Source organism: Cupressus sempervirens, chromosome 8 (assembly GCF_028749045.1).
Source record: "Cupressus sempervirens isolate cs-2001-9-10 chromosome 8, ASM2874904v1, whole genome shotgun sequence".
NCBI lineage: Eukaryota > Viridiplantae > Streptophyta > Pinopsida > Cupressales > Cupressaceae > Cupressus > Cupressus sempervirens.
This window is the reverse complement of record NC_143125.1, coordinates 43,689,769-43,761,857: the sequence shown is the minus strand read 5'-3', so window position 1 is coordinate 43,761,857 and position 72,089 is coordinate 43,689,769.

Below are 72,089 nucleotides of genomic sequence, written 5' to 3'. Positions count from 1 at the left end.
TAGAAACAAGCTAAATGAAAATGTAAAAGTATCTAGAAAGAAAGAAAGGATGGTATGTAAAGGTTATTCTCAAGAAAAAGGTATTGATTATGGTGAAACTTTTCCCCCTATTGCAAGATTAGAAAGTGTTATAACTTTACTTGCATATGTAGCTCATAGGGATTTAAAGTCTATCAAATGGATGTTAAATTTACATTCTTAAATGAAATTATTGATGAGGAAGTCTACATTGAACAACCATAAGGTTTTGTAGATCCTACCAAAAGAGACATTGTCTACATATTACATAAGGCATTATATGGTCTACAGAAAGCTCCTAGAGCTTGGTATGAAAGACTTCATAATTACTTGATACAAATTGGTTTTCAAATAACAAATGATAATAGTAGTCTATATATCAAAGAAAAACCAAACAAGAAGATTATGTTGGCTGAAATATTTTTTGATGAAACATTATTCATAGGAAATAATGACTTGTGCAAAGCATTTTCAAAAGAAATGAGCAAGGAATTTGAGATGTCTATGTTTGGAGAGATAAAATTATTTGTTGGATTATAGATTCAGCAAAAGAAATATGGTATCTACATTACTCAATCCAAATACATCAAGGAGATACTAAAGAAATTTGGAATGGAATACTCAAGACCAGTTGGAACCTGTATGTCTATTGGACATAAGCTTTCCAAAATGACAATTCCAAAGAGGTAGACTAGACCATATACAGATCAATGATTGGAAAAGTGTAGTATGTAGTGTATACAAGGCCTAATATTGCATTAGCAAATGGTATGGTGGCAAGATTCTCAGAAAATCCCAATGAAAATCACATGATGACAATCAAGAAAATCATGAAATATCTAAAAGGTACTGAAGAATATGTCTTATGGTATAAAAAAGGAGGCATTTTGAACTTAAAAGTATTTACTGATGCTAATTAGGTAGGAATTATTGATGATAGGAAGAGCACTAGTGGTGGACCATTCTTTCTTGGTAAAATACTAGTGTCTTGGACAAGAAAGAAACAAAATTGCATCTCTCAATCCATAATAGAGGTAGAATATGTGGCAGCAGTAGTCAATTGTTCGAACATTATTTGGCTCAAACAATTATTGGAAGGAATGAAGATAGAGATCAAAAATCAAGTAATCATTTACTATGATAACATTAGTACAATCAATATATCAAAGAATCTGGTAATGCATACCAAAACAGAGCACATTGGCATAAAACATCAATTCTTAAGAGAACTGGTGCAAGATAAAGAAGTCAGATTGGAATATGTGAATACAAAAATAAAAATTACGGACATATTCACAAAGCCATTACCTAAAGATGCATTTATGTATCTAAGAGCTAAGCTAGGGGTCATTTCCCTATCTAAAGCTCACTAATGAAGATTAATGATGCATCAACATGAGCATTTTAAAGATCAATCAGTTGATGTAGTATTGACAAAGGAACATTGAAAATGAATCTATACTTAAGGTACATTAATATTCACTAAGCATTATCTTTGGCATGAAATATCAAAGAGGGAGAAGTATGCTACCGTATCTCTAATTTTTTTTTGAAAAGAAGGAGAAGTCTTTTGTAATAGAAAGTTTGATAAAAAGATGAAGAAAAGAATTTTCGAAGAGGGAGAATGAATTTGATAGAAGTTCTAGCAGACAAAGGGAGAAAACTAAAGGCATAGTTCACACTAATAGAGGGAGTCCTCATGAATAAGAATCTAAAAGAAAATAAGGATATGTTCCTTTATTATTTCTCCAAAATTTTGTTATGTTATGACATGTTGTGTTTCCATCAATGCAAAAGAGGGAGATTGTTGGATACAATTGATTGATTGTATATTGTCTTTGATATTACCCAAATTTCATCTCATTACCAGTCAATACATGTCAAGCTCATTCAAACATTGAAGATAGTTTTCTATGGCTACCGAGAAATCTAGAGTTTTCCTAGTTCAAAAGGTAGTGTCTATCGAATTCACTCAGGCTCTAAAAGGAAGTTAGCAAACGATGAGTGATAACTGAGATCACTTAGTTAATGAAGTAAATGTTGGATGAAACGAGTGCTAATTGAGTTCACTTAGTTACCAAAGGAATTTTTTAGTATATAATGTTGACCAAGCTTCACTTGGTTAACATAGGGAAATCACTTTAGAATTAGTGTCTACTAAGCAGGGTTGGCTATCAAAGGATTTTATTATTTTGGTATATCAAGTCTAATTAATATATTAATTTTAGCTAACTCAAGAAATGAATATTATTTACTCTAAGTTGTATTCTAGCCAACTTGACAATGTGAATGATATAAGTAGAAGTTCAAGTTGTGGGATAGAGTGTGCGAAGTGCAATAATTGAAGATTTGATAAATGCTAAGAGGAAGCAAGTCAGAAGATAAGAAGAATGTGTTTGTGGAGCTAAAAAGATGCATTTGATCAGGAAGGATCAAGTACAAACTAGAATAGAGATCAATAATCAACAATTTAGTTGCATCAATATCAGGTCAATTCATTGTTACACTCTAACCATTGTAGTAGTGATCTAAATCTCTTAATAGAGTTGGTTTAATAGCCATTTGTAAATCCTATAACAAGGTGGCAATTATATTGAATTTTCTAAAGACTTCTGACAAGGCCACTCCTAATAGGGTGATTAAATCCTCTAACAAGGTCACACCTAACAGTGTGTTTTGTAACCTTTAATTGGGTTAGTTCCTAAAAGGGCTCACTTTAGAAGAGTGAAAACAGTAACTAGTTGTAATTGGTGGTTTTTCCCAAATTGGTTTCTATGTTAAATCTTGGTATGAAATGTATTCATCCTATTTATTTTTTGTTCTTGCAACTAAGTTAAAGTAATGATAATCATAGATGACATCTTAAGATCTACAAAGTAATTCATTACCAAGTATATTCAGTATTTACTAAGTTACACCATTTTATGTGTGTTTGTCAAGCATTAGTAGTATTTAGTTTTGTACTGACATCTAAGGGATCTGGGATTTATTTTTGTGCTAATTGATTCACCCCTCCCCTCTTAGTTATTCCACTGATATTTCCAATAGAAGACCAAGCAAAAAATGTGGAAGGTGTCGAGGAAGCACCCAAACTTGAGAAGAAGAAGAGGAAGGCAAAGGATCATGTAGTAGAAAAGCCAAAGAAAGTTGTGAAACCTACACAACAAAAGCTAGCAATACCTGTTACCAGAGCTAGCACAAGGGCAGCTACAAAAAAAAAAAAGGAAGCTAGAAAACCTATGGGTAAAAGGGCTATTACTAATATAGAGTAGAGTTGGTCAAAAAAGAAAAAGAGAAGAAAGTATGTCACTCTAGTCGAGTCAGATGGGGAGATGGAAGATTTAGATGACATGAGTCAATTTTAGGTGGTCATTCATAGTCCCTCCTTTGACTTAGACAACTTATGTGATAATATCAGGCATAATGTTGATTTTTCATGATTCACACATGTTGAATTTGATAAGTTAGGTAAATTAGATATGAATAAAGTTGAGGAAGCTTTATATGAAATGATGGCCACATTCAAGACCATGCCTATTGAGATTACTGACTCATTACCTAAAAGTTTATAAGAAAGAGTTGAGTAGAAATGGTAATTTAGTTTACAAATTGAAAGAAAGATTAGGGAAACCACTCTAGCCCAAGTCATGCCTAAGTTGCACAAGAAAATGATAGATGAGGATGTGGAGTTGCACAAAGATAAATTTACTCCAAAATATAGAGCATTCACTATCTTGAAGAAAAATATAGAGTGTTGGATACAATTGTCTAAGTGTGTGTTGTTTTTGATGTCACACAAATGTCATATCAGTTGTCAGTTAGTGCTTGCCTACTCAATTGGTTAACAAGATAGTTTTCCATGTCTACTGAGCATTCCTAAAGTTTACTCTCCAAAGACAGTGTCTACAAAGCTCACTTGAGTGTCAAAGGAAATTATGACAGAAAATAGTGTTAACCAAGTTCATATGGTTATCAAAGGAAAGTTGGACAGAGTTAGTGTTAATCGAGTTCACTCAGTTACCAAAGGATTTTTTGCAAGTTTGCAGTGTTAACAGAGCTTCTATTGGTTAACATAGGAAATCATCTTAGAACTAGTGTTTATTGAGTAGGGTTGGCTAATGAAGAATTTTGTTATTTTGGCATATGAAGCTTAACTATTTCAAGTATTGGTTCTAGCCAACTATGGTAATGATTATTGGTCATTCTAATTTGTATTGAGCTGATTTGACAATTTGGATGATATAAATATAAGGTCAAGTTGTGATTTTCAAGTGTGTGCAAGTGTGCTAATTGAATTGAGAAGGAAATAGTGAGAGCAGACTTGAAGGATAAGCAGATATCCTTGTGGAGCAGAAAAGTAATGTTCGATCAGGAAGGATCAAATTTTGAGTAGAAAAAAGATCTAGATTTAGCAATTAAGTTGCATTACAATTAGGTTATTTCATTATTACTCTCTGACCATTATAGCAGTGATCTAAAATCTCTTAATAGATTTGGTTTAATAGCTAGCTATAAATCCTCTAACAAGGTGATAGTTCGACTGAATTATTTTAAGACCTCTCACAATGCCACTTCTAACATGGTGATTAAATCCTCTAATAAGGTCACACCTAGTAGTGTGTTTTGTAACCTTTAACTGGGTTGGCTCCTAACAGGGCTCACTTTAGAAGAGTGAAAAAAAATAACTAGTTACATTGGTGGGTTTTCCCATATTGGGTTTCCACAGTAAATCTAGTGCCTTATGTGTTCATTTCCTTTCTCTCATGTTTGCAATTTATTACTATTAATGTTAGAACTACTAAAGTAATACATACTCTGCATTTACCAAGTTACAGCAATTTTTGTATGTTTACCGAGCTGTAGCAGTAATCAGTTTTATCAGTTTATTTTGTTGACATCGAAGGGATCTCAAAAATATTTTTGTGGTAACTAATTCACCACCCCTCTCAATTACTCCTTCTATATTTTCAATAATTGGTATCAGAGCCTTTGGTGCTTGTAGGAAGGTTTTAAGGACCTAAGCTAAAGATTAGGATGTCTTATAAGAGAGAGATTCCAAGGCTTAATAGAGATAACTTTTCAGCAAGGCAAGGACTCATGAGGCTTCATCTGGCTACCATTAGTGATTTACGTTGCAAATATATTGATACAAAATACAAAACTCCCACTAGTACATTATCTATTGAAGATCTTGTTGAGAAAAAGAACCATAACATCATAATGATTGACATTGCATTTGCTCTTAACTATGAAGAATTTGATGAAGTCAAAGATTGTAAAATAGCTTTTGAAATGTGGAACAAACTCAAGGACATCTATGGTGGTGATGAAAATCTAAGGACAACCAAAGGAAAAAGTATTAGAGGACAATTTGATTAGATACAAATGAGAGAAGATGAAAATATTGCCAAATAAGTGGAAAGAATCAAAGTCAGTGTCAATTCAATTAGAGCATCTAGAGGAGAAATCAAAGAAGAAAGTATTGTAAGTAAAATTCTCCAAAATTTTCTTCCCATCTATGCAATTAGAGTATCTACTATTCAAGAAGTGATATTTTATCCAAATAACAAAAAAGGTATGGATGCCTTAGTAGGAAGATTGACAGCTTTTGAGCTAGACAACTTTTACAATTATATTCTAGGTTCCAAAAGTATTGAGTTTTCTTTTGAGGCCAAACTTTCACAAAAAGAAAAAAGGAAAGAAGATAAAGGACAATCAGTCTGATAAGGAACAAGAAACTAAGGAAATCTCAGATAGTGATCTTAAAGTTGTTGAAGCTTTACTTGCAAAGAAATATTCTAGAAGTAGAGGAAAATGCATAGGTAAAATTACCCTAATTTGTTTTTCATGTGAAGAAATTGGTCATATTGCTACCAAGTGCCTAAAAAAAGATAGCAACGATGAGAAGAATAGTCACAAGTATAAAGGAAAAAATGAATTCAAAAGTCACAAATCATACAAGGACAAAGGTATGATTTTGATAATAGTGAGGATGAAATAGTATACATTGTTGTGAAAGATGAATCTGATGATCAAAGAGATAAGATGGCACTTATCTCTCATATTAGTAAAAATGATACATGGATCATAGATAGTGCATGTTCACACCATATGACTAGAGATAGAAATTTTTTTGAACATTTTGAACATTATGATGGAGGTAGTGTAAGGTTGGAAACAATGGACCTTGTTGCATCAAAGGAAAGGGTCATATCTCATTGACCAATGAACTTGTATGTGACAATGCTTATTGGGTTGAAGGACTAAAACATAGTCTGCTGAGTGTGGCATAGCTAATCAACACTGGAATCAAGGTAGAATTCATGCATGGAAAGGTAAGACTATTGGATGACAAAGGGAAAATGATTGGATTAGGCAAACAAAGAAAATGTAACCTATTTTATCTTGATCTTGGTGATTGCTCATGTCTTATTGCTCAAGTAGAAGAAAGTTGGTTATGGCACAGAAGGCTATGTCATGTGAACTTTGATAACATGGTGAAAATAAGAAAATTTAGGAAAGTAAGAGGCATTTCTAGCTTGAAGAAATTAGATGTTGGTTTATGCAAGAACTATGAAATTGGCAAAATGGGAAAGACTAGTTTTAAAAGAAAAAACTATCAATCTAAAGATATCTTAAAAATTTTGCATATTGACTTATGTAGACCTATTGGAGTAGAAAGCTATAATGGAGAAAAATTCTTTATTTTTTTTGTTGATGAATACTCTAGAATGATGATTGTTATGTATCTAAGATAAAATTTAGAAGCATTTGAGAAATTCAAATGGTATTTGGCAAGAGTAGAGAAGAAAACAAGGAAAAGACTGAAATGCTTAAGATCAGATAAAGGCAATGAATTCATCTCCAATGAATTCAATAATTTTTGAATTGAAAGATGAATGAAAAGATAGGTATCGACCCCTGGTACTCTCAAGTAGAATGAAATAGCTGAAAGAAGAAAAAAATCCATCATGGATTGTGCAAGGACTCTAATGATTGAAAAGAATGTTGTTATCAAATATTGGAAGGAAGCTATCAACACTATAGTCCATACTTTGAACCGAGTTTGGTTGAAGAAGGATTCAAACAAGACTCCCTATGAACTATGGTATGGAAACAAACCCAATGTAAGTTACCTAAAAGTATTTGGAAGCAATTGTTATATCTTGAAAGGTTTTAGAAAAGGCAAGTTTGATGTAAAATGTGATGAAGGTATATTTCAAGGATATTCCTACAAAAGAAAAGCATATAAATGTTTGAATTTATCTACTCATAAAATCATAAAAAGTGCAGATGTAAGAATTGATGAGTTTGTAGAAAATGTTGAAGAAGAAAGCAAGAAAAAACTAGAAGACTACAAAAGATTTGTCTACTTTGAAATGGATACATTGCCATACATATTTGATAATAAGGAGACTTCATCTGCCAAGCCCAATGTAGTTATTGAGTTGCAAGAAGTTCAAACCAAGTCATAGGGACCTGAGTTATAGTTTGAAGCTACCAATTTAATGCCTACCAAGTCTGAAGAACCTGAGCCACAAACTGAATAACCCAAATCTCAAGTTGAAATTCAAGAAGAAGACAATGCAATTCATTCAAAATACAAGGAACTTGTATTGGCCAAGTATTCCAGAAGGCATCATACACCTAATTAGATTATTGGAGATAAATTAGAAGGTACTATAACAAGAACTAATCTAAAAGATACATATTTACTTGCTAAATTTGAACCTAGAAGTGTTAAAGATGCATTGGAAAATGAAAGTTGGATTGAGGCTATGAATGAAGAAATAGAAAAAATTGAGAAGAACAAAACTTGGAACCTTGTACCTAAACCGAAGGATAAAAATGTGATTGGAACAAAATGGGTATTTAGGAATAAGTTAAATGTAGATGGTAAGGTATCAAGAAACAAAGCAAGACTAGTATGTAAAGGATACTCTCAAGAAGAAGGCATTGATTATGGTGAAACTTTTACCCTTGTTGTAAGATTGGAAGGTGTTAGGACCTTACTTGCATATGTTGCACATAAATGATTCAAAGTATATCAGATGGATGTTAAATCTCCATTTCTCAATGGAATTCTTGATGAAGAAGTCTACATTAAACAACCAAAAGGTTTTATTGATCTAGACAAAAGTGACATGGTCTACAAATTATACAAAGCAATGTATGATCTGAAACAAGCTTCTAGAGCATGGTATGAAAGGTTACACAACTACTTTATACATATTGGTTTTTAGAGAATAAATGATAACAATAGTTTGTATATCAAGGAAGGACTAGATAACAAGATTGTATTGGTAGAGATATTTATGGATGATAATCTACTTATAGGGTATGATGATCTATGCAAATAATTTTTAGAGAAAATGAACAAAGAGTTTGAAATGTCCATGTTTGGTGAGATAAAATTCATTGTTGGATTGCAAATACAACAAAGCAAGAATCATATCCACATTACTCAATCTAAGTACATCAAGGAGATACTCAAAAAGTTTGGAATGGAAGATTCAAAACTAGTTGGGTCCCACACGTGTACTAGACTAAAGCTTACCAAAGATGATGACTCCAAAGAGGTAGATCAAACCTTATATAGATCAATGATTTGGAAATTATAGTATGTAGTTCATACAAGACCTAATATTGCTCTAGCAGTTGGTATAGTGACAAGCTTCTTGGAAAAACCTAGAGAAAATCACATGATGGCAATCAAAAGAAACTTGAGATATTTGAAAGGCACTGAAGACTATGGTTTATGGTATAAACTTGGAGGAAATCTAGACCTAAAGGTGTTTACTGATGCTGATTGGAAAGGAAACCTTGATGACATAAAAGGTGCAAGTGGAGGAGCATTCTTTCTTGGTAAAGCTTGGTATCTTGGACAAGCAAGAAGCAAAAATGCACATCCCAATCCATAGCAGAAGTAGAATATGTTGCAGCAATAGTGAATTGTTCTAACATTATTTGGTTTAAACAATTGTTGGAAGGTATGAAGTTTTAGATCAAAGAACCAATTTTCATGTTTTGTGATAACACCAATGCAATTAAAATATCAAAGAACACAACGATGCACTCTAAAACTAAACACATTGCTATAAAATATCATTTGGTCAGAGAATTGGTATAGGACAAAGAAATTAGATTGGAATATGTCCATACAAAAGAATAGATTGCTGACATATTCAGCAAGCCATTACCTACGGATGCATTCCTATATCTAAGAGGTAAGTTGGGGGTCATTCCTCGATCTGAAGCTCACTAAAATAAAGTTTTAGTGATGCATCAATAGGAACCAAGTTGAAAATCAATTAGTTGATGCAACATAATCAAGAGAATATTGCATATGAATCAATACTCAAGGTATATTGATACTAATTTGTTATGTGTTGTCTTTGCCATGTGTTGTCAAAGAGGGAGAAGTTTACTGTCATATCTTTCTAAAATTTGTTTATATCTTTCTGAGGGAGAAGTTATGTAATTCTTTCATAGAGGGAGATTACTGCATAAAGAAGAAATTTTGGTGAAAAATCTAAGAGGGAGAAACTTTTTGTCTTGTTCTCAAATTTTATTATGCTATGACATGTTGTGTTAACATCAATGCCAAAGAGGGAGATTTTTGGATACAATTATCTAATTATGTGTTGTCTTTGATGTCACACAAATGTCATATCAATTTTTAGTTAGTTTTTACCAAGCTCACTTGGTCAGCAAGATAGTTTTCTATTTCTACCAAGCATTCCTAAAGTTTACTCTGCGAAGATAGTGTCTATCAAGCTCATTCGGGCATTGAAGTAAATTATTACAGAAAATATTGTTAACCAATTTCACACGGTTAACAAAAGAAAGTTGGATAGTGTTAGTGTTAACTAAGTTCACTCAGATACCAAAGCATTTTTTGCAAGTTCATAGTGTTAATCAAGCTTCTATTGGTTAACACAGGAAATCATCTTAGAACCAATGTTTACTGAGCAGGGTCGGTTAACAAAGGATTTTGTTATTTTGGCAAATGAAGCTTAACTATTTCGAACATTGGTTCTAGCCAACTATGGTAATGATTATTGGTCATTCTAATTTCTATTGAGCTGACTTGACAATCTAGATGATGTAAATATAAGGTCAAGTTGTGATTTTCAAGTGTGTGCAAGTGTACTAATTGAATTGAGAAGGAAAGAGTGAGAGAAAACTTGAAGGATAAGAAAATATCCTTGTGGAGCAAAAAAGTAATATTCAATTAGAAAGGATCGAATTTTGAGCAGAATAGAGATCTAGATTCAGCAATTCAGTTGCATCACAATTAGGTCATTTCATTATTACTCTCTAGCCATTGTAGCAGTGATATAAAATCTCTTAATAGAGTTGGTTTAATAGCTAGTTGTAAATCCTCTAACAAGGTGACAATTCCACTAAATTGTTTTAAGACCTCTCATAAGGCCACTCCTAACAGGGTGATTAAATCATCTAACAAGGTCACATCTAACAATGTGTTTTGTAACCTTTAATTGGGTTGGCTCCTAATAGGGCTCACTTTAGAAAAGTGAAAAAAAGTAACTAGTTACATTGGTGGTCTTTTCCATATTGGGTTTCTATGTTAAATCTAGTGTCTTATGTGTTCATTTCCTTTCTCTCATGTTTGTAAGTTATTACTATTAATGTTAGACCTACTAAAGTAATACATACTTTGCATTTACTGAGTTATAACAATTTCTATATGTTTACTAAGCTACAATAGTAATTAGTTTTATTAGTTTATTTTGTTGACATCTAAGGGATCTCAAAAATATTTTTGTGGTAACTGATTCAACCCCCCTCTTAGTTACTCCTATATTTCTAGGATAGAGGATGTGGTAACTAAGAGTAAAGCTATATGGAGATCTATTAACAAGTTACCTATTCCTACTATAACAAAAAAAGGTGCGAAAGAAAGGAAAAATCCTAAGAAGGATGAACAAAAGGCAGTCGAGACTATAAAAGATGTATTAGTCAAGGATGGTCATGTGGAAGGCATTGAGGAAATAGTAGGAGAAGAGGTTGTAGCTGATGATGAGAAACAAGATGATCAAAGTGTACCTAAGTTACAAGCATTGAGTGCCACTCCTCAACATATAAACCAAGTAAGTTAGTGAAACTTAGTAAAAATCAAGGATGTTTCTGAAAATTCTACTTAGAACATCAATACCTTGATATATGATGATTTGAAGAAAATTTTGAAGGATTCCACCATGGTGGATAAATCATGCTCAAATCCTATATTGGTGAGAATATAAGAAATTGACAAGGAAGAAATGACATCATCGAGCGAGAAAAAAATTGACACATTTAGTGTGCCCCAAGAGTTGAAAGATACAGAAGAAAAAAGTGCAAGCACTAAACAACAAGGTTTTATTACAATGCTAGTTTCATTACCTCTAGTGCCATTCATTTTGCATAAGCAAGACTTTTTAATAGTTGAGAAGGATGAAAATGAAGTTAAAAAAGATTAGGAAGCAAGTCTTGCACCTACATCAAAAACTCATTGTGAAAAGAAGAGGTAAGTTAGATTGACAAGTCTGAAGAATTGAAGGTGACTACTGATACAGAGGAACAAGTTGTTGAAATGATTGATTAATTGTGTATTATCTTTGATGCTACATAAAATGTCATATTATTGCCAATTAGTATATGCTGAGCTCACTCAGGCATTGAAGATAGTTTTCTATGTCTATCAAGCATTCCATATTTTGCATAGTTCAAAAGACAATGCCTACAAAGTTCACTCGAGAGGCAAAGGAAAGTTTGCAAAAATTGAATGTTAGTTAAGCTCACTTAGTTAATGAAGGAAATGTTGGATGGAACCTGTATTAATTGAGCTCACTTAGTTACCAAATGAACTTTGTGAATATGCATTTTTTACTGAGTTCACTTGGTTAACACAAGAAAATCACTTATGAGATGGTGTCTACTAAGAAGGGTTAGCTAATGAAGGATTTTCTTGTTTTGCCAGATTGAGTTCAATTGAATTATTTGTTAGTTCTAGCTGATTGAGGAGATGAATATTAATTATTCTAAGTTATATTCTATGTAACTTGATAATATGTAAAATATAAATATAAGGTCAAGTTGAAGATTAGAAGAATAAGCATGAGTGGAACATTTTTGAGGATTTGATGATGCCAAGAGGAAGCAAATTAGAAGGATAAGAAGAATATCCTTGTTGAGATGCAAAGATATGTTTAATTAGGAAGGACAAAGTATACAAGCTAGAATTGAGATCTATAATTAGTAATTCAATTGCACCATAAATCAAGTCATCTCATTTTTATGATGTAACCATTGTAGCAGTGATCTAAATCTCTTAACATAGTTAGCTTAATAGCTATTTCTAAATCCTCTAAAAAGGTGGCATTTCTATTGAATTGTCTAAAGACCTCTAACAAGGCCACTCCTAATAGGGTGATTAAATCTTCTAACAGGGTCACAAATAATAGTGTATTTTGTAATCTTTAATAGATTTGGATCCCAATAGGACTCATTTTAGAAGAGTGAAAATTAGTAACTAGTTGCAATTGTTGATTTTCCCAAATTGGGTTTCCACGTTAACTCTTGGTGTCAAATGTATCCATGCAATTTATCTTATGTATTTGCAACTAAGTTAAAGTAATATTAATCATAGATAATATCTTAATATTTTCATGTTAAGCATTTACCTAGCTATTTCAATGTTTACCAAGTTACAACATTTTGTCTGTGTGTTTGTCAAGTTTCAGAAAAAGTTCAGTTTTCCTAGAGTTTGTCTATACTAACATCTAAGGGATCTAGAATTTATTTTTTTGGTAGCTAATTTACCCCTCTCCTCTTAGCACTCCTCTTATATTTTCAAAAATTGTTATAAGAGCTTTTGGTGATTACAGAGAAGGTTTTAAGGTCTAAAGCTAAAGATCAGGATGTCTTATAGAAGAGAGGTTCCCAAGTTAAACCAAGAAAACTTTGTAGCATGGCAAGCACTTATGAGGTTACATTTGGAAACTATAAGTGATAAAGTTTGTAAGTATCTTGATAATGAATACAAGACTCCTACTAGAACATTATCAGTTGAAGGTATTGTTGAAAATAAAAATCATAACATCATGATGATTGACATTGCTTCTACTCTTAATTATGCTGAATTTGATGAAGTCAAAAGTTCTACTACAACTAATGATATGTGGATCAAACTAAAAGACATATATGGAGGAGATGATAATGTAAGAAGAGCCAAAGCCAAAAGTCTTAAAGGATAATTTCATCAGATGAAGATGAGAGAAGATGAAAACATTGCAAAATATGTTGAGAGAATTAAAGCAACTGTGAGTGCAATCAAAGCATCTGGAGGAGACATTGATGAAAAAACAATTGTAAGCAAGGTACTTAGAACCCTTCTTCTTATCTATGCAATTAGATTTTCTACTATTCAAGAGATGATATGTGATCCAAATAGAAAAATAACTTTGGATGCTCTAGTTGGAAAATAGACATCTTTTGAGTTGAATAACTATGATAATTATGTCCTTAGTTCCAAAGGTATTGAGTTTGCATTTGAAGCCAAGCTTTCACTCAAGAAAAGGGGTAAGAAATTAAAGGCCAGTCAATTAGGAAGTGAAGAAGAAGAAGAAATTTTAGACAATGATCTTAAAGTAGTTAAAGCCCTACTTGCAACAAAATATTCCAAAGGCAGAGAAAAGTACAAAGGTAAGATTCCTCTAATCTATTTTTCTTGTGAAGCAGTTGGTCACATTGATGCAAGGTGCCCAAGTAGAGAAAACAAGGATGAAAAGAAAAGTATTAATTATAAAGGCAAGAAGGAATTCAAAAACTACAAGGACTACTAGGACAAAAGTAAGAAATCTTGTTTTATGGCTAAAAATTTTGATAGCAGTGAAGATGCAATGGTATATATTGTTGTAAAAGATGAATATGATGATAAAGGAGATAAAATGGCACTTATCTTTCATGTTAGCGAAAATGATACATGGATTATTGATAGTGGCTACTCACATCATATGACTAGAGATAAAACAAAATTTGAGCACATGGAACATTATGATGGTGGTAGTATGAGATTTGGAAACAATGAACCTTGTTGCATAAAGGGAAAAGGGTGTATCTCATTAATCAATGAACTTAGATGTGAAAAAGCTCATTGGGTTGAAGGAATAAAATATAATCTACTGAGTGTGGCATAGTTGAATAACATTGGATTCAAGGTAGAGTTTATGAATGGGAAGACTAAACTTCTAAATGCAAAAGGAAATCTGGTTGGATCTGGCAAACAAACTAAAAGTAATCTATCATGCCCAAAATACGGGACAAAAACACAAATAATTTTTTAATTTTTTTTAAAATGTTTTTTTTTAGTCAATCAATTTTTTTATTAAACTACCTAATTCAAACGCTCCACTAGGAAAGAACTAGTAAGAAAACTCAACATCATTGCCACTTCAACAATAAGTTTAAATGTAACATTTTTACATAGGATATTATCCCGAGGAAAAACTCCCAACATAATTGAAACCTAATACAATTTTGAATTTTCTTCTTGGCCCTTAACAAGGGATCCATTACAAAATTTGCAATATATCATGGTGATCATGGAGAGAACAAAAACTTACCAGGAGACAACCAATCATAACATGAAGACAAAATTAGACATTCACTCCCATCCTGAGTTTTTCCAAAAAGTTTGACATTGAACCAAACTAGGGAGAAGGTGGATTTTTCCAACAAGAGATGTCAGAGAAAAGACCAAACAGGTTCCCTTTTGGGGCTATAAACTCAAGAACTTCTATTCTTCCATTCTTTTGTTCCAAAACTCATAAGCAATTTGTGCTGACGAGTAGGGGCCCATAACACCCTACTCTCTCTCCCTCTTCTCGTCCTGAAAAGAGACTCTACATTGTTGGAGTCCAACTAAAGACCTTCCCTCATACATGGCCACTTCTGCCCTATCTGAGGGTGAGTAATGCCAATACACCCATACAATCCCTTCGAAAATTCAAAACAAAACACAAAAGAAAGACATTTAAGAAAACCAATTTTCCATTCCTCCCAAACATACTCAACACACAGACGTACATACATATGCAATAAAACTAAAACATGAAACACAACATGAACAAAATCAAGTGAAGTATTCCTACCTTCAAATTGGGTTATGGCAATTGAACAAGTTTGAGATGAGCATTCCCTTCCTTCTCCTTCTCCTTCAATCTTGATTTTCACTCTAAAACTAGAGGTTGGGTGAATACCCCAAACCTTCTCAAAATAACCTCTAAATGAGATCCTAAACTCAACCACCTCTAAAAAGAAATAACTCCCCCACTTGCCCAAAAGTTTTAGAGGCTTCTAACTCAACTAGACCTAAGGCTAACCTCAAGGTGGAGTTAATGTCATACAACTCGTGATGAAAACTATCAATTTTCGTAATAAAACAAAAATGGAGTTTTTGAGTGACTATAAAAGTCAACAATAGGGGCTAGGGGGGTCGAAAATGCCCCCAACCCATACCCATACCCCTTGGATACTTAGATTTCATGATTTTAGGCCTTTAGGATTAATTAGGGACCTATCAAAAGTGAGGAAATTTTAGGACTATCTAACAACCTTCAAAATGCAGATTAAACACTAAACCAGATTAGGGGTAATTAATCTCAATTATAAACTGATTAACAATAGTGTCACTAACCTAGTCCAACTTAGATCTTTAAGGTACTCAATTAACCCTAATTATCATGCTGGAATGCATATACAATTCACGAGTGTCAAGCGACACTATAAAAACACTGTTATGAAGCATTAACATTTATTGATTATAGAATGATACATTCATACATCTCATGATATTTATAAAACACAAACAATGGGGTTTCCACAAATGGTACATAGGGTTCAGTTTTGTTTCTTCATTAGATTTCTCGGCTAAAATATCCTACACACTGATTGCACACATTAATAGGTCAAGAAAATCACATGCATATATTTATATAATGTATTAGGGAAATAACATAAATACTTGTTGGCCCATCAAATCGCATGGAGGGAAGATATTTTTTTAAAATTTCATTCACATCCACCTTACAAACTGACACCTTAAAAAGTGCAGCCAAGGAGTTAAGTGAAAAAGTTAATTAGGTGGGTTTCAATTTGAGGGGATAGGATTAGATTTAAATGTTAGTAGGGTTAGTTGTTAGATTAGTTTAGGATTTAGTTTTTAGGATTTATTTTAAAGTTAAATGTTAGTTGTGGGATGTTTTATTTATAGTTATTTCTTTTTATTAAATTAGTTAAATTTTTTAATTTAATTATGTTTTATGAATAGTAATTTTGTTATTATATATATATTTTTAAAAAATATTAGTTTATTTTAATGTTAGAATTTAATTCAGTCTTAGTTAGTAATGTTATAAGTTTGAAAATCTAGTTAGTATTTTGCATGTACTCTAATTTAAATGTTTTTAAACATTAGTAATTTATTTGTTTGCAAATTTTTATAAGCATGCAGAGTGTTAATATCTTATTTATTTATTTAGTTTTTATTTAATTGTAGATGTATTATTATTTTATTAGAAATGTTCTACTTTAAAAAGATTATAGATTGAATGAACTTGTTTAGAATAAAGTTTAAATTTGTTATATTTTATAAAATAAAGGTTTGTAGTTAATAAAAGGATTATAAACTTATTTTTAATTATTATCAAAATAGTATGAGATGAAAAATACTATGTAATAATGGTTAAATTTATCTTTTTTTAAATTTTGTTATTTAAATAATTTTAAATCTATTATTTTTAAATTAATATAAAATAAAGCAAATGTTGAAATTGATTTGATAACGAAATTTTAATTTAACAATCTAACCCTACACATTAATTTAAAAATCTTCATGGTATGTCAAGGTATTGATAGGAAAATTGTTGTCATCTTACAAATGTATCTATGTCTTAACTGAGTTAAACTTATTAACTTAGTGGGTTTAATTATTATTAACTTTTTAAAAAAAATTACATGTTTTTTTGCCCCATATTTTGGGTGTGACATAATCTATTCTATCTAGACCTCAATGAAAGTTCATGTCATATTGCTCAAGTAGAAGAAAGCTAGTTATGGCACAAAAGATTATGTCATATGAACTTTGATAACCTAGTCAAGATAAGAAAATACAAAAGAGTAAGAGGTATTCCTAGCTTGAGGAAACCTGATATGGGTCTATGCAAAAATTGCCAAATTGGTAAGTTGGTCAAAACTAGTTTCAAAAGTAAGAACTATCATTCTGAAGAAGTCTTAGAGCTTGTATATACAAACTTATGTGGACCTATTGGAATAGAGAGTTATAGTGGAGATAAGTTTTTCATTATTTTTTTTGATGATTATTCTAAAATGATTATTATAATGTATCTAAAAGAATAATCTAAATCTTTTCAATTATTTAAGTGGTATCTAGCAAGAATAGAAAAAGAAACTGGAAAGAAGCTAAAATGTTTGAGATCAGACAGAGGTGGTCAATTCATTTACAATGAGTTCAATGAATTCTGCATTGAAAAAGGAATTAAGAGAGGTATCAGCCCCTGGTACACCTCAATAGAATAGTATAGCTAAAAGAAGGAACAAATCCATCATGAATTGTGCAAGAACATTGATGATAGAAAAAAATGTTGTAATCAAATACTCGAAGGAAGCAATCAATATTGTAGTGCATACCTTGAATAGAGTACAACTAAAGAAAGACTCAAATCAAACTTCTTATGAGCTATCGTATGGCTACAAACCTAATGTAACTTACTTAAAAGCATTTGGCAGCAAATGTTATATCTTGAAAGAATCTAGGAAAGGTAAATTTGATGTCAAAGGTGATGAAGACATATTCCTAGGATACTCTTGTAGAAGTAAATCATAAATGTTTGAATTTTTCTAAATATAAAATAAAATAAAAAAAGTGCACATATGAGAATTGATGAGTTTCCAAAAAAGAGTGAAGAAGAAAGCAACAAAGAGTCTGAGGATTACATAAGATTTGTTTACTACGAACTTGATACTCTACCAAATCTATCTAGAAGATAGGAGGCCTCACTTCCTAAGTCCCCAAAATATCCAAAAGCTACCAAGTTACAATTAGTGCAACCCAAGTCATAGTATGAAGGACCTAAGTCACAATCAAAAGCTACCAAGTTGTTATTAGAGAAAACTGAGTCTGATGGACCTGTGTCATAGACTATGAGACCTAAGCTTAAAACAAAAGATCATGAAGAAATCAGTGAAACAAACTCCAAATCCAAAGTACCTATGTTAGCAAGTTATGTCAGAAGGCATCATGCACCTTATCAGATCATTAGAGACAAGTTAGATGGAACAATGACAAGAAACAAATTGAAAGGTACATGTTTACTTGCTGAATTTGAACCTAGAAGTGTTAAAGATGTTTTCAATAATGAAAGTTGGATTGAAGCAATAAATGAAGAAGTAGAATAGTTAGAAAAGAAAAAAACTTGGACTCTTGATCCTAGACCCAAGGATAAAAAAGTAATTAGCACAATTTGGGTATTTAGAAATAAGCTAAATGAAGATGGAGAATTTTCCAGAAAAAAATTTAGGTTAGCATGTAAATGCTATTCTCAAGAAGAAGATATTGATTATGGTGAAACTTTTTCTCCTATTGCAAGATTAGAAGGTGTTATAACTTTACTAACATATGAAACTCATAGAGGATTTAAAGTCTATCAAATGGATGTAAAATATACATTCTTGAATGGAAATCTTGATGAGAAAGTCCACATAGAACAACCTGAAGGTTTTATAGAACCTAGTGAAAGAGATATGGTCTGTATATCAAAGAAGGATCAGACAAAAATATTGTGTTGGAAAAAATATTCATGGGTGAAACTTTATTTATAGGAAATGATGACTTGTGCAAGACATTTTTGGAAGAAATGAGTAAAGAATTTAAGATTTCTATGTTTGGAGAGAAAATCATTTGTTGGATTGTAGATCTAGCAGAAGAAATATGGTATCTACATTACTCAATCTAAATATATCAAGGAGATACTAAAGACATTTGGAATGGAAGACTCAAGACCAATTGGAACCCCTATGTCTATTGGACATAATCTTTCCAAAAATGATGGTTCCAAAGAGATAGATTAGACCACATACAAATCAATGATTGAAAAATTACAATATGTAGTGCATACAAGGCCTGATATTGCATTAGCAGTTAATATGGTGGCAAGATTCTCAGCAAATCTCAAAGAAAATCACATGATGTCAATCAAAAGAATCATGACATATCTGAAAGGCACTGCAGAATATGGTTTATGGTAAAACAAAAAGAGGTAATTTAGATTTAAATTATTTATAAATGTTTATTGAGCAAAAAGTATTGATGACAAAAAGAGCACCGGTGGTGGAGCATTCTTTCTTGATAAAAGACTAGTGTCTTGGACAAGCAAGAAATAGAATTGTATTTCTTAGTCCACAACAAAGGTGGAATATGTGGCAGCAGTAGTTAATTATTCTAATATTGTTTGGTTCAAGCAACTGTTGGTAGGTATGAAGATAGAGATCAAGGATCTAGAGGTTATATATTGTGACAATACTAGTGCAATTAATATATCAAATAATATAGTAATGCATATCAAAACAAAACACATTGCTATAAAATATCATTTTTTGAGAGAATTGGTACAAGATAAAGAATTAATATTGGAATATGTTAATACTAAAAGAAAAATTGTAGACATAGTCACCAAACCATTACCTAAGGATGCATTTTTGTATCTAAAAGGTAAGCTAGGGGTCATTCCCCTATCTGAAGCTCACTAAATGAAGTTTAGCAATGCATCAACTAGAGCATGTTGAAGATCAATTAGTTGATGCAATATTGACAAAGGGCATATTGCAAATGAGTCATTATATAAGGTACAATTGTATTTACTAAATATTGTCTTTGACATGAGATGTCAAAGAGGGAGAAGTTCGTTGTCATATCTCATAGAAATTTTATTAAAAAAAAGGGACAAAGAAATTTTGAAAAGGAGAATGAATTTGGTCTGATATCAAAGACAGGGTTTACTATCAGAAGAAGATGTTACATGAAGAATTTTTCTAGCAAAGGGAGAAACTGAAGGTAGAAGGAGTTCACACTAATAGAGGGAGTTCTCATGGATGAGAATTAGAATGAAACTAAGGATATGTTCCTTACTTTATTCTTGCTCTAAAATTTCATTGCATTATGACATGTTGTGTTGCCATCAATGCTAAAGAAGGAGATTGTTGAAATAATTGATTAATTGTGTATTGTCTTTGATGTTTCACAAAATTTCATATCATTGCTAGTCAGTGTATGCCAAGCTCACTCAGGCATTAGAGACAATTTTCTATGTTTGTTAAGCATTTTAGAGTTTTCCTAGTTCAAAAGAAAGTGTCTACCAAGTTCACTCAGGTGACGAAGGAAAGTTTGTGGAAGTTGAGTGTTAATCAAGCTCACTTGATTAATAAAGGAAATGTTGGATGTAACCAATGTTAGCTGAGCTCACTTGTTACCAAAGAAAAAATTTCAATATGCAGTGCTGACCGAGTTCACTTGATTAACACAAAATAATTGTTTCTGAGTTAGACTACCAAGAAGGGCTAGTTAATGAAAGATTTTCTTGTTTTGGAATATTGAGTTCAATTGAATTGTTTGTTGGTTCTAGTTGACTGAGGAGCTAAATATTAATTATTCGAAGTTATATTCTAGCCAACTTGTCAATGTGTAAAATATAAATATAAGGTCAAGTTGAGAATTAGAAGAATAAGCATGAGTGGAACATAATTGAAGATTTGATGATGCCAAGAGGAAGTGAATTAGAAGGATAAGTAGAATATCATTGTTTAGATGCAAAGCTACATTCGATAAGGAAGGATCAAGTATACAAGCCATAATTGAGATCTATAAGAAGAAATTTAGTTGCATCAAAATTTAGGTCATCTCATTGTTACTCTCTAACCATTATAGCAGTGATCTAAATCTCTTACTAGAGTTAGCTTAATAGTTATTTGTAAATCCTCTAACAAGGAGGCATTTCTATTGAATTGTCTAAAGACCTCTAACATGACCACTCCTAATAGAGTGATTAAATTCTCTAATAGGGTCACACCTAATAGTATATTTTGTAACCTTAAATAGTGTTGGCTCAAAATATGGCTCACTTCAAAAGAGTGAAAATTAGTAACTAGTTGCAATTGGTGGTTTTTCTCAAATTGGGTTTCTACATTAAATCTTGTTGTCAAATGTGTTCATACTATTTCTCTTATGTGTTTTCAAATAAATCAAAGTAATATTAATCGCAAATAATATTTTAAGATCTTCATGTTAAGAATTTACCAAAATATTTTAGTGTTTACCAAGTTACAACATTTTGTCTATGTTTTTACTTAGTTTCATCAGAGTTTAGTTTTCACAGAGTTTTTTTTGTACTAACATCAAAGGAATCTAGGATTATTTTTGTGGTAATTGATTGAACCCTCCTCTCTCAGTTACTCCTCTTATATTTCCAACACAAATTTCCATACAGACTCTAGTCACTCTACCATTTTTTGTTTCTCCTATTAGTAGTCAAGTTCTTCAGAAGCCAAGAACTCATTCCACCCCTTTACAAATATCAAGGCCAAGTGTAGATACATGTGAAGTAGATAAGAAGATATATAAGATGGAAATTTAAGTCTTGATGAATTGATTGAACTTCCAAAGTTTGATCTTACAACAATCACCATTGATAAAATGAGCATTCTACAAGAATCTCTACTCAGGAAGAAACAATGAGAGTTGCTAAGAAAGGAGCAAAATAAGAAGCAAGTTCTTCATGAAATAAAAGATATATTTCGTGGTGCTTTTAGCCTCCTAGCACCTAATGAAGAGAAATCTATTCTTCAAAAACTAGTAAATATTGTTGAGAAGATCAATGATGAAGACCTAGATGCACACATCAAACTATTGGAATTTTCTAAAAGAAAGTTTCACTCTAAAATTCTTGGATAGATTTCTAGTGCTATTGCATTAAGATAGGTTGACTTAGCAACCAAAATGGTGGATGTGAAAAAGGTGTTGGAGAATATATTTTCTCTATTCACAAAGATTTGTGATGTGAATTTATTCACACACAAAGCATAATGGGCTATTGACTGGCTACAAGGAAATCTATAGTCCATAGGTACAACATTGAAACTATCTCTTGGTCAAAGAAAAACTCATTTTTAGAAACTACTATCTACTCAAGGTAAGCTAGCAACATTACATTCACAAGATGCAAACATAAGGGCTACCTTGATTAGTATCTAGCCCATGTTGACCCCACACATAGCCTTTGCTAAAACATTGATGAAGAAATATAATCAACTTTCAACACATGATGGCTTAGTTGACCTTTCTTCCCACCTAGATGTTCAATACTACTCTCTAGAGGTAGCAAGCAATAATTGGGATGCAACATTGAAAATAATTATGGAGGTCCACAAATTTTTTTTGGACAAACACACTATAAGTGTACCACACATGACATAAGTGTCAAAAAATGGGGATAATGAATAAAAGGGAGATTATAATATTTTTGCATATTAACAAATGCATAGTACAATTTTGAGTTAGAGGAGTACTCATGCAAAAAAAAAGGATAGCAAAAGATCACACACTTAATCAACATAAGTACAAAATTTAGTTACAGAAAGGAAATATCAACTTAGGGGGAGTTATATAATTTTGGTGAAATAAGGTATGACAGTTATGTCATCAATTTTGTAAATTTTGTAATTTTGTATTTGAGCCAAGTAATGTATTTATATTATTTGATTTATGCACATAAGTTAGGTTGCATATGCATGAAAAAGTGTTTTTTCCACTCATGTCAAATGGGGAGATTGTTGATCTCATCTTGGTTTTGACAAGGCAGTGACAAAACACTTAAGTCATTACTTAACAAAACTCAGTATTTGTCAAATAAGTAGTGTATGCCAAGAAAAATACACAATTAGTGTTAGGCACCTATATGTACCAAGGAGATGGTAGGTTTCGAGTCAATCTAGTGCAAAGAAAGTCATATATGTTGAGGGATTCAAATGTTAAGTAAAATAGCAGATATTGAGTCATTTAGGAGTTGAGTTACAACATTAAGGATATAGTGAATGTTGAGCATCAGAGCTTTCAAGTACTAAGTAAATAGTTTTGGTATAGTTGTGTGTAATGGAAAAAACTCCTATGTAAACCTTTTTTGAGCTAACTTAAGAATTGTTTTACAATAAACCATTTTTGAGCTAACTTAAGAATTGTTTTGCAATTCTACAAGATATATATGAAGGTGTATTGAGAATCCCTATGTAGTACATGCAATCAATCAGAAAAAGGGATGTTCAAGTGGAAAAATGGGTGAATCACAATAATTGATTCCTACCTAACCCTAGCTCACCTAAGTCTTCTTAAGTAGGGAAAACCCAAAGAGTTTACAATGTGTGGATGAGAAGAGAAGGTCAAATGCTAAATGTAGAGAGATATATATTCATGGTGACTATGGAGTTTATGACAGAGATATGATTTGTAGAATTAGTTAGAGAGAACAAAGTAGGCTAGTTAAAGGACATAATAGATACATCTAATTAGGAGGATCAAGTGCACATTAGGAAAGAGGAGATCTGATATCTAGCAAAGAGGTGCTAACCAAATGATCAAGGTTGAAACATTCTAACAAATGAATCGGTGAAATCCTTTAACTGCGTAGTCTTAATAGGATTTTGTAAATCCTTTAATAGGGTATTTATTTTATTGTAAATTTAATTCCTCTAACAAGGAAAACTTTTAGTAGGGTGTTGAAATCATTTTACAAGGTAAGATTTAACAATCTTTGTAAGCCTTTAACAGGGTAGATCATAGTTTATGATCAAACAATTGTAACCTTAATTAGATACACTATACAACTATAGTAGTGAATATTTTTGGGTGTCATGCCCACTCCATTTTTATTGTCTCATTGGAGGGTTTCTAGATAACAAACCTATTGTGTTATGTGTTATTTATGTCATGCTATGGATGAATATGTGTAGTTAGTTATTTTAGTTTACATATTAAATTGTAAGATTGATGTGTGGTGAATTTTTTATGGTTAAATTTTTGAAGTACTAATTCACCCCCCACCCCCCTATCAAAGTTTACTTTCCCATTGTTATTCTAACACATCTAGACTTGAGGATAGCTGATTACCCCCCCCCCCCCCAAGTTATTCTAAATCATTCTAATAATTGACATTAGAGAATTTGATCCTTGCAAAGGAAATGTTTGAAGGGACTTAAATCTAAAGATTAAGATGTACAAGAAAGAGATACCAAATTTGAACAAGGAGAACTTCCCTACATGGAAAAGTTTGATGAAGCTACACATTGCTGAAATTGGAGACTAAATAGTATTTTACTTATAAAATGAGTATATAACTATACCTACACCTGTGACTTCTTAGAAGATAAAATAGAAGCAAGGGCACAATCAAGAAATGTTGGAGATTGCATTTATCTTGACCTATTTAGAGTTTGATGGTATTAAGGATTACAACACCACAAAGAAGATGTCGGAAAAATTGGCAAAAATCCATAGAGGAGATAAGAATGTACTAAGAGCCAAATTAGAAATCTTGAGAGTAAAGTTTGATGACATGAGAATGGTAGAAGGTGAGAACATTTCCCAATATGTCAAAAGAGTCAAAGAAGTTGTGAATGCTATCATTGGAGTTGATGGAAATATTAGTGATGAGATTGTGATCAGCAAGGTATTGAGAACTTTGCTTCATATTTGTGCTATTAGGGTTTCTGCAATACAAGAATTATGATTTACTCTTGGTAATGGCCTAACCTTGGATAGTCTAGTTGGTAGAATTACTACTTTTAAATTGTCAAATTTTGATAATTTTGATGCTCCTACTATTTAGTATAACTTTCATGTCACAATTGGTTATGCACAAGTATAAAAAGAAGAAAGGAAACTATGAAGTTAATGAGAGTGAATCTTTTGAGGATGATCTTGAGGATCTTGAAGCATTAATGGCTAGGAATCTACCAAGAGGTAGAGGAATATATGAAGGTAAACTTCCTATAATCTATTTTTCATGCAATAAAGTTGGTCATATTTCTGTAGATGTGCTAAAAGGGAAGAAAAACATGAGAGGAAAGACAACAAGTTCAAAGGAAGAAAAGATGGAAAAGACAAAAAAGATTGCAAAGACTACAAAGGAAAAGGTAAGAAGTCTTTTTACATTGAAGAAGAGGAGATTGGTGATGATTATGATAGTAATGATGAAGAAGTTGTTGATGTTGCTATGAAAGATGATTCTGGTGAAGATGAGAAACTTACACTTATTTGATGTGCGAGAAAAGGTGATAGATGGGTATTTAATAGTGGTTCCTCACATCACAAGACTGGTGATAAAAGTAAGTTTGAAAACCTAGAACATTATTAAGGAGGTAGTGTTTAGTTTGGTAATGATGTGTCATGTCTTGTGGAAGATAAATGATCAATAAAATTGACTGATAAGATTAGATGTGATAATGCTTATTGGATTGAAGGACTTAACTACAATTTGTTGAGTGTCACATAATTGAATAGTTTACACTAAAGAGTTAAATTTCAACAGAAAAAGGAGAATATTTACAATGGTTCAAGGGAATCAATAAAAAGTGGATACCAAACAAGAGGTAATTTGTTCTATCTAGATATATCTGATAACACATACTTGTTTGTACAATGTGATGATATATGGTTGTGTCATAAGAGGCTATGTCATGCAAACTTTGGTAATTTGGTAAGAATTAGTAAGATGAAGAAAGTGAGAGGGTTACCAAGATTGAAGAAACCTAATAATGTGATGTGTAAACAATGTCCGTTGGGAAAATGACAAAGTCTAGTTTCAAGAGAAAGATCTACACTTCTAATGTTATTTTAGATTTGGTTCATACTAACCATTGTGGGCCTATTGGTGTGCAAAGCTAATGTGGTGTTAAATATTTTACTCTTTTTGTTGATGACTATTCTAGAATGATGATTTTGATATTCCTTAAAGAAAAATATAATGCATTTCAAATGTTTAAGTGAAATATGGCTAGAGTTGAAAAGGAAATAGGTAAAATTTTGAACTATATATGATCTGATAGAGGTGGTGAATTCATATCTAGGGAATTCAACACATTCTATAATGATAGTGGAATCAAGAGACATATGTTCACACTTAGAATTCCTACACAAAATGGTGTAGTTGAAAGGAGGAATAGATCAATCATGCAGTGTGCTAGGAAATTGATGATGGAAAAGAATATTGCACTTAAGTACTACAGAGAAGTTGTAACTACAATAGTTTATACCTTGAAATGTGTACAAGTCATGAAAGATACACACATTACATCTTTTGAGTTATGGTATGGATATGCATTTAATGTGAAATATTTCAAAGCTTTTGAAAGAAAATGCTACATAATGAAAGATAATAGAAATGGAAAACTTGATGCAAAAAGTGATGAAGGCATATTCTTAAGATATTCCACTAAGAGAAAGGAATATAAGTGTTTGAACTCTAATGCTAACAAAGTTGTGGAAAGTGCAAATGGGTAAAAGTACAAAGTTATGTCACCTTTCAGGCTGACTTATCAGAATGACTAAATTTGAGTATTTCTATCTAAAAATCATTTTTTCTCAAGCATGTGATCTAGATAAATTCATTCTAGCTAAATTATAGATGGTCTCACAATTTTCCAATTTGAAATGTCTATTAAATGCTTGTTTTAAACTAGTTTGCATCCAATTACTAAAGAAATAAAATTATTTAAAAAAATTGACATTTCAATAACTCTTACTATTTTTTATGATATTTTTAGAGTAGCATATAAATACCATTTTATAGAGCTAAAAGTCAAGAATATTCTCATATAGAATTTATAGTGTTTTAATTAGATATAATATATTGTAATTAAAAAATTTTACAAGCATGTATTTTTACACTAAAAAATATGTCAATATTGAGGAAGAAAAAAATATTAAATCATATCAAAAAAATTAAAAAATTATATGACCTTCTAGAGGAGAGAGTCCTCTTTTGGAATGTATAATTTTTCTTCTAGTTGGAATAAATTTATTTTGAAAAATATGGTGGGAGATGAAACCTATTGATTTCATGCAAGTTGAAATTTGAATCATTATAAAAGAGAAAATATAGGTCTAAAGTCAATTTTTATTTTTGCTTGTTCTAGCTATATATTTTATCTATAACATAGTCTGAGTACAAATGAAAATAATTTTATTTTCATATAGTTTTGTGGTGGGAACTAATTCCCTAATTTTCAGCATTTTTGAGCAACTAAAAAATTATCTATAAAAAATAGAAAAATATATCAATTCTTATTCCAAATCATTTTTTAAAATTATTATCCCAAACTTCATCCATTTCTACACATTTCATTAGTTTACTTCATTGTCAATTTCTAAATGATAATACCAATTTTATGTCATTGAAGGTAAACAATTATATTTTTGTTAGCCTTTTCCTTTACAAAAGGTGACATAGGTTTGTGTTTTTACCCAAATGTGAAAGTTGATGAATATGTAGAGAAGAATGAAGTTGTATGTAAAAAGGAACCTAAATATTACATAAGCTTTATGTACATTGATGAAGTTGAATCCAAAACCTTACCCAACCTTGAGAAGAAAACTACCAAGTAGTGGGAGCTAGTACACATTAAGTTGCATCAATAGTGTGATGAGCATTAGGAAATTGGTGTTGAGCATCACTATGTGCATGTCAAGTGTCATGCATATCTTTCTAAGCATCAGCAAGTGATTGCTAAATAAGAAGAAATGCATGAAGTGTCACCTAAAGAAAATCTACAAGATGAACCTAAAGAAGAAGAAGAAAGAAGGAAAGAGCCTACAATACAAAAGTATGTAAGGAGACATCATGCACTTGGTAAAATCATTGGAGACAAAGACTATGGAGTTATGAAAAGGAAAAGATTGAAAAGTGAAAGATGTTTACTATGTGAATTTGAGCCCAAATCAATGAAGTATGCCTTGGATAATGATAATTGGATCCAAGTGATGAATGAAGAGATTGAGTAAATAGAGAAGAACAAAATTTGGTCACTGGTACCTAGACCAAAAGACAAAAATGTTATTAGAACAAAGTGGGTATTTAGAAACAAGATGAATAAGAAAGGTGAAGTTACAAGAAACATATCAAGACTAGTTTGTAAGGGAAATGCACAAGAAGAAGATATTGACTATGGGGAGACATTTTACCCCATTGTAAGATTGGAAGGAGTGAGAACTCTTATTGCATATTGTACTAACAAAGGATTCAAACCGTACTAGATAGATGTCAAGTCTACATTTTTGAATTGAATTTTGGAAGAAGAATTATACATTGAACAACCTAAAGGTTTTGCTGACCCAAATAGGATTCATATGGATTGAAACAAACCCTTAGAGCATGGTATGAAAGACTACACACATATGTAGTGAAGATTGGTTTTACTATGACAAACAATCATGTAAACCTATACTTGAAGACTAGGTCTGAGAAATGGATACTATTGGCTGAGATATTTGTTGATGATATCATATTTGGAGGAAAGGATGCATTGATCAAGTCATTTGTAGATCAAATGATATAAGAGTTTGAGATGTCTATGTTGGAGAGATCATATTCTTTGTTGTCTTGTAAGTGTATCAAATGAAGAAAGGTATCTACATTAATCAATCAAAATATATCAAGGAGATAGTGAAAAATTTTGGTAAGAAAGACTCAAGACCAATTGGAACACCTATGGATACTTGACATAAACTTTCAAAGAATGATGATTCTGCCAATATGAATCAAACCTTGTATGGATCAATTATTAGAAAGTTGCAATATGTTATTTATAGAAGACAAAATATTGCACAAGAAATTGGGATTATTGCTATGTTTTCTACAAATCCTAAGAAGAATCACGTGATGGTTGTGAAAATAATATTGAGATATGTGAAAGGAATAGAGAATTATGGATTGTATTACAAGAAGAATGAAAAGTTTTAGTTGAAAGTGTATACTAGTTCAAATTGGGCTGGAAATGTTGATGACAGAAAGAGTACAAGTGATGGAGCTTTCTTTCTAGGAAAGAGACTAGTTTCATAGACAAGCAAGAAACAAAACTGCATCTCCCAATCTATAGCAAAAGCTAAATATATGTGTCTACAACACTTAATTATTCTAATATAGTGTGGATCAGGTAATAGTTAAAAGGAATGAAAGAAGAGATCACTAAACCTATTGTCATACTATGTGATAACACAAGTGCTATAAACATATCTAAGAATTTTGTGATGCATACTAAGACCAAACATATTGCTATCAAGTATCATTACTTGAGAGAGTTGATACAAGATAAAGAAGTGAGATTGGAGTATGTGAATAAAAAGGAATAGATTGTTGATATATTCACAAAATCCTTACCTAAGGTTCCACATGAATATCTAAGAGGTAAACTAGGGGTGATTCCTCTAACTGAGACTACTTAAGCTAAGATGAAGCTCTACATCAAATATTTTGATCATATTATCTTACAAATTGATGGAGAAGGTCACTCTTTAGGACCTACCTAAAGTTATGAGGAGAGAAGAACCAGATGTTCAATTAGTCATAAGTATGATGATAGAAGATGAACCTACTTCAAAAAATTGATGAAGATAGATCTACATGTTGAATATGTATGAGATAGTTTTAACTACAGATGTTCAAGTATATATGGAAGTATCTTTGTCATTTTTGTCAAAGATGGAGAAGTTGAGAAGCTACCATGGAAACATGAGTAAAGAAGGAGATATGATGCAATTACCATATTAAGAAGTTAAGATTGAGAAGTTTAGGGGTTATCATAAGAAAGAAGAAGTATGTACATAGGTGTTTCCATCAAGAGATGGTGAAGAATTTAGATGATGTATATCAAAGAGGGAACTTATGTTCTAATATGATAGAAGGATTTGTTGAAATTATTACTAGAGGTGATGCATATCAATACTACATGAATGAGAATCAGAATGAAACTAAAAGAGAGACTGTTGGATACTGAGATGAGAATAAAAATAAAATAAGGATATTAATGAAGATCTTATACTAAACATAGAGCGAATTGATTGAAGAAAGTTAAGTGTTTTGGATTGCATGGTAACTTTAGGTGTTTCCATCAATGCCAAAGAGAGAGATTGTTGGAAACTACATCTAGGAAAATTATTATATTGTCATTGATGTCAAACCTTATTGGTGAGACAATTTCTATCTGAGTAGAGTTTCATATCAATATCATTAATGAAGAGGATTTGAGAAGAAGAGATAACAAGAGGAACTAGTGGAAACATTGAGTTATATGGAAATTACAATGGGCACTTGATCAATTGGACTTTCAAGATAATATGTTGTTTAATCATTACACTAAGTGGAAAGGATAGTTTTTTAAATCCTAGAAGATATTATCAAGGAGGAACAAATGTATAGACTTAATGGAGCTTCAAATAAGAAGATTAAATAACTTATGGTTAAAGTTAAGTTGTGCTTGTGTCGAGTGAGTGAATAGTAGAAGTAGAGAAAATTCAATGTTAGTCGAGTGCTAGTAAAAGATAAAGTGTCAAAAAAATTGGACTGAGTGAAGTTAGTGTAAGTTGAGCAAGATAGCTCAGTAATGACTGAGTTATCTAGTGATGGCTAAGGTTGAGGAACATAGTTTTTGCCGAGTGTTAATATTTTATAGTTTTTCAAGGAATTGAGATTCTTGGCCAACATAATTGAATTCTTAGAATCAATATAGTGTATTGAGGATAAAGATTGATGAGATGGAACATTTAATGCAAGGGAAATGTGTTTGAGTGTTTCTATGCATGGATTCAAAGAGAAGATAGGAGGAGTTTCTAGAAGGAGAAGGAGGAAACAAAAATATGGAAGGATTTGATGAATCTGACCTAACCCTCAGATCAACATTGATCTTTAAGAGGAAAAAGATCAAGCTACATGTTTAATTATGCATAAGGATTAATCTATAGAGGTTAGTAGACCTGAAAAGGTTGGAGTAGTTTTTGATTCAGTTGATAAGTGAACTTGACTAGAATGTTGAATAGTAAAGCATTGAGGTAAAGGTTGATTTCTTGAAGGGTTTCCAAGAAAATTGGTGATGGAGATGATAGTAGATGCTAGTAAATGAATCATTTGATGGACTAAATTTTGATCTATATTTGCAAAGTAAGTTGTATTTATTCAGATCAACCTATTGTTACTTTCTAATCATTGTATCAATTGAAATCCTTTAATCAAAGTGACATTCTAATAGAATGTTCTTAAGTCCTCATACAGGGCCACCTCTAACAGGGTGATTAAACCCTTTAATAGGGTCACACCTAATAGTGTGTATTGTAACCTTTAATAGGGTTGGCTTCTAACATAGCTCACTTTAGAAGACTGAAAAGATTGTGACATGTTGTTGGTGGTTTTTTCCAAATTATTTCCATGTTAAATCCTAGTGTCTTACTTGTGTGGATGTTATTTGAGATGTTTATTGCTTAATTTTTTACATTTTGAAAGTTTATTATGATTGGGAAAGTGCACTACATGTTTATGTTACTGATAATTTCCTATAGAGAGTAAGCTACTTAATAATTAGATCTAAGTTGTTTGTGTAGACACCTAAATCTGATTACATCAATAAGTAATCATATTTAGTCATCTCCTAGGACATTATTGATTAAATATTTACTATTTAATTAATTAATTTTCATCTCCTCGTTAATTTATTTATTTAATTAACTATAGTCCAATTGATAAAATCAAAAGATCACCCAAAATCAATTTATCAATTAAATCCCGATTCCTCTATTAAATTGGATAATTCATCAAATCTATTCAATTTAATTCCATATTCTCATTTTATTGAATAAATCATTTAATAAAATCCTAAAAACCTATCCTAACTCCTAATCCAACCCATTCACCCATACTAAACTCACTTAGCCTCCTAACTAACCCATCCCATCAAAGTTAAATCACTTACCCCTTAACTCCACTTCTAAGCTAATCCTAAATCCTCTTCTAATCATGTGCACAATCATAAACAAGAGTTAAGACTGTCTAACCCAAGCCAAAGTCAAAAAATATCTTCTCCCCTCACCCTCCAACATAAATGACCCTTACACATCTCTTACACCTCTCCCATTCTCACTCATGACTCTTACATACTCAACCACCCTCATCAAGCCTTTGAACAACCCTTATCCTATCCTCTCACACTCATCCTCCTTGTGACAAGTGTCACCTCCCCATTGGTGCTAAACAAGCACAATCCATGTGCTCCCTTTTGAGTACATCTTGACAATCCCTCATCATTTCATCATCTTGACATCTTGGCCCTCCATTTCTCCAACCCTTGGCCTATAAATTGAACCTCCTCCCTTCACAAAATAATCCTTCATCCATGCAAAGTTATAATGATATTTTGAGAGCACACACACACTACCAAAATACCATTATAATGGAAAAATCACTCCATGACTCCATTGTTGCAACCTTATTTCACTCACTCCATCCATCCATTTGAAGCTTGAGTTATACTTGTGAGCACACATACCTTAAATTGGGTACAAATCTATTGTATCATTGTGTTATACCATTTGGAGCTTACCATTCTTGATTTGCCTCCATTTGTGGTGATAACAAATCAGTCATATCTTAAGTGTTTACTCATTTTAGTATTGTTAATGCTTTTCTTAATAGCTAGTATTCATTCTACACTACTAAACTAGGTGATACATTTTGGCACGTCTGGTGGGACCCCACATTTGGGTCAATCTAATCATATTTTTTGAGTTTTTTATGATAAACTAACCAATTTAACTTTGTTTGCTTGTATTTTTTTGTGATAAGTTTTCTGATCTTGTTGCAGGTACACAAGTCATCCTTTGGAAATCATGCTTCCAGAGATCTAACCATTTTTCATTTTTGAACACCATAAAAATCAGCTTGTTTTGTGATCCTGCGACCCCAAGAATGTGAACCCGTGACCATGGGATCACTGTCATAAACCCATGGGAACGTGACCCTACAAATACGAGATCATTGTTTTCTTAACCACTGTTGCCACAAGTCATTAAAAATAACCTCTGCATTCCTACTAATAAATCCTCCTATGGAAATGCATTTTTTTACTAGCAGGATCATTGTAAAAACTTGTAAGAACGCTTGTCCAAAATAGCCACGCCCAAAAAACTAATTTTAACCTTTCACCTTCAATCTTGTCAACCCATTTATCCACAGGAACGCGTTCCATATACTTGCGGGATCGCTCTGCAACCTTTTAACCCACAGCCTCATTTGTTGCCCTTTTTTTTCAACAATCCTCTGTCACATTCCTGTGACTTTTTTCCATGTTCTCGTGCCTACGGGATCGCTTCTTAAACCCATGGGTTTGCTGTTCTAACTACTTGGTTTAAATTTCTAATAGTTTTCCATGCAAGTTTTTATTCTGACTTGTTTTCTGCAGGTTTTATCATTATATTTGTAAGCTCATAATCAAAATTTGACTTTTGGTGGTTATAAAGGATAGGGGTAATTCTGATCATTTTTACACCTATAAAAATTAACAAAAAAAGTCAATTTTTTTTTCCCATAGTTAAGCTTTGATTTTAAGAATTTTTGAGTGACTAATCAAATTGATCTTTTGGTAGTATTGCAAGTTGGAGCATCATAAAAACTTAACCATGTTTTTTGCAGGTTTTTTGCAAGTTTTTCTTAGAATGAACTTGCATGTTTAAACATATCTTTCATTGAATGAATGTTTCTCAAATCACTCTTGAATGCCATAGACTAAAATCAAGCTTTTATTAGAATGCATGCTTAAAAAAAAAATGCAATCTTGAATGCAAAGGATCAAATAATCATTGCAATACCTCACACTTCAAATTTGGGCATAAAATACTTAAACACAATCTTGAATGCCTAAAAATCAATGAACATTTCATAATTTTGACACACTTCAACGATGCTCGAATTTATTATGTTGACAACCTCTCGATTTCCATTATGCTGACAACTCTGTCAAGTTGGAATAAACATTGTATGTCATAAACACGAGTGTCTTCAATCAAAGCTTACAAAATCTGAATCATAAATTGGAAATGAATGAGTATTTTTTTTAACCCAAGATCACTTATGTGGTCTTGTTTTAGACTTTTTTAGGAGGCCTACTTGGGGACTTCATCACCCCTTGGGATGACCTCAACTCTATCATTTCGGTGGAGCATAAATATCAAGAGGTGAATCAAAAGACACCTCTCTTGGAAGCATAATCTTGTCACTCTTGGCTAAGCCCCAAAGAACTTTATACCTTTGAGAAGTGAAGGTGGAGATTTGGGTTACCATCTCCTCCCATCTAAGCGGTGTTATTTTCTTTCATCTACATATTTGGGCCTCACGTACCTTGTGTATATCGAGGACACCCCTAGCTAATCTTGAATATCTGAGCAAACATCTTATAGGGCTATTGGTGTGTTTGACATGCTTGTGTGTTCAATATTCTCCCCATGTTTCAAAAAAAATCAAATCATTTTGCTAAAGAGATCACTTGTCTATCTTTTGAAATGGTTGTTAGCAAGTATATTTGCAACAACCCAACCATTGGTCAATCCTTTAAACCAAATGAGAGGGCATACTTAGCATAGTCACTACCTCATCCAAGATTCATCCAAGCTTCCAAGCTTTCCTCTAGTATCATCATTCCTAAGGTCTTCCATAGAGTCTTTCTCTTCTCTCCATGTCTTAACTAGTAACATCCTTCATCCCCATCCAACTCATCATTAAAACATCATGTCACAATCCTATTATGATGAGTTTGGTCATCCCACCTTTTCTCCCACTCCATCCTATTCCAATGCTGATGATGATCTTGTCAACTACGATAGATATATTGAAAGCCTTAGAGATATTACTCCCAACATCCTCCCAAATCCAACCATTCCTCCAAACTGCTTCATCATTCCTCCGTGCATACCCACTAGTACTCCTTACCATTATTTTGACAAGGGAAATCCATTATTATCCTCCTCCTTACCTCCTCCTTATATTGCACCCACATATTCCTCTTATACATTAGTTATACCTCCATCTTCCTGCACCTTCATCTCCTAGTCTCCACCATTCTAGAACAATTATGGTAGCTACATCCCTAGTCCAAACCCCTTTCCAAATCCTCCAACCAATCCTAGTCATACAACACATCACCTCAATCCCCTTGCTCCTCCTAGTCCAACACACTCATCTCCAAGGAATTTTACAAAGAAGCCCAAAGCAACTCCCTCTGCCACCCCCATCACTCGTCTTACATCATCCTATCACTACCATCCCTATCACATCCACCCCACTTATCAAACCCCTTCTATCTCGTACATCCCATCCATCAAATCCCTCCAAATCCCATCCACATCTCCTTCTCCTAGCATTACCCAAATCCCATATAATGAACCTAATGAGTCCCTCCCCCATTAGTTCATCCCCATTGAAGAAACTCCTACCCATCCATTTACCTCACCTAAAGAAAGAATCCACACTTCTCCTATCATACCATCCACTCCCACCCATTCCTATCAAGATCTTGTCCAAAAGCATGTTGAAATATCCCTCGACACAATAGAAGATCTTGCCATACCACTTATTCCCCTACATGATCCACTTTTACCATCTCCTCCATATCTAAATCCTACCATCTTACCTATTCCATCTCAAGATCCCTTTCCATCAACCCATCCCTATCAATATCCTATCCTTCCATCCCCTCTGCTTCATGATCATACATCTCACATAATCCATGATGATAGATCAATAGAAGAAGAACTAACTATCATATCTGAACTCACATCTTGTGTTCCAAATAATGAACATCATATTAAAGAAAGAAATAAAAGTGTATCTCTAGATGTTGGTATCCCCTCTATCCCTGCATGGTCACAAGTCCTTCCATCTCCACCCCAAAGTTCCCATCCATCTTATCCTACATCTATTTTGGGCCCCTATCCTGGTTCTTCATTTCAACTATCCATTTTGGGTCCATATCTCCCTTATCTATATCGCACACCCTTTCCATCCATTTTGGGTCCTTATATACCTAATATGAATCCTTTATCTCCTCCATCCATCTTGGGACCTACTCCTTCCCTATTTCAATCTATTTTGGGCCCATATCCTTCATTCCCACCATCCATATCCTATGTTCCAATCTATCCTTCCATCCCCTCAAATCCACTAGCTAGATCATCAAAGGCACTCACCCTTGAATCCCTTCCAACCTTCACCCTATATCACCCCATCCACAATCCCTCCATATCCCCCATGCTCTTGTTCCCATACCATGGCTAATGAAAGCATATTGGATGCCAAACTCAAAAAGAATAAATCCAAAAATCCAAGTCTTAACATGTCCCTTCTAAAATACATGTTCCAAAAGTGAAATATTTAATCCCAATCAAAGAAAAAGTCAAGAAGCCACAAAGGCCCAAGCTACAAAAGTCAAAAATCATGTAGATACCTAAGGTTCTCATGAAAGAAATGCATCTTAAAGAAAAATCTCAATTGGCATCCATTCATGCTACTCAAAAAGCCTCATCCTTTTATCCTTTATCTAGTTCCCCATATAAACATCCTTCATCCCCCCAATCCACTCTTAGTCCATATGCTTCTTATCCTAAAATTCCCATCCTCCATCTTCCAACTCCACTTTTAGTCCTTATATTTCTCTTCCTCCATTTTCTCCTCAACCTCACTCAATACCATCTTTCCCACTTTTTTATCACCTCTCAAGGTGTGTGCCAATGATGATCTTTCCATTTTCCTCATCCATTTACCCACAAGCCTTATGTCTTCACATCCATTATTTGCCAAACTCCCACCCACCATTCCACTTGTTCAATCCAATCCTTTTACATCCATCCTACCAACATCTATGAGTAAAAATGCAAAAAATAAATTTAAAAAAAAGTCAAAAAAAATTACAAAAAATCAAAAAAATCGTCCAATGGTGAAAACTTGGCAATTCATGCACCTTGGACAAGTACCATGGTGAAAACTTGGCAAACAAGCAACATGCGTAATCCCTCCATCCAAGTGCTCTATAAACTTGGGGGCACATTCCATCACCCATCATACCCATCTCATCCCACCATACCAACCACATCCTATCCATTTCACCCACCATCCTCCTTTGGATCTTGATAGAAATAACGTCCACCACTAGATACATGCTTTTGGTCATTCCTTTGACATCCGTTTTCCATCAAAGTTTGTATCCACTTATCCTTTATCTACCCATTCTTTCATCCATCCAATCCCTCCATTGGCCTCATCCACCCATCCTCCTTATCCTCCACCTCATTAACCTTTCACATCCTAGCTTCCATCTATCTTCCTCATCCTCTTGTTGACCAATATTCAATCCTACCACATCCCTCATAAAAAATCCTCTTGAATAGCATATTATAACTGGGGGCACTCTATTCCTTGGAGACCATGTCGTGTCCACCTTTCCATCAATCCTTATCTTTTTGCATTCCTTTACCCAAATCCCTCTATCCACTATTCCCTTTTTCATCTATCCTTGCATCACCCAACATTAACTCCATCTTTCCATCATGTGGTACATACCTTGTCATCTGTACCTAGCCCTCAACTATCCCTCATCCTATGCTTTCCATCCACTATCTCCTCATCCTAAGCTTTTTACTCTCGCTTTCTTAAGCTTTTCACAAACTATCTTCTCATCCCAAGCTTTTCATCTATTATCTCTTTGTCTTATGCTTTTCATCTTGTATCTTCCCATCTCAAGATTTTCATCCACTAGCATCCCATCCCATGCTTTTCCTTTATCTCCCCATCTCAATCTTTTTATTTGCTATCTTCCCATCCCAAGATTTTTATCTGCTATCTTCCCATCCCAAGCTTTTCATCCGCTATCTTCTCATCCTAAGCTTTTCATCCCCTCTATCTCCTTATCCCACACTTTTCCTCTATCTCCCCATCTGAATCTTTTTATCTGCTATCTTCCCATCCTGAGCTTTTCATTAGCTATCTTCCCATCCTGAGCTTTTCATCAGCTATCTTCCCATCCCAAGCTTTTCATCCCCTCTATCTTCTCCAATCCAAAGTCAACAAATATCTTCTCCCCTCACCCTCCAACATAAATGAACTTTACACATCTCTTACACCTCTCCCATCCTCACTCATGACTCTTACATACTCAACCACCCTCATCAAGCCTTTGACCAACCCTTATCCTATCCTCTCACACTCATCCTCCTTGTGATAAGTGTCACCTCCCCATTGGTGCTAAACAAGCACAATCAATGTGCTCCCTTTTGAGTGCATCTTGACCATCCCTCACCATTTCATCATCTTGACATCTTGGCATTCCATTTCTCCAACCCTTGGCCTATAAATTGAACCTCCTCCCTTCACAAAATAATCCATCCTCCATTGAAAGTTATAATGATATTTTGAGAGCACACACACACTACCAAAATACCATTATAATGGAAAAATCACTCCATGACTCCATTGTTGCAACCTTATTTCACTCACTCCATCCATCCATTTGAAGCTTGAGCTATACCTATGAGCACACATACCTTAAATTGGGGACAAATCTATTGTATCATTGTGTTATACCATTTGGAGCTTACCATTCTTGGTTTGCCTTCATTTGTGGTGATTAAAAAGCAGTCCTATCTTAAGTGTTTACTCATTTTAGTATTGTTAATGCTTTCCTTAATAGCTAGTATTCATTTTACACTACTAAACTAGGTGATACAGTTTGAAGTGTTTAAAATTTCAATTGGTACATTTGGACCCAAGGATAATTGATTCATTGTAAATAATTCAAACAAGAACAACATAATGTTTGACCTATGATAAATAGATACATGACTTAGCTTGATTTAGATCACTTGTTTACTCATGGGCATGTTTGTAACTTTTTTTACATTCTCTTATCTCTATAACTCAGTTTAGTCACTTTTTGTGCTTGGAACTCCTTGGCTTTAGTACTCTTGAATTTGGTGTGTTTAAAACCACACTTAAACCTTACACTCTATCTTCATCTTTTCCTCTTATCTTTTCACTAGTGGTTGTGCTCAACCTATCTCTTTAGCCTTAAAATATGTAATCTAAATTTGTTTGTATATAAATGAATGATTATATGCATTCATTATTTTCTCAATGTCAAACCCTAAAACATGAATTCATAAATTTAATTCAACTACCAATGTCATGTATATTTATGTCCCTCTGTCAAGTGTACTTTCCTGACATGAAAGTCATGAGTTCTTTGTGACTCATATTTACATGCTAAGAAGAATTGAAATTTGAATTATCTCACCCACCTTCTCATTGACACTCACTATGATAGCTCCTCCATCATCTTTTGACGTGTCAGAATAACTTCATCCATTGAGTGACATATCTAGTCACATATTTCTTTCCTCTTTTCTTTGATCATGAAACTTTCCTTCATCAATCTATGTGAATGCCATTTGCATCTTCATGTCTATGTGTCTTGGCTCCTTGCTCAATGTTAATTTTACTTAGCCTAAGTTGACTAAGTGGTTTGTGAAGACCACTTTTCTTCACCAATATCTCTTGTACATCTTACTCCAATCTTGTCCTCTTGTGACTAGGATGAAGAGCTTTGACAACTAATGGAGAAAAAAGAGTTATCATGTAGATGAGACCAAGCTTGCAAAGGATGTAAGCTTACTATTCAATTGTGAGACATCTGAGTCAAATTAAGCTGACTTTATCTTAAGTGTTACATGCATAAGAAAAATCATACATAGTGCCTGTATCTAAACTAGTAAGTCACTTTGATGCAAAATTGGCTAAGTGTTATTTATACTGGCAAGTAGGTTATACATGTTTTTATTACAAGAGATTGGTAAAAATATGACCATTAGTGAATGGGTCATAAACATAAAATATATAGGTGAAGTGGTAGTTAAACACTTTATTTACTATTGTAACCTATTACAATTATTAGTTATAAATAAACTCATGTCAAGATCTTTACCATTTTGTGAATTCAAAATCTTTTGACCTTTCTAATTTGTGAAACCTAGATTTCATTGTGCAAGTATTTGCAATTGGTGTGTTAAGTTGTGTGAAAGAGAAAGGTAGTTTGAGTGGTGTGTTGATAAGTATTTTCAATTGTGTTGAGGATTGTCAATTAATAGTCATGATTCATAATGGAAGGAGAAGTTAGTAAGATCATGTTGGTTGATGGGAAGAAAAATGAGCATCCTATGTATGAGATTCTTTCATTGAGGGAAGACAAGAAATATATTTTTGGTTCCCTATAATCTCTACCAAGTAATGTTGTTCTCACTAAGAATTTAATTACATTCATTCAAGTCAAGATTGAGGAACTAAAGGTGATTAGAAATAAAAATCTTAGAATCATGTAAGAATGGAGCTTACAAGGAAAAGAGAAAGCATCTAGAGAACACAACCCTACAATATGTTATGGATATCCCTAATTTCTTCCATGATGACTAGGTAAGGTTCATGCTTAGTAAAGTACATGGTAGATGTATGTGGTTGGAAAAACCCTACAAAATCATTAAAGTGGTGATTTGAAGGGAACAAGTTTCAACTCCACAAAGAATGATCTTACAACTAGAATAATCTTGAAAAATTATGTTGTAGTGATGATAGGTTATTATCAAGATAGGCAAGCTTGTACATTTACCCATATCATTGATGCACAAATAGGATATGTTTGTTGAGAATAGATTGAAGAAGACTATTAAAGAGGAAGATTGTTGAGAACATATTGATACAAGTATGATAAATATGCTTCAATCATTATTTTTTCACTGATGTCAAGCCTAGTATTTTTTGGTAAGACAACTACTTATATGATTTAAGTACTAACACTTATTTGATTAATGAAGAGGACTTGATCAAAAGATGTAAAAATAGCACTTGGAGGAAAGGTTGAGTTATGATTATGTAATGGAGTATAAGAATCAATTAAGATAGTGATAACACAATGTATTGATAATCTACTTATGTTTAGAAAGGTTGGTTATACTAAGAAAATTTAGAAGAATAAGTTAAAGTTTGTCTACCAAGCTTGATTAAGTGGATAGTAGGTGTTGAGTAAATTTAGTACAAGCCGAGTAGAAAATCAATTGCAGATGAGTAAAAGTCTGTTGTAGTGTATGCTGAGAAAAATAGTGGATGTTGAGTAAAGTTTAGTTGATGCCAAGAACAATAAACTTTAGTTTGTGCTGAGTGATTTTATAGAGGATGTCGATAGTGTCGAGCATCAAAAGCCAGATAACACTGAGTAGTTGCATTATTTGAAATATCATGAATTTAATGGATCTAAGATGACAAGTTTTTTTTCTTGGATTATGTCAACCAGGTGGAAGATAAGATTGATGAGCTAGTGGCACAAAATTTAAGGTAAACTATTTTTACGTGAATTCAAAGAGGATTGATGGAGAAGTTTCTAGAGGAGATACAAAATATAGGGTAGATTCATTGTATCCTACCTAATGTGTCCTAACCTAAATTGGACGATGGAGAATGAGTGGCAAAAGATCTTAATTTCATATTTATAGGAATGTTTGGTTAGAAACAAGTGGTTGCATATGTGACAACCTAAGGAAGACAAGGAGTCAAGGGTTTTGCTTCATCAAGTGACCTAAGAAGAAGAGTCTGCATTGGCATGTTAAGAAAGAAGGCTTAAGAGTATGAATGCTTGAAGGGTGAAAAAGCTATTAGAGTTGAAATTTATGAAGGCCAAGCAGAATGGAGGACTAAAACAAAGATCTATAATCTACAAATAGAGTTGTAAGTTGTTATCAGATCAAGCCTTACTACTACTCTCTAAGAATTGTATCTTTCTAGGGTAAATCCTTTGGATTAAGGTTGACCTAATAGCCATTTGTAAATATTTTAACTAGATGACCTTCCAAGTGAATGATCTAAAGACCTCTAACAAGGCTCACTACTAACATGGTGATTGAAATCCTTTAATAGGGTTACATTTAACAGTGTGTATTGTAACCTTTTACAGGGTTGGCCTTTCATGGGTCATCACTTCAGAAGAGAGAAAAAGAGTAGCATGTTACTAGTGGTTTTTCCTAAATTAGGTTTCCACATAAATCATTGTGTCAAATGTGTTGTTGAATCTATTATGTTTTACGTTTAAATTTATGCAAGTTTATTTGATAGTAACCTACATGTTTTAAGTGATTGCATAATCTTATGGATGTGTGAATGAAGATAAATATTTTATGGGTTCACTAAGCTATGAAAAGTTTTATTTATACATCTGGACCTTGGATAACTAATTCACCCCCAACACCCACCCCCCAATCATTTATTCTAAAAGTATTCCAAAAATTGGTATTTGAGCCTAGTTTTGAAGGTACTAGAAGCACAAAGATCAAGATGTCAAAAAGAGAAGTACCCAAGCTTAATAGAGATAACTTTCTTGCATGAATTTTTTTGATGAAGCTACACCTTGGAGGACTTGGAGATCATGCACAATCTACCATTACTACTGAGAATGTTGATCCTAGTGGATCCCCAACTACTAAGGATATGAAAAAGCAGAATGAACACAACCAAAAAATGCTTGAGATTGCCTCTACCCTAAGTTGTGCTGAATTTAATGATATCAAAGGTCTTAATAGTGCAAAGAAAATGTGGAAGGCCTTAAACACCATTTATGGAGGAGACACTAATGTTCTAAGTGTTGAAAATAATCAAGACTAGCTAGGTTACGAAGAGGGGAGTGGTGAATTAGTAACCTCAAAATCTTTCATAAATTCAACACTTAACAATGTAAATCATTCACCACTAATTGATCTACTTTATTGCATGCATAAGAAACTGAAAGATAAACATTCATGACATATGAACACAGAATTTGGTGACTCAGAAACCTTCCAAATAGAAAGTAAAATTGGAGTGGGGATGATACTCACAAAACTTCACTACTACAGTATAAATTTGGCCTATTAAGGCTTACATTGACCACTTTTGATGATCTACCCTATTAACAACAATTCAGACTACTAGATCAACCTTGTTAGAGGTTTTACAAACATACAATGAAGTATGCACTCTGTTAAGAGATTTGAAGAAAGACTATTAAGCCTACCCTATTAAAGGATTTAGAAAATTGATTCACCTATTAGAATGAAATATTAGATCTCACTTACAACTTGATTGATGATTAGATCCTTGAAGTACAGAGCACCTCTTGTTATTGATATAACTTTACTCCTCCTTGTAGACCTTGCTGAATACTCTGCTCTATTGTTGATTCACATTCACTCTTCTCAAAACATTACATATCCACATACCCATATATTGCAAATGATACAATACATTACATACATACCATTCCAATATTTACAATTACAAGGTCGACTAAAACACAAGTGAATAAAATATTACTGAGTCAGCCAAATAGTAGAAACTCGAGTTCTGTAAGCTGACTTGGTGAACTTCTAATACTCAGCATCCACTACATTACTCGACATCATCATGCACTCGATAGAAGTAGAGGCTCAGTCCATACTAATCACACAATGTAGCTTCAAACTCATTAACCATTGGAGACTCGATAGGTATAGTGTTACTTGGTAGATACTGAATCCTTTGTTTACCTTGCTTTCACTTGGTAAACACTATACATCCATCACTCGGTAGACACTGGCTTCTCATCACACATACAGATGACTCAATAGACACTGTGAAGCTCGGTGACCACTATCTATTCGGTGATAACTACTAGATTGAACACTATTTGTATTCACTCAGTAGCTTCAAGAATGCTTCATGTGAACTACTTAACTGATGAACTTACTTGACAACCATTGAATGCTTAGTATAAACTATAGATTAAGTGTTGAGCTTAGTAACTATATAGAGTTGAATAAGTGTTGTCACTGATGAAAAATATAACATAATGCCAACAATCTCCCCCTTTGGCATTAGTGACAAAAACACTTATAAGCCAAGACTTATGTACACTTACATGCTGATTTTTTATTTTTCAAAATTTATCTTTGTAAAGCTATTGTAAATACATTTTCACATATCTCCCCATACATAAGTCATAATATATACATAGTATTTCATCCTTTCTGTACATATGTCAATATATTATCTCCCTCTTTGTCTCCACATATCTCTTACCATCTCTTACTCCCCCTTTTTGACAATAATGCCAAAGAGTTATAAAATATATTCAAATAGAGACATCAAAATGTGAGAGAAACTTAGAGTGTACCTTGAGAATAAGAGCTAAAGTCTTATCCTAGTTGTCTTGAAAAATTTTGCAAGTGGAGAGTGCCACTTGATCTTCTATTGAAAGTTTAATCATATGGTTTGCATTAGAGAAATATCTTTGAATATGCAATATGCTTTTGCATTGTGTCCATGATTGGAAGGATCATGTTTTTTATATCTATCAATGTGGACCTAATACTAGCTTCGTCTCTTAGCAATTCTATTTGCATATCTGACAAAAATCTCACCTTAATATGATGTGCTAAGCTTGAGCTAGGGTCAAGTTGTAGCCTTTGAGCACTAGCCTTCGTATCTACATCAATATTATTCAATTTTTCTGTTATCTCCTTGGTGTACTTGGTAACATCACATATCTTAGCAAAAAGTGATGTCACATTGGTGAAAGAATGCTCAAGATTACTCAAAATTGAGGATAGTTCTACCTAGTTAATAGCAATTTTCTCAAGCACCTTATTATCAAACTTTTTCTCTACCTTCTCAATTAACTTCTCTTGACTAGAAGTATCCTCATTGAACTTATTGGTTGCTTGTTCCAACTATAGAAAAATGTGTTGAGATGAATCCACATCAACACCAATAGCCTCCGTTATTATATTCTTTGCATTCTCAATTATTCTAAACTCTCTATCTCTTTCTACTCTTAGCTATTTCTACCTTGCCTTCTATTCCAAAAGCTAACCTGTCTCATTTCTTCAACTATAGTAGTATTCAGATCCAATATGGGAATTCCAATTTCTTTGTCCAAATCAATATCATCGTCAATTTCCTTACTAGTAAGTAGAAGTTTTAGAGGTGTTCTTGGTTCTACTTCTAACATTACTACCTTGGAATTAGAAATAGAGATAATTGTAGAGATAGCTAGGCGTCTAGTAAAAATGTGAATAGGGCCAACTGGAGGAGAACTAAGAGAAGTGCTAACTGAATCCAAAATTGATGTGCTATCCAAAATTGAAGTAACAATAGGTGGAGCAAAAACTAGAGTACTTACAATAGAAGAACTTACTAGAACAAAAATTGGTGCTAACAAAGCTGTAGTAAACAAAACTATAGAACATGACAATGAACTTACTGTACATGCTACTAAAGAAGTTGACACAATTGTAGAACTAAATGCTTCACATACTACTGATGTTTTTAACTCGGGAGTTGATGAAGAGGAGGGTTCAAGCTCGATAGATGAAGCGGTAGAAACTTCCATTATTGATACTTGGAGCTAAGTGGTAGCAAATAGTGACTGAATAGATGATGTGTCCGTTATAGTTGTGGTCACATTTGCTAAAGCTAACTCCAACCCTAATGATGTCACAATCTTAGGTGGAGAATGAAGAAGGGAATCCATAATTTGTATTGCTATTCTCATTGGATCATTCTCTTCATCTCCTTCCTTATCTTCCTCATTCTATTCATCATCATTCTTTAATGCATGATAGTCCTCAACATCAAAAGTGACACATGGAGTGTTATCTTCTTCATCATTGTCACTATCATCATCATCATCCTTGATTTCTATTGGATCTTCACTGGGCTTGTGTAGATGATAGATGTTTTTCCACATGTTTGTAGCATCTCTAACCATATGTCCAATGTCTTTGATTAAAATCAAATATGTATGAAATCTGATCATCATTTTACCTTCATTCTTTTTCATTGCTGCCTTAGCTTCTATATCTGTAAGATTAGGCAATAACTTTCTCAAAGATTGCTCATATATATCTTTTGCTGTCTATATAGTTGATTCCCACCTTGGCTACAATCTTGCGAATAATTCATTTGAAATCTGAGGGGCAATTTGATTAGGGGAATGTTTCCATTTTCCCATTTTATTGAGTACTAGCTCCTCAATTTGCATCTTCTCAGCATTTGTTCTTGTCTCAAACTTTAAGGCTTTAAAGTTTGTAATGCCTACACCTTCTTCCATCTATTTCAACCTTTCTTGAAAGGTGAGTGGGGGCTTTCTCAATACAACTTTTTTGCCACCTTTCCTTTTGATCTCCTTGTAAATACAGCTATGGAGGCTTTGGGTGGCTTGGTAATAATTACCCTATTCTTCTTTTTTACTAGCTCTTCCTCCTCCTCAGATTCTTTCTCTTCTTCTTCTTCAAATTCCTTAATATCTTTACCTTTACCCTCGGTAAGCATGAGAGGGGCACTTACAGTTTTCAACTTGGCTACCATCCTCTTACCTTTTCTTATAGCTTGAGGTAACTTGATTTAAAGCTCAATTCTAGCTTTAGATTCTTCATAAGTTCCAAAAATAGGTAGCTTAGGAGCTACTAGGTCATTCACCAAGGCTTCAATAATGTCTTTAGTTTCATCAATGTTAACCTCATATAGAAGAGGTTTCACCCATGCAATTCTAGGCCTAACTACCTAAATATACACTCTATCACAATAAATCATAAAACATACATCGTCTTTATAATCTTCAACTAGCTTGGGAGAAATCTTGAACCTGTTGTGCATCTTCTCCTTGAAGACTTCAAAGTAATTATCCATAATACTATCAAAATTTTCACCCATTTCTGCAATAAATTCATTAATTTGATACAAAATTGGAGTATCTTTCCTCCATACTACTGAACCTTTTGATGGAAAAAAATTTTGAACATAAAAGAAAAGACATGTTAAAAAAGAACCAAATTTATAGGGGTTGTTCTTTGATGTCCTGATGCTGTCCATGTTCTTGTTCAGCTATTTGAACAATAAGTCTGACGGATGAAATTCTAAATTTTTCCTTACAACCTTATATGCCAAGTCAACTGCCTCACATGCCACACTATTCAAATGACTAGAGCTATAAATATTGTGTGCAATGACATGAATATCAAACCTTAATTCTAAGTCAGATATTGTGCTAATCTTTAGACCTCTACTATCCCACTCAACTAGGGTTTTGGTAGTTTTAGCCTTGTTCAGCATAAGGAGACTTGTGATCTTACGAATCATTATTTTTGTATTCAACATAGGTTATTCTAACCACAACTAACCATTATGCACATGACTAAGAATATACCTAATCCACTTAATTTGGAAATTCCTTGGCATATGCAGGATATGGGTTAACCCTTTGACCTCTAAATCCTTATGCTCGAGTTTTAGAGAATCATCAACACTCATTTCTCCTAGGGTACTATCCATCTCTAGGGTTCCAATCTCTTTCACAAAACACTTAAAATGAGTGCAAATATTGTTAATTAGGAGTACCTTTGGAGGAATTTGTGATTGGGATCCATTCGAATCAAGTGACTCCACAACTGCTGGAACTAACTTGAAATTTGGTGCTTTCCACTCCATGCCTTTTACTAACATCTCAAAACCTCTTTTTTCCTTGTTGTTACTACTACTTCTAGATGCTATGGTTGCTCAGTAAATGAGAGAAATTTTTCAAACAAATCTTCATTGCAAATTTGCTCAAGATTGCTTGGATGCACTTGGAAATTGCTCTACTTTGAGTATTCTGAAGTTGTGGTAAAAAATTAAGTTGAATTTTGCCTTTTTTGATGAAAATTCTCCATTAATGCTTGGTACCATAATGATGTAGTGCATGACAGACTGTCATCCACTTAGTATGCTCGATAGAAGCTTGTTACTTGGCAATTGAACAAAAAAATTATTACTCCTGAGCTAGCTCAGTAGAGCCTATGACCAACCTTGCTCAGTATGACTTGATTTTATGTGATCCCTCTGTATCTAAAATACTGATTTGGATCTTTTGCACCCTTTCACATGATATGACTTGAGATTATAGTTCCAGTCCTTCCTTTGAGAATCTAATTGGAAATGGTGGAGTCACCCACTTCTTGAGTGACATGGCCATTATTTGAACTATCCTACTTGGTAGATTTGGGAATCCATTGCTGTCTCATCTACTTCCTGATGTTATCAGCTTTAGCTTTCTTTTCATCTTCAACCTTTCCTATGTTCATACAATTCTTAGCTATAGTACCAAGTTCAGTGCATGTATAACATCTTATGGTAGTATCCTTCTTTCTCAAGTGATGCCTTGCACAGTTTATGCCAATGTGTCCATATTCTCCACAATAATGAAATCTACACCAAGTATTGTAGTCCCAAGAAAATATTGCCTTTACAAATTGTTTAGCTAGATTGAATGATTTAGATCTGCATTCAGATGCCTTGTGACCTTGTTTCTTGCATTTGTGACATTTACCTTCAAATTTTTGTTTCTCCTTGCATTGATTAGCTTTATGACCATGTTGACTGTAATTCTAACATTTTCCTTTGAATTTTTCCTATCCATTGCTCCAACATTTGTTTGATGTATGACCTAACTTACTATAGTGATTGCAAGTAGGTCTTTGATTCCTTTGGGAACCTTGTTTGGAAGATTCACCTTCTTCTTTGTATCCAAGTCCTACTTTACCCTTTTTCCTATAGAGATTTTGCTCACTTTGTCGATTCAATTGATCCATGTTTGCTTGAGATTTCATTATCGTTTCATTGAGTTATTTTTCAAAAATTAAATTAGCTTTCAATCTTTCATTGATTTTTCTTTCAGTGATTCAATCATTCCTTAAGCTTTTATTTTCAGATCTTAGACTCATGATTTCCTCATTTGCATTGGAGAGTTGATTGATAAGACTTTCTTGCTAAAGGGATTGACTTTGAGTTTCATTGTTCCTTATCTCCAAATCTTCATTTTCCTTATTCCTTTGTTCTAAGATTTCACACATTCTTATTGACTAAACTTCTTGTTCTCTTTTCAATTTTCTTACCTCTTCTTGTAGAGAGCCATTCTTTTCTAGGAGTTCTTTGATTTCCTCATTTGCTTCATCTAAACTACTTGAGGGGAAAAAGTCTTCAATCTTTTCTTCAACAAACTAGTGGTCATTCATTTTTTTTGTAAGTTCCTTCTTTTTAGAGATTGGGAAAGATTCTCTTTTGCTTCTTTGAGTTGAGCTATGGACATCTCTAGATCTAGCTTCTCATTGTCAATGGTTTTGTCAAGTCTAAATATCTCCATTGTCCTCGATCTTTGCTCAAGTTGTCAAACTTTATCCTAAGAACCACAAAGCTCTGATACCGATTGTTGGGAATAATAAAGACTAGCTAGGTTATTGAGAGGGGAGGGGTGAATCAGTAACTTCAAAAAATTTCATAAATTCAACACTTAACAATGTAAATCATTCACCATTAATTGATCTACTTTACTTCATGCATAAGAAATTGAAAGATAAACATTCATGACATATGAACATAGAATTTGGTGACCCAGAAACCTTCCAAATAGAAAGTAAAACTAGGGTGGGGATGATACTCACAAAACATCACTACTATAGTATAAAGTTGGCTTGTTAAGGCTTACATTGACCACTTCTAATGATCCACCTTTTTAAGAGCAATTTGGACTGCTAGATCCACCTTGTTAGAGGTTTTACAAACATACAATGAAGTATGCACTCTGTTAAGATATTTGAAGAAAGACTATTAAGTCTACCCTGTTAAAGGATTTAGAAAATTGATTCACCTATTAGAATGAAATAGTAGATTTGACTTACAACTTGATTTCTGATTAGATCCTTGAAGTATAGATCACCTCTTGTGATTGATATAACTTTATTGCTCCTTATAGACCTTGCTGAATACTCTGCTCTACTGCTGATTTGCATTCACTCATCTCAAAACATTACATATCCACATACCCATATATTGAAAATGATATAATATATTACATATATACCATTCCAATATATACAATTACAAAGTCAGCTAAAACACAAGTGAACAAAATATTATTGAGTCGGCCAAATAGTAGAAACTCAGGTTCTATAAGTTGACTTGGTGAACTTCTAATACTTAGTGTCCACTTCATTACTCAGCATCATCATGCACTCAATAGAAGTAAAGGCTCAGTCCATACTAATCACACAATGTAGCTTCAAACTCGGTAACCATTGGAGACTTGGTAGATATAGTGTTACTCGATAGATACTGAATCTTTTGTTTACCTTTCCTTCACTCGATAAAAACTATACATCCATCACTCGGTAGACATTGGCTTCTCATCACACATAAAGATGACTCAATAGACACTATGAATCTCGGTGACGACTATCTATTTGGTGATAACTGTTGGACTACACACTATCTATATTGAATCGGTAGCTTCAAGAATTCTTAGTGTGAACTACTTAACTGATGAACTTATCTGGAAAACACTAAATGCTCGGTATAAATTGTAGACTAAGTGATGAGCTTGGTAACCATAAAGAGTTGAATAAGTGTTGTCACTAATGATGAATATAATATAATGCCAACACTAAGAGCCAAATCTAAAAGTCTTAGAGGTAAGTTTGATGTTATGAGAATGGAAGAAGGTGAGAATATTGCTCAATATGATGAAAGGATAAAAGATGTTATTATTGCAATAAGAGGAGTTACTGGAAAAATAGATGATGATATTGTACTAAGAAAAGTTTTATGGAAACTACTACCTATATATGCTATTAGATTTTCTACAATTCAAGAACTAAGGTGTGTACCAAGAAATAATTTATCACTTGAAGGTCTGGTAGGTAGACTCATTTCTTTTGAGCTATCCAACTTTGGTAATTACAAAACTAAAAATATTGAATTTTCTTTCAAAGCTAAGGTGTCATTGAAGGAACTTGATAAGAAGAAGAAGAAGAAGAAAAAGATAATGTGTCTAGTGACAATGATACAGATGAGGAGGATGTGGAACAAATTGAAGCGCTACTGGCAAGAAGATTCCACAAAGGTAAAGACAAGTTCAAAAGTAAATTACCTATCATTTGTTTCAATCGAAATGAGGTTGGTCATATTGTTGCTAGATGTCTAGAGAAGAATAACTACAGAGGTGGTGACAAGTACAAAAGTAGGAGAGATGAAGAGAGCAAGGACTACAAAATAAAGGCAAAAAGTCTTGCTATATTGTTGAGGGGGAAACAAAAGATGAATCTTTTGAACTATGGTATGGATACTCACCCAATGTAAAGTACTTTAATGTATTTTAAAGAAAATTTTACATTCTTAAAGACTTCAAGAATGGTAAAATAGATGCAAAAAGTGAAAATGGTATATAGCTAGGATATTCCACAAGAAGTAAAGCTTATAAGTTTTTAAATACTAACACTAACAAAGTTGTGGAAAGTGCAAATGTAAATTTTGATGAATATACAGAAGTACATGAGACTAAACATATGAAAGAACCAAAAGAAAAAAAATCATTTGTATACTATTATGAAGGTATGTCTGCTAAATAAGATGCTACAAATCAAGCTACAAACCAACAATAAGTTTCAGTAACTGCTGAGTCACATACTATGAATGTTGAGTTGCATTTAGGAACCAAGTTGCACTCAGATGTTGAGTTGTAGAATGAAGTTGAAGCACATTCTAATTCAAATATTAGTGGAAATAAGGAGCTAATTGAAAGAGATGTACATAGTGATTCTGAAATTGAGAGACAAATTAAAGAAACTAGAGCTAAACCAAGATTGTCCAAATATGTCAAGAGACATCATCCTGCTACACAAAGTATTAGAGGCAAAGTTTCTAGACCAATGAAAAAAAATAGATTTAGGAATGATACATTTTTATTGAGCATGAAGAAACCTAAATTAGTAAGAAATGCACTAGAAAATGTGGACTAGAGTAAATCCATCAAAGAAGAGATTGAAAAAATTGAGAAAAACAAAACATGGACTTTAGTTCCTAGACTAGAAAGTTTTAGGAAAACTCAAAGAGGATTGATGGAGAAGTTCCTAAAGGAGATACAAAATATAGGGTAGATTCATTGTAACCTTCCTAATCTATCCTAACCCAAAATTGGATGATGGAGAATGAGTGGCAAAAGATCTTAATTTCCTATTTTATAGGAATGGCTGGTCAAAAGCAAGTGGTGTCATGCATGAGAACTTAAGGAAGACAAGGAGTCAAGGGTTTTTCTTCATCAAGTGACCTAAGAAGAAGAGTCTACATTAGAATGTTAAGTAGGAAGGATTAAAGATATGAATTCTTGAAGGGTGAACAAGCTATCAAAATTAAAATGTATGAAGGCCAAGCAGAATGGAGGACTAAAATAGAGATTTGTAATCAACAAATGGAGTTGTAAGTTGTTATCAGATCAAGTGTTTCTATTACTCTCTAATAATTGTATCAGTCTAGGGTAAATTTTTGAATTAAGGTTGACCTAATAGTCATTTGTAAATCCTTTAACTGGGTAACATTCCAAGTGAATAGTCTAAAGTCCTTTAACAATGCTCACTACTAATATGGTGATAGAAATCCTTTAACAAGGTCACATTTAATAGTGTGTATTATAACCTTTAATAGGGTCGGCCTTTCATAGGAAATCACTTTAAAAGAGTGAAAAAGAGTAGAATGCTACTAGTGGTTTTTCCTAAATTGGGTTTCCATGTAAATCATTATGTCAAATGTGTTGTTGAATCTGTTATGTATCATGTTTGCCATTTTGCAAGTTTATTTGATAGTAACCTACATGTTTTAAGTGATTTCATAATCTTATGGATGCATGCATGAAGATAAATGTTTTATGGGTTCACTAAGTTGTGAAAAGTTTTATTTATACATTTGGACCTTGGATAACTAATTCAATACCATTCTCTAGTCAACTTGAGTGGATGGCTTCACTAAAAAATAATGAACTTAGGTAAGATTGAGAAATATTTTACAAAGAATATTTTTAAACATAGAGCTATTTTGGTTTGCATTTTATTTTATCCTAATGAGCTCCCTAGATCTAAACCCTTTACCTTTTCAAAGGAATAGCCTAACATAACCTAAGTAAGTGGGCTATGCAATGAATTGGAACATAAAGGAAATGAAACCTTGAGGGGTTACTTCAAGAGATTTTAGGATGCAATGCACAAAGGGGAGAGGATTCCTAGCATTGTTAAGGAGTACATGAATGAGCTATGTTTTCTTGCTAACACAGACATGTTAGAAAGGCCAAGGTAGTCATTGCACAAAAAGATTGACCTATCAATGCTAGATAAAACCAATAGTCTTATAGAACCATAGGAGGTGGTTAAGTCATGTCAAAAATCTTATGAGGGATGATGGCCCACTACCAAAAATCCCCCTCCCAATGTCACTCATCATGGCCTACGAGATTCAAACCTATGACCAAGCTTTGACACTAGTTATTAGAAAGACTAAGGTTTTCATTGCACCAAAATATTTACTTGCCAATGCTTGATACAACCAATAGTCTTATAGAACCACATGAGGTGGTTAATAAATGCTATGAATACTATGAGGAATGCTAACCCATTGCCAACAAGACATATGTATGAAATAAGTGGTTCAACCTTGAACCCACTAGTTAATAGATTTCTAGTATAAAATGAATGTAGAAACAACAAGGTTGCACATTGAAAAGTTTTTTTCAATGCTAGTAAAAGCTAAGTTTTAGAGAATTGAAATTGCTATGGAAATAATGGCCAAACTCCAATTATAGAAAGAGGTAGCAACTGCAACAAAGAAGAAGCCAAGGGTATCAAGAAAATATGTTGCTAAGCCAAATAATCTTGAGTAATTTGAAGATTAAAAAGTTGAAAAAAATGGAGATGTAGCTTACCAATAAAGCTCCTTTAAGTCCTAAACTAGGTGTGGAAGTTTAGGCAAAACTTCAGGTAAAGCAAGAGTCCACTGTTGAACTAGAGGAAAAAGGAGAAGAAACTAGTGTGAAGAAGTCAAGCTTAGCCAACCCCACAAAGTGTGAGACTTACCATAGGAAAAGGAATGAGTAGGAAAAGAATGAGGAAATAAAAGCTCCATCGAAACTAGAGACCAAAAAAGATTCAACTGAAATAAACATCTATGTTGAAGTGGTAGAGACAAAAAAGAGAGGTAAGAGGCCACCAAATCCACTATCAATAGATGATATTTTTGCTAACATTATGCATAATGGAAACTATAATAGTTTGGAAACAAGATATTTAAAATTTAATGATGAAAAAAAGAATAAGGTAGTTAATTTTGTACCAATAAGCATTAGGATCTTTGGTAGGTCATTAGAGGTAAGGAAAAAGATGTCTAACAAACTATTTGACATTGTAATTAAGAAATGGCAAGAATGGATCATTCAATACAAAGGAATATTAGATGATGCCCTTGTGCAGATGAGGATGGAGTACACCAAGTAAGAGAGAATGGTGTTGGTAGAAGCATACAAACAAGATTTTGTATGTAGGAGAATGTAGGTTTATTCACTATTGGTGAATTAAAAGAAGTATTTGAGAATGCAGTAAAGAACTAAAACACAGTGACTAAATAGCTAGGAGAGTTCAACATAAATAAAAAGGAGAAAGATTCACTTCACTCTCATAGTGTAGTAAAAGGAAAATGCATAATATCTCAGAAAAAGAAAAAGAAGAAATACAAGGGACGATTAAGACCAAGTAAAGATGAGGAAGGACATGTAGAATATTTACCTGAGATACCTACAAATGTTAATCACCTTACATCACCAAGGTAAAAAGTACAACCCAATTTGTTGAAGGATAAAATGTCTGAAAAGGAGGATACAATGGTAAGGCACAATCACCAGAGAAAATAAAGAAGGAGAAATCTAATGAAGAACCCAAGATAATCATGCTAGTAGAGATTGTGAAACAAAAGTCACTTGGGAAACAAGAAAAGGCCAAAAAGGAACAAAAAGAGAAGTCACCCAAAAAAGGAGTCACATATCAAAAAGAGAAAACATCGTAGAAGAGGAAACACTTGTTAGAAAGGACTCTTGAGAAAAGGAGAAAACTCCTAATGCAAAAAAGAAAAGAAAAAAGGAGGTCACTCTTGAAAAAGAGAAAAGTCTCTCAAGAAAGAAAAGACACTAGAAAAGGAGAAAACTATGGAGAAGGAGAAAATACTAAAAAGGATTCAAATCATACAAAATAAAATACCCCTAAAAAGGAGAAGACTCCAGTCCCAAAGGAGGAAGATAAACAAGAGAAAGAAAAATCCCTTGTAAGAGAAGTTACACCTACTAAATACATGATTTAAAAAAGTAGGTACAAAGGGTAGAGAAGTGTAAAGATGATAGAGTCTTCCAAGAGGAAGCTAAGATTGGATGAAAAAACTAGAAAGAAGAAGAAGAGAAAGGGTTATCATGGCTCACCCTCATAATCTAGCTCAAAAGATTACATAGACTTATATGAATAGGACACTAAAGAAGAGATTGAGAAGAACTCAATCAACAAGAATTGGAGAAAGTGAAGGAGAATATTGCCAAACTAAATTCAAAAGAACATAATGCATAGTCCAAATTTAGTTCAATAGTATGAAAATCTTGACCAGGCAAGAAAAAGACAAAAAAATTGAAAGAGAATTGGTTAAAACTAGATATCTGATTATTGGACAAGCATCTAAGATCACCTATGATGCAAAAATAGATCTTATCGATCAACTTAAATAGACAGTTGACAATATTGAATAATAAATTGAAGATATAGAGAAAGTATCTAGGAATAAAGTCAAAGAAGTGAGTCTAGAAAAGCTCATAAATCTTATTGATCTCAGGAAGGTCCCTCTTGTTGTGATGTGGAGCGTAATCAACCTCAAATGTTATTTTTTCTCACTTTATTCGGTGCATTTTCCCCCTATATTATTACTACAAGGGTTTGGGAGAAGCACCCCTTGTAGGGTCCAAGGGAAGATCCCCAAGTGTGCTCCTTGTCATTGTACAGGGTGAGGTTGAGGGGAAACACCCCTAAAAGCTCGATTGACTTTATTATTGCAAAAGGTATCAACTTCTATTTTACTATTGGATGAGTTATTCTACCCCTAATTTTGTAAGAAAAAAAAAAATTGTATAAAATAGCTTAGGTTTATGGATTCATAATGCAATATGAGATTGTAGCTTCTTGAGATAGTATCGAGTTGTAAGAGATTGTACGTTGTAATCAGGTTCTAATTACTAGATAATAAGATTACTAGACTCGATGTTTGGTGGACATAGCATATGGATTGAGCGAACCATGTTAAATATTTGTGTCTTGTGTTTTCTTTTGTACAATTTATTATTATTTGATATAAGTTTTATTTGTGTAGACACCCTAAAATTGGCAAAGGCCTAACCAACAAAAATTTAAGATAAAATCAAAAAAATGCAGAAAATAATGGACTTTAAAATCAATTACAGTGCCAAGTTGTTTGATTGATTAATTAATTAATTACATAAACCCTTGATCAAATTCAAAAAGAAAAAAATCACCTTCAAAGAGGAAATTCAATTCATAAAATTGAAAAATAAAATAAAAAGGAAAAAGATAAAGACAAAAAGTTGAAAAGAAATGAAACATTTAATAAATCAACTAAAATCATTTATCCTCTCAAAATTGAAATACACCATTTTTTGGAATTTAAAATAATTGAAAATCCCTATTTAACCTCACAAACCAAGTCTGAAGGACTATTCCTCTTGGGGTCCTATGAGATATTTTTAGTTCCACTCTTACCCTAAGCAAAAGGTACATCCTAGATCTTTACCCGAACCCCCTTCTGAAATCATTTAAATAGTTGGGGAAAATCAAGAGCAAAGGACCCAAGTTCTATGCATCCCTAATTTAGGCATATTAGAGCTATCATTTTGATCTTCTATTTAGCATAATTGTTATATAGATTTTAGTATCATTTTAGCAACCTTTAAGCATTATTTAGCATCGTTTATTCTCATGCATACACATATCTTTAGTATTTTCATGTTCTTATCTTGATACATATTGCACTTCATGTTGGAAATTTGATTGAAAAACTCATTGTTGAAGATCAAAGAGGGAGATTGTTGCAAAGAAGGAAGATTTTTATTTTCAATCATTGTTTTATCATTGATGTCAAACCTAATATTTGTAGGAAGGACATTTTCTTATAAGATTAAAGTACTATCACTTAGTTGATTGATGAAGAGGATTTGATCAACAAGATGTAACAAGAGCACCTAAGGGAGAGGTTGATTTATGATGTCGTAATGAAGTACAAGGATCAGTTAAGACAATGGTTAAATGATGTATTGATAAAATATTCAAGGATACAAAGGTTGCTCACACTTAGAAACATTGGAGGAAGAAGTTGTAAAAAGGTTGAGGTCAAAGATTAAACTAAGATTATTAGTGGATGTTGAGAAAGTTAGTTGAAGCCAAGCAAATTTTTAGTTGGATCCGAGTAACAAGAAATTCTAGTGTGTGCCAAGTGATCTTTAGGTGCCAAGTGAAGTTTAGGTGCTGAGAATCAAAAAAATCTTAGTTGGTGCCGAGTGATCTTCAAGTGCCAAGCATCAAGAAATACATAGTTAACGCCGAGTAACATAGCATGTGCCGAGCACTAGTATTTCAATAGTGTTGAGCTATTGCATTAGTTCAAATGATGAAGATTCATCAAATTTGAGCTGACAAAGTAGTTACCTTGAATTTTTTTAATGAGTTGGAAAATAAGGATGATCAACTGTTGGCACAGAATTCTATGTAAACCATTTTTGAGTGAATTCAAGAGGATTATTCAAGAGGTTTCTAGAGAAAGTAAAATATGGGTTAGATGCAATGAATCCTACCTAATTCATATGAATTTAAATTAAAGAATGGAAGAATAAAGTGGGAAAAGGAACTCCAAGACTCCTAGTTAAGAAGTCATAGACCAATAAGAAAAAGTTGTTGCTGATGCTATTGCTATTGAAGTGCCAAATTCTAAAGTGCTTAGAAGGATGTCAAGGAGAAGACATCTAGGAGAAGGAAGAGCATAGAGGCTCTACTTCTACAAGTGGTCTTGAAAAGATGATTGCACTAGTACATTAAGCATGGAGACTCAAGGAGACTAAGCTTGAAAGGAGGGCAAGCTGTCAGAGTTGCAAAGATTGAAGGCTAGCCAATGGTATGCTCTAGGAAGTGATATGAGATCTGCAAGTTAAGTTGTATATTGTAGTTAGGTCAAAGATTTTCTAATACTCTCTAGCAATTATATTAGATAAGAGAAAATCCTATGGACTTAGGTTGGCCTAACAGCCATTTGTAAATCCTTTAATAGGGTGACATTCCAAGTGAATGTTCTAAAGTCCTCTAACTAGGCCCACTTCTAATAGGGTGGTTAAATCCTCTAACAAGGTCCCATCTAATAGTGTGCTATATGTCTTTAATAGGGTAGGCCTTTCACAAGGCATCACTTTAGAAGAGTGAGAATTGAGTAGCATGTTACTAGTGGTTTTTCCCAAATTGGATTTCTATGTAAATCATTGTGTTATGTGTTGATTTCTTATGTGTTATGCTTGCATGTTGATTTATAGTAACTTGCTAGTTTGAAAAGTTAAAGCTTGGATGAATGAATGGTTGAATGGGCTCACTATACTTAGTGAAAAGTTTGAATAGGACATTTGGACCTTGAATAATTGATTCACCCACCAAGCAAATTTTTAGTTGGATCCGAGTAACAAGAAATTCTAGTGCGTGCCAAGTGATCTTTAGGTGCCAAGTGAAGTTTAGGTGCCGAGCATCAAAAAAATCTTAGTTGGTGCCGAGTGATCTTCAAGTGCCAAGCATCAAGAAATACATAGTTAACGCCGAGTAACATAGCATGTGCCGAGCACTAGTATTTCAATAGTGTTGAGCTATTGCATTAGTTCAAATGATGAAGATTCATCAAATTTGAGATGACAAAGTAGTTACCTTGAATTTTTTTAATGAGTTGGAAAATAAGGATGATCAACTGTTGGCACAGAATTCTATGTAAACCATTTTTGAGTGAATTCAAGAGGATTATTCAAGAGGTTTCTAGAGAAAGTAAAATATGGGTTAGATGCAATGAATCCTACCTAATTCATATGAATTTAAATTAAAGAATGGAAGAATAAAGTGGGAAAAGGAACTCCAAGACTCCTAGTTAAGAAGTCATAGACCAATAAGAAAAAGTTGTTGCTGATGCTATTGCTATTGAAGTGCCAAATTCTAAAGTGCTTAGAAGGATGTCAAGGAGAAGACATCTAGGAGAAGGAAGAGCATAGAGGCTCTACTTCTACAAGTGGTCTTGAAAAGATGATTGCACTAGTACATTAAGCATGGAGACTCAAGGAGACTAAGCTTGAAAGGAGGGCAAGCTGTCAGAGTTGCAAAGATTGAAGGCTAGCCAATGGTATGCTCTAAGAAGTGATATGAGATCTGCAAGTTAAGTTGTATATTGTAGTTAGGTCAAAGATTTTCTAATACTCTCTAGCAATTATATTAGATAAGAGAAAATCCTATGGACTTAGGTTGGCCTAACAGCCATTTGTAAATCCTTTAATAGGGTGACATTCCAAGTGAATGTTCTAAAGTCCTCTAACTAGGCCCACTTCTAATAGGGTGGTTAAATCCTCTAACAAGGTCCCATCTAATAGTGTGCTATATGTCTTTAATAGGGTAGGCCTTTCACAAGGCATCACTTTAGAAGAGTGAGAATTGAGTAGCATGTTACTAGTGGTTTTTCCCAAATTGGATTTCTATGTAAATCATTGTGTTATGTGTTGATTTCTTATGTGTTATGCTTGCATGTTGATTTATAGTAACTTGCTAGTTTGAAAAGTTAAAGCTTGGATGAATGAATGGTTGAATGGGCTCACTATACTTAGTGAAAAGTTTGAATAGGACATTTGGACCTTGAATAATTGATTCACCCACCATCCTCTCAATTATTATAAAGAATTTCTAACAATTTCTATTAGAGCCATCTGCTGATTTAGTTTCAAGGTATTAGAAGCAGGAAGATCAAGATGTCCAAAAGAGAAGTTCCCAAGCTCAACAAAGACAACTTTGTTGCATGGTAGAGTCTGATGAAATTGCACCTTGGATCAATAGGTGACTATGCGCAAACCTCAATTGGAATAGAACATGTAAATTTAGCAAGACCTCTTCCTGCAGATGATTTGAACAAAAAGGAGCACAATCAAGCAATGCTAGAGATTGCCTCTACACTTAATTATGCAAAATATGATGACATCAAAGATTGTGACACTACATTAAAAATGTGCAATGCCTTATCAAATATCTATGGAGGAGATCAGAATGTCTAGAGAGCAAAGAGAGAAAGTCTAAGAGGAAAGTTTGATGACATGAAAATAGAGGAAGGTGAAAATGTTGCTCAATATGCTACAAGAATGAAAGAAGTGGTAAGTGCAATAAGAAGTCTAGGTGGTCAATTGGAAGAAGAAACTATCATCAACAAATAATTAAGAACTCTACTCCCTATCTATGCTATTAGTGTTTCAGTCATCCAAGAGCTAAGGTGTGTACAAGGAAACACGCTAACCTTTGGAGGAATAGTGGGAAGACTTACTGCATTTGAATTTTCCAATTTTGATAACTACAAACCCGATAACCTTGAATCTACTTTCAAGGCCAAGGTGACAATAAAAGACATTGAGGAGGAGAAATCAAGCAAAAAGAGAAGAAAAGGAAAACATGCATCCAGTGATAGCAGTGCAGATGAGGAAGATCTGGAACAATTAGAAGCACTACTAGCTACGAGATTCCATAGAGGAAAAGGTAAATTCAAAGGTAAGATCCATATCATATGTTTCAATGGTAATGAAGTAGGTCATATTGCTGCAAGGTGTACACAGAAGAAAAACTATAAAGAAGGAAACAAGTACAAGAATAAGAGAGAAGATGATAACAAAGACTACAAGGAGAAAGGCAAGAGATGCTACATTATTGAAGAAGATTTGTATGAGAATAATGAAGAAGTAGTCTATGTGGCTATGAAGGATGAACTAGATAAAGATGAAGATGAAGCAATAGCATTGGTTACTTGTGTGAACAAGAATGACAAATGAATCATGTTGGAGTTTTAAAACTACTGAGTAGTAGAGTGCTTCAATACCAAAATGATAACACTTATGAAACCTAAGGATTAGCCACTTTCTATTTTCAATTACATATGCAAACCATCTGGACCCAACATCAACAAAACCAAGAATGGTTTCCTTCACTTTAGGCTTTACAAAACCAAGGTGGATATACCCAAGGGATGACTCAATTTGACTGTTTTTGTGCAAGAACTACATTAGTTTCATTCCGATTCTCATCTTGAATTCTCAAACACATAACTATTTGTGACACTTTGAATAGAATACATCGCATATGGCAGATTTGGTCATAAATTCTTCTATAAATTTGCAAGTGGTCTCAGCAATAGTGGCTAACTAAGGCTAAAATATTTCATGCAAATAATTATTGACTAACTTTGAAGATCTTCAAGAAATAAAAGTAAAATTGATTGTAATTTTGCATTTGATACCCATCTATGATCTATTTATCTTCCAACTAAATTAATTTGACCAGTTCCTAATTCAAAGTCTACTACAATTCCATAGATTTGATTTGTTGCCTTAAAACAAATATCATCAGTAATTCGTACTAGAATTTATCATTTAAAACATCCTTCCCATTACTACAACAATCTTATCAAATTCATCAAAGCTTTACTTAATTCATTGAACTAATAGTAGTGATGAAAAGATATACAACCTAAATGGATTGTTATCAATTGCACAAGCTTTTACTCACACAACATAAAGATAACTAAGTAATCAAAAGGAGACAAAATTCAGAAAGAACTGATATGGGGACAGCTCATAATTTGTATTCATTTTCTTTGAAAATTGTATACACTTGCAGTAAACTCAGAATGACCTTAGAAAGAAACACTAAAATCATTCTATATTAATGTATTCTCAGAAAAATTGCAGAGAAGATACATCATAAATCTTGCTCAAATTACTGGACCAAAAATAAACTAAGTATATCACTAAAAGCATTAGAAATCAGACCCTTCTCTAGCCCTGGAATCTCACTTATATACTATGAGATGCAACAAGCTTTAGGCATAGAGAATTGATAGGTTTCCTTTACAAAAGATATTTACATATACCTATCATAAAAAGACAAAATTGTGAGTAACAAAAGGATTTTTGGATCAAACATTCCTTTTGGTGGGTCCCTTTCTGTTACATCCTCTTATGTTGTTGATTTGACTACTAATTTGATTCCTCTATGTATGCAATTGCCAAGCTAGCTAATGATAAAGGGTGCTCTAATGATTGCAAGTTAATCTTTACCTGAGGGTTCTCTTTATCTTCATCTTGTACTATCAGAATTACTTATACTCTCTCTGTGTTCTCAGTTGTGTCAGTACCTTGAGATTGTGGGCCTGCAACTGAAACTGATTGGTCACCTTTATCCTTTTCTTCATGTTGGCCTTGTGTAGTAGTGTCAATAATTTTAATCTCATCATCCTGCACCTCATCACTATTAGTTTCAACTTCCTCAAATTGTTCACCAGGAGCAATTTTTTCCATCCACTTGTCAAATAATGTATCATCTAGCCAATCAAATTGAAGAATATCCTATTGCTTCCTGATAACAAACTCTACTTTATTGTCAATATTAATGAATTCTTATTTCAAAGAATCAAAGAATAATTGAACTTTTACCATTTCTTCTATAGTTGTAGCCCACCATGCATGCCCCTTTTCATTGATAACTTTATTCATTCTTAGGCAAAATAAATCATCTAACTGCTTGGTCTATTCATCTTTACTTTTCAATTTATTTCTTCTATCTAGGGCACAAGGGAATAAGCTAAACCTTTGGCTCTTATATCTATCTAAGTAGCCAAAAATTATTCTTTGTAAGTGAATTATCTTTTCATAAAACTCTGGGAGATCAACAACAATGTCATAGGTTCTCTCAATTTGATCATGTGATGTCCTTATAACAAAGTAACATAAAAAGGTCACCTCTCTCCTCCTTTATTCCTTTCGCCATTTGTTTACAATAGGCCTTAAAGCCTCATCATTTGGTTTCAATTCATTTCAAATACTCACCACCCTAGCCAATTGGTCATAAACTAATGGCCATTCAATTTTATTAGCCAAGTATGTAAGAGCTTTTCTCAATTTATCCTCATATTGTGCATTTAACTCTACATGCAGTGCCCACAACTTTCTTTTTTCTTCCTCAAAATCTTCTGTTGTGTAGTATTCTATCCTTTGAGGTGTATCTGGTATTTCTATGAGGGGGGTGGATTTAAAAGGTTCAACTGGGGGGTGAGGCTATGTTAATCTTGGCTTTTTGGACCTCCCCATTAGCTTGTTCTCAAGCTCAATTCTCTTTTTAACCTCTTTATTATAGGCCTCTAGAATTGTTTCATATTTTCTTAGTAATTCAAACATGGCCTATTCTTCCTTCTTAATAGTGGCCAAAATAAATGAGGATGAATCCACATTCCAATATGATGCTTGCACATGAGAGGTATCAACAACTCTCCTTACAATTATGTTTACCATCAATCCAGACTCATCTAGTTGTGATAATGTGGCTCTAGATCCTCTTCTTAATGACTAGTTGACCAATGTAGCTTGATCTTGAATAAATGTGGTACCTTAGAAGTCTTTTTTATTTTGATCTTGCAAATTCAATTTATTTAAATAGAATTGAAAACTAAGGCATTAGCAATGTCCCAATTTGGTAACAATAAAATGTTAGATGCCCTCACCATTTGTCTTCCCTCTTTAGGGCTTATATTCTAAAATTATTTTATCATTTCTTCTTTTTTTTGGTTCTCAATGGAGGCTTCATCCATTTCTGGATGCTCTATTTTCAACCTTTTACATCTTTCTTTAAAATTGTCCATGTTCACCCTCCATTCAAATTACTAGAAAGCCCTAGGATTTACAAAGCTATCATCAGCCAAAAATTGATGACTTTCTTGTTCTAACATAGGGTCCAATTCCCTGCCTCCATAGTCAACTATTGTTAGATCCAAACTTGGTGGAGGAGGTTCTTGAGCGTTACCCTCATTTAACTTTGCTTGGGTAATAAAAATACCTCCTTGTGATCCAATTTGCTCAACTTGCTCATCAATGAGTTGCTCCTCAATTCTAATGGGGGTTTGGGAAGGTGAGTACTCCTCGACATGAGGTTCCTCTTCCCTTATTATCTTTCTCCTCTTAGGAGAAGGTTCAAGAGGCCTTTCTTCAAGAACAGCACTGGTAGATCCAACTATCTATTTTCCTTTATCTATAATGGGCCTTTGATTCTGAATGACAGTATATCTTGGCCTCCTATGAACAATTAATGGACCTACTCCTATATTGGGAGTGAAACCCAATATCCTCATTATTTCCCTGGCCTTATTTGGAAAAGAATTAATGAAATATTACTTCTTCTCATTCATTGCCTCCATTATTTTAGGGAATGTATTCATAATCTTATTGAATTTATTTGTAGTAGTTACAATATTACTTAAAGGGCTATAATCTTCATCAAAACAATTAATAAAATTCAAAACTTTTGAGTAGACTCTCCATTTTTCTTTCTTTGTCTCCTGCTCCTATAGAGAGTACTCATTTCTTATTATATCTTTATGAAAATAAAATTCATGCTCAACTTTATCAAGCTTGATCCTATGCCTAAGAGCCAAATGATAGAAACTCTCTGTATCACAAAAATGAGGGTGAGAGACAGCCATCTTATACTGATCCAAAATTTTATGCAAAAAGAGCCAATCCCCTTTGGTAATCACAAACTGGTGCGCCATAGCACAAGTAGGAAAAATTGACCCCAGTGACCTTTTCAATAGAAACATCTCCTCCACTCCTAATGACCACAATAATTCAGCCATTCCTACCTTCAAAGGTACTTGGTAGGGAAATACATGGGGGCTCCCCCTAAAACCATAAATTTTGAAAATAATAGAAATAGAATAAGGAATAATATCTCCCCAATTATGTGAAACTTTCAAATTATGGGGGTTATCCATAGGCCTAATGAGATTCATTAGTGCCTTGGGGATTCTAGGATTGTCACTTAATATGAGGCATCTCAATTTGGAGGCAAAATACCTATCAAATCTACCAAAACTAGCCTTATCTACCTCTTAGGTCATATCTACACTCCACAACTAGACTGGTAGTGCTTCCCCATCCTCCTCTTTGTTCAATTTCATCTCTTTACCAAAATATGCCACCCCTTTAAACAAGAACATGTGCATTAATAGAGAATAGTGCTCCAAGGTATTCTCCACTTTCCCTTTGGCAATTCCAACCAAACCAACATGGATTTCTTCAGCTAACAAGGAAGCAAAATCAAAAATAAGATTTGCACCAAAAGAGGCAATTTGAACCATCATATACATAAGGCCAATGGGCATGAAATCCTACTCAGCTTCACCAAAAACATGACATAGGGTCTTGTATATTTCTATAGCCTAAGAAGTGAAAAGGTTCTTCTTAAAAGGTTCCCTAGAGGCTACAGTGATTACTAGTAAAGTTCCTATTGTGCCAATATCTTCCCTTAGTGCACCTCCCCTAATCACATCCATTTTTGCCTTGTATTCATTTTCTAGTTCTGGCAGATTAATTGGCACATGATAATCTAACAATGGCTCTAGGTGAAAAACCTCTCTAATTTCCTCACAACTAATTAAAATTAGAGGAACACCATCATTTCTTCTCACCACCCTAATAGCTTGGTCATAATTCTTGGCAATGGATTCAAGAAAATCATAATCCATGAAAACACTTGGGACTACTAATTTTTCCAAATCAAAATTTTAGATGTTAGCATGTGGGGCAAACAAATTCCTCTCTGAAAATCATTTTTTGAACAAAACAAGACCAATTTTTATAGTTGTTGCATCCTAACCCAATTCCCTTTCTCATACAAGCCATTAGCAATCTTAAGCCTGGGGTTTAAGGAAATTAACTTCTTAGCTTGTGCAAGTTTAGTGGTGGACTTTGGGAGTAATTCTAGCAAATCATCATGAACATTCCTATTCATATAATTTACTTGCCTAGAAAATGCTTTCTTGGGAGGCATATTGACTGTAATTCACAAGAACTAGAATGCTACAAAGGTTATAATATTAGTACTTACTTGATTTGCCAAAACTTGTTCTTCTCTGAACCTCTGCAATAGCTCACATACGAATGCAGGATTACTTTACATCTTTTCTAGGCTTAACACAGTATCATTAGTAGGCTCTTGTGCTCAGAAAATGTGAAATCTTTGTTTGCGTGAGACTAAAAATGGAAAAATCTCCTGTATTATAATCTATTTTTCTCACATGCGAAGCTTTCATTCATCATAAATGTACAAAATAGAGAAATAGAGTGGCATCACATTTCCTTTTAATTTTGCGCCATTGATCCTAGAAAAATCCTCTGATCCAAGAATGAAAATTGGGTTGAATCACCTTTCTTCTTAACACGTTGACAGTCAAGCCAATAAAATTGTAAGAATTTGCCTAAGGGAAAAATTCACCCAAGAACTAAGAACTCAAACACAAGCACAACTGTAGACAAAAAATGGAGAGAGTATGATTAGAATAGTAATGTATTCAATAACTTGGTTCTCATAGAGTACACTAGGAGTGCTTGAATATAAAGGCCTCAAGAGAGCTTCTAGAATGCATAGAAGTTAGTACCATGAAGTGTCATACAACCAAGCACATGTCCACCAGATATGGATTATCTTGCATTAAGCATGGAAGTAAGTGCGGTGATGTGAGGATAAGTCTACAAGGGTGGGACATGCAAATCAGTGTTGTACACACCATGTGCTCAAATAGAGTTGCATACTCCTGTGTTGTCAACATGACAACTCACAAGGTGTGCAAACTCCTAAGTGTCTCACAAATAAAAATAATAAAGTAATGAAAAATAATTAAATAATGCATTAACCTAAGTAAACTTAAGTAAGTGTAAATAGTAAAGTACATATTTACACCAACACCCCCCCTTAAGTGCAAGTTAGGGGAATGCCCTTAAGCTTAAAAACTAGGATGAAGATGCATAATGGGTCCTAGCTACGAGGCCATGTAAGGTACCCATGTACATAATGAAATGCAATCTCCCATAAAGTGGGGAAAGAGGGAAAACCTCATGGGAAAAACCCTCCGCCAAAAAGAGAGATGAAAGAGGATGCATCGATGGATGGAGTAATCAAGACCCCCCCTTTACGACATACATCCAGTATATACAAAAGAGAATAAGAGAAGGAAGAGAGAGAGAATAGGCTCTCCCCCCCCCCAAAAGAAGAATGCCAACAAGTGAAAGCTACTCCGATGAAGAAGCTGGTCCAAGAATGAAGAATATTGTTCCTCCCCTTAGGAAGAAACAATGCCCAAGGTACAGTTCTGAAGATGTGTGTTGGCCCTAAAACCTACTCAAGTATCCCTATACTGATGCTGAAGTTCACCCTTTCCAACTGTGCTGAAAAGAATGAATGCAGATTTGGCAAGGATGTTTGTTGAACCTGTTCCATTGAACCATCTGTGTCCTCTACTGACAAAGAGACCTCCACTAATTGTTTTTCATAAGGATCCACAATCACACCAACCTAATCAGATTGATCATGTAGAGAATGGACATGAGGGTCAGAGTGAGCCCTCACAACAACTGTAGAAGAATCATCATCAATGAGAAGATGTAAGTCCTCAAGTCTGTCTCCCAAGTCAAATGAAGGTGGAGCTAGAAGATGAGATGTACCATGCTAAGATGGACCTTTCACTGTGGCAATATAAGGATGTGGACTAGACGGATGTGACCTCTCACTGAAACGGTCGATAGAACCCCATGTGTCTGAAGCTGTTGAAGCACTATCACTAGTGTCACTATCAGTTTCCACAATGTATGATGTGTGGAGAGGAGTAGAGGACAAGCTCGAAGAACTTTCCTCAAATTGAACATCCTTCTCCACAAAAATCTCATGAGTCTCTGGATCCATAAGTATGTAAGCCTTTGGATTGTCTTCATAACCAATAAAGGTACAAGGCCTAGGTGGTGGTGCCTTGCAACTCCTGGAAGAAAGGTTTGCCCATGCTAGACAACCAAAGACTCTAAGGTGACTCACAACTGGTTTTCTGCCACACTATGCCTCAAAAGGAGTCTTGCCATCTAAGGCTGGATGAGGAGACCTATTAAGTATGTGAGTAGCACTACTAATGGCTTCAACTTCTAATGTAGGATCAAGAGACTTGGCCTTAATCATGCAACTTGCCATTTTCTTGAGAGTCCTAATCCTCATAGTTGCAACATCTATCTTGTGCAGACTAAATGTTGGTGAGTTATGAAGATCAATCCCCTCAATTTTGCAAAAGTTCTTAAGTCTTCTATCAACATATCTATTCTCATTGTCCACCCTTAGTACTTTGATGACTTTTCTTGACTTGTGTTCAACATGAGTCTTGAAATCTTGAAGCTTATGAACTACTTCATTCTTGTGATGAAGGAAAAAGACCCAAGTGAATCTTGAAAAGTCATCAACAAATGTGAGTATATAGCAGCCTTGGCTAACAAAAGTCACTACAAATGGTCTTGCTAATACCATGTGAACAAGCTAAAGAACAATTGGAGCTCGATAAGAATTCCCTTTATCATACTTCTCCTTGAGATGCATATCCACTGAACAAGATGAACACTCCCCCTTAGAAAAGTTGATATTGGGTAGACCTTTGACTATGTGTTTTGAGAAAAGTTGCTAAAGATAGCAGAAATCAAGGTGACCAAATCGCTCATGCCAAAAGTTGATGTTTGAATTAGAGTGAGTTAACAAGGCTTGAGAAGAACTCTTAGGCACAAAATGGGAGAAGGAATAAAGCCTCCTATCATCATTGACTTTCCCAATTGGTACCAATGAATAATCTTTGAGACTGTGCACCATCACTAAATCGGGAAGGAACTCAACCTTATGACTATCTCCAAGGTGAGTGATTTGGTAAACTAATAGGAGATTAGAGATGAGTTTGGGAACATAGAGAACATCTTTGAATTCCCCATCTTCCATTTCTAGATGTCCTTTCCCTTCAACTTCCATCTTAGCATCATCTCCCATGAAGATGTGTGGTACCTGTGACTGCTTCAATGAAGAAAAATCTTGCTTTGAAGAACCCATGTGGTAGGAGGCACTGAGTCAAGTATCCATTCCGAAGAAGAACTTGTGTTGGCCATAAGTGCTTGACCTTTACCCTTTGAAGAGTTAGGAGTAGAATCCTTGGAAATACCTAGCACTTGAATCTTATTCTTCTTGAGTAGATTTTCTAACTCATCGATTATTTTTGTTTTGCAATGATGCTCGTCATGATTTGGCTTTTTACAATATGCACAAAAGAGTTTGTCTTTCTTTTCATTACTTCCCTTCTTGTTTGAATAAGAACCACATTGTTGAGAGGAGTCATGTTGTGTCTCAGATTATGCTTTCTACTTCCATTGCTTCTTCTTGTTGTTGCTTTTTCCCCCTTGACTAGATTTATGATCATCACGGGCTACTAAGGCTTTGGTCTTAGATGACTTGAGAAGGCCAAAATCTACCAATTGAGATTGTTCAACAATCAACATGTCTACAAATCCATCAAAGAAAGGTTTCTGGTAAGAAAATCCCATGGTCAACTTGTGAGTATTAAAACTCGAAACAAAGTTGGCGTACTCAGAAGGTAGCCACTTTAGGATGTGATGAATCAACCTATCATCCTTCATGGGATTTCCACAATCTTTTAGAAGTGCCCTATACTCATTGAATTTGATGATATAATCTTGAATTGTGTCATAATTCTTAGGATCTAAGAGAAGTAGATCATCCTCAATCTGAAATCCCATTTCTTCATCCACTTTACCATACAACTGTTCAAGTTTGTCCCAAGCTTCTTTAGAGTCTAAAAAAATTTTAATGTGGAAGAGAAGATTTCTATGTACACAACTCCTAATTACACCTAAAGCCTGATGGTCTTGTCTTTTCCAGTCAATGAGTTGTTTAGCATCAGTAGGTTGGGTAATTATACCATCAACATATAAACTATATCATTTTTCCATTAATCTACTCCATGCAATATCTTTCCAAGTAGAATAGTTGCGTGAAGTTAGAGGAGGAAATTTAAAACCCATGATGTAGAAATGAAAGAGCACAATAGAGAGACACAAAAAACACAGTACACCCCCCCCCCCTTTTCACTCAATCAGAAGACCCCCCCAAAAAAGATGTTGTTGGCACTTTATAAGTAGTGCGTTTACAATGAGCCACTTGTCAAAATGAAAAAAGTGGAATTGCTGATTTGGCTTTTACAACTACCTTATGAGGCTAAAATATGTCACTTAAGCATTGTAGCTTAGTTTTACAAGAATTTTGAAAAAGAACCAAAGCTTTACAATGCCAAAGAAGCCTAATTCTAAAAGTGATAAATTGGTCCACACAACCCTAGAATTTGACTTTAGATTTGGAAAGTAGACAAAAAAATATGCATTTTAAAAAAAAACAAAACTTGAAAAAGTGATCAGATGTGCCCGTACAGAGCTTTTGAAGTTGCAAAATGTAGGATTATGTAGGTACAGTCACCAAAAAATGAAAATTCTACAAAATTTGTGCACCAAAACTAGAAAAAAAAACCGCCACTAGAAAATTTAGGAAATTTTACCTAATTTCAAAAAAAATTGCACTTGAATCGGAGTCCAAATGTCCAAGTTACGAGCTTACAAAGTTAGGCTGCCAAACTAAAAAGCAATCTAGAGAGGGGTCTAGAGGAGAAATTGTGAGTCTAAATTTGATGGTCAAATAGCCATCAACATAGTTATAAAATTCCCTAAAATGATGTCAGTAAAAACAACGTGCCCAATGCTGTCGTGGAAAGATTACGTGTTGTTGACTGGGACATTTGTACTGTATAGACTGATGACATGGCAAACAAGGTGCACTGGCTATCCATAGGATTACATGGAAATGTTGTACGCATATCACTATGTGTTGTTGTTGATGAAAAAGATATAGCATGGTGCATACTGGGTGGTGCAGGAAAAGCATGGTGCCTAAAATATTTACCAATAGTCACTGCCAAGTAATCACAAAAAATGGAAGAAACGACAATGGCCAAAAACAATGTAGGCCATTGGTATATTCGCTAGATCTATCAGTATATTTACTAGATCCACCGGTGGTCTGGGAGAAATACAGATGTGTCGAGATGTGCAGAGATCTGTCAAAGTTTTTAGATCTACACCGAAGAAGTTGAAATGTGTGGGCAGAGTCTTCAATAGTCGCCAAAACTAGTGAAGAAACATCATCAAAATCGTAGATCATAGGAGCCGAAGTCTATGCTAATGTCAAAAAAAGTGCAGTAGCCAGAATCTACAGTTCAGTGCAGAAAAAGGGATCTCGCTGCTGGGAAGCGAATGCAATTTTCAAAATCTTTCAATGCCAATGCTCGAGGCTTTATCTACAATGTTGTGGGTCAAGAAATTGAAATGAGTGGTGGAGATGACCTTGCCTTGCCAGGTTCATAGAGGGTTTATCCCATATTGATAGTGGGAAAGTGCCTTGCACTTTTTAAAACCAAATGTTTGCAACAGCTAACACAAAGAAAAAGGTCGCCGATCAGTTGTGGATGCCCAGAAATTGATATGTCGGCAGTAGGTGGGTATTCGCTAGATTTAGCAGGGTTATGTCGTAGATTATATATCCCAAATTTGATAAATGGGTCACAGATAAAAATAAACCTGCAATGAATAAATCCTAAAAATTCTACCAAATGACAGATCTGGGGTGTCACTGCCTGAGTCTGTTAAAAAAATTTCTCTTTCAAGCCCGAAAGGGCAAAAAATAATTTCTGAAAATTTGACAAAAATTTAGAGAAATAAATGATAGATCCAAAAATTAATTAATTGAA